The sequence below is a fragment of the Cornus florida genome, unplaced genomic scaffold (assembly GCF_030987335.1).
Source record: "Cornus florida cultivar Cherokee Brave unplaced genomic scaffold, ASM3098733v1 CherokeeBrave_3.0.0_Hap2_Chr05, whole genome shotgun sequence".
NCBI lineage: Eukaryota > Viridiplantae > Streptophyta > Magnoliopsida > Cornales > Cornaceae > Cornus > Cornus florida.
In genome coordinates, this window is record NW_026775575.1 from 76,330,976 (window position 1) to 76,398,555 (window position 67,580).

The 67,580-nt window shown below is 34.4% G+C and overlaps 5 protein-coding genes across 11 annotated transcripts in view; 2 read left to right on the top strand and 3 right to left on the bottom strand.

The window, feature by feature from the left end:
• Positions 1–18,111: 18,111 nt before the first annotated feature.
• LOC132306925 (uncharacterized) lies at positions 18,112–23,726 on the bottom strand. Its single transcript, XM_059804528.1, has 7 exons — positions 23,452–23,726; positions 23,128–23,198; positions 21,849–21,957; positions 20,843–20,925; positions 19,182–19,340; positions 18,843–18,944; positions 18,112–18,549 (listed from the first exon to the last, which is right to left on the bottom strand). Exons 1-7 carry the CDS (start codon positions 23,510–23,512, stop codon positions 18,397–18,399), a joined length of 738 nt encoding a protein of 245 aa, XP_059660511.1. The 5' UTR covers positions 23,513–23,726; the 3' UTR covers positions 18,112–18,396.
• A 6,162-nt stretch (positions 23,727–29,888) lies between these two features.
• On the top strand, positions 29,889–35,677 carry LOC132306926 (transcription factor LRL1-like). Of its 7 annotated transcripts, none has more exons than XM_059804530.1 (9): positions 29,889–30,019; positions 30,924–30,946; positions 31,704–32,088; positions 32,340–32,414; positions 32,563–32,691; positions 32,936–33,004; positions 34,159–34,224; positions 35,053–35,112; positions 35,276–35,677. In XM_059804530.1, the coding sequence occupies exons 3-9, from the start codon at positions 31,768–31,770 to the stop codon at positions 35,441–35,443; spliced, it is 888 nt and encodes a 295-aa protein (XP_059660513.1). In that variant the 5' UTR covers positions 29,889–30,019; positions 30,924–30,946; positions 31,704–31,767; the 3' UTR covers positions 35,444–35,677. The 7 variants fall into 7 exon arrangements, with proteins under 7 accessions (XP_059660513.1, XP_059660517.1, XP_059660512.1 ...); XM_059804534.1 differs by having other exon boundaries at positions 31,767–32,088; XM_059804529.1 differs by lacking the exon at positions 30,924–30,946.
• Positions 35,678–35,855: 178 nt separating this feature from the next.
• LOC132306927 (uncharacterized) lies at positions 35,856–51,696 on the bottom strand. Its single transcript, XM_059804536.1, has 9 exons — positions 51,280–51,696; positions 49,789–49,850; positions 46,008–46,062; positions 43,674–43,772; positions 43,337–43,423; positions 40,779–40,895; positions 38,703–38,795; positions 36,714–36,744; positions 35,856–36,336 (listed from the first exon to the last, which is right to left on the bottom strand). The coding sequence occupies exons 1-9, from the start codon at positions 51,379–51,381 to the stop codon at positions 36,152–36,154; spliced, it is 831 nt and encodes a 276-aa protein (XP_059660519.1). The 5' UTR covers positions 51,382–51,696; the 3' UTR covers positions 35,856–36,151.
• Positions 51,697–54,931: 3,235 nt separating this feature from the next.
• On the bottom strand, positions 54,932–55,411 carry LOC132309499 (uncharacterized). Its single transcript, XM_059807804.1, has one exon. It carries the CDS (start codon positions 55,409–55,411, stop codon positions 54,932–54,934), a length of 480 nt encoding a protein of 159 aa, XP_059663787.1.
• A 10,741-nt stretch (positions 55,412–66,152) lies between these two features.
• Positions 66,153–67,580, top strand: part of LOC132306928 (uncharacterized) — a 7,148-nt gene continuing 5,720 nt past the window's right edge. The window contains exons 1-3 of the mRNA XM_059804538.1: positions 66,153–66,288; positions 66,785–66,850; positions 67,384–67,580. The exon at positions 67,384–67,580 is cut by the window's right edge and continues 38 nt beyond it. Of these exons, the coding sequence (XP_059660521.1) occupies positions 66,803–66,850; positions 67,384–67,580 (245 nt within the window). The 5' untranslated portion in view covers positions 66,153–66,288; positions 66,785–66,802. The remainder of the gene's footprint in view (positions 66,289–66,784; positions 66,851–67,383) is intronic.

Sequence of the window (67,580 nt, forward strand, 5' to 3'; positions counted from 1 at the left end):
TTTTAACTTACAAAATTTGATTGGTTATTTTTATTCACAAATATCAATCAAAATTTGTAGCTGAGATAATTCTCTTTGAAAGTTGACGTCAAGTATTGCTATTCTAAATATAGTATATATATATATATTAGGATCTTTTGTATATTTATATATGTATGTAGAGAGAGAGAGAGAGGAGAGACAGAGAGAGAGATTAGGTGACGAGTGACTGGGCGTTGGATCTGAACGGGAAAGGTTATTGAGTTTGGTGACGTCCATGATTCCAGGAGGAATAAACAAGTAGGACCTCCCACGTAGGGGAAAATTAGGGGTGATAAAATGGGTCCGGACCTATCAATTTGTTCATATTTGTCCGTTTAAAAATGAATATAGATAAATTATTTTAAAAGATGAGTTAAAATAGGTGACTCATATTCAACTCATTTTTATAGAGAGTTAAATGGGTTGAATATGAATCACTCATTTTGACTCATATTTCACTCATTATATAAGAGACACAATTTTACATTATCTATTTGACTCAAATTCACCTCTTCTTCCTTTCTAAAATTTTCTCATACGATTCCAAATTCTCTCAATCTAAAATTATCTCTAAGATTCTCTCTCATCGCCCTCTTTCTATCTCTAAAATTCTTTGTGGTACTATAGTATTGCTCTGCTACATCCACAACACATATACAATGTATTCGTGTGTATTATATATATAGGAATACCCGATTTATTTATTTAATTATTTATTCTATAAAAAACTTAATAGATGATTTCATATATATATATGTTACCTTCATGCATGTCTAGTCATAAAATAAAATAATATAAATTTAAAGAATTTTCAAAATAAATTGAAAGATTTACAATTACATATTTTTACAAGTTTTTATTCATTTAAAATAAAAAACAATAATAATGAGATTATCCAAAATAATAACATTTTTTTTTTTTCTAAAACGGGTTGGTGGGTCATGACAGTTGGACTATGCTCATTTTGACCCAACCCATATTTAACACATTACAAGCGGGCCATATGTGACCCTGCCCAAACCCGACTCAACCCGCCTGCTTACCACCTTTAGAGAAAATGTATTATCGGATTAAAGTTTGGTCAACGGTTTAAAAAGAAGAAAAAAAAATATCTGAATTATTTTTATTATTATTTTATAAGAACTACCTTCTTGATCAATATGAAAACTTTGCAACTTTGTTTGATAAATAACTATTTTTGTTATGAAAAGCGAATTCAGGAATTGTCAATGGAGCAGGCTAATATTTCTTTGGGTAGACTAATAGTAGTAAAAAATAATAATAATAATAATAATAATAATAATTTTACTGGGCTAAAATTAGGTATAGTAAAAAAAAAATTAAGTCCACCCCTAGATCCGCCAATGTTTGTTGTAGAGTGTTTTGAAAAATAATTAGAAGCATATTTTGTAACATTCATTTGTTGCAAGATTTTTTTAAGTAAAAATATAATAACATGTTTTGTAAAAACGTGTTTCAAGTTTAAAAAATATACTAGTTAGTGTAAAAATGTCATTTAAGAATTTTTCAATTTTTTTATGTGTTTTGATTTTTAGCGATTATTTACAAAACGTTTCAAACCTATGCAAAACAAAATAATTTTACCAAGCAAGTTTTTTCGAAAAACCTTTTTACTTAAAACCAATGTGGCACTTTGTAATTTGAATTAAACTCTTTTTATATTTTGTTAATTTGAATTAATTTAAATTTTATTACGTAATTTTGAGTTTTATAGAATTTATATCAATTAATAAGTAAATACTAAAACTCTTTGCACAAGGGTGTTAATTTGAATTTTATTAGGTAATTTTGAGAAATATAAAGAATGATTCGAAAAAGAATGGTAAACTTTTGGCATTTGTATATTTCGAATTACTTATTGAAATTATTTCTAATACATGATAGGTTAACTTAAGTACTAATGTTTATGTTTCTAATAGATGCAAGAATTTCTTATTTATGATAATTGGAAAAAAGTTTTGTTGAAATCATTGTGACATTATGTGTAACAACCCGATCATTTTCCTTCCTTTCTTTTTTTCGGAAATTCTTTTTTTAGTCTTTTCCCTATTTCGTCTTTTAGTCGTTTTTTCATTTTTCTTTGCATAACCTCACTTTTTGTACTCGGATTTGATCCCGACTTATCATACATCCATGATATTTCATTTTCATGATATCTACATTTTTACTTTTGTAGAAAAGTATATTAAATGTTTATTTTCCTTGTAAAGTGCATGAAAGCACGACTTTTTGGTAATTATCCTAAACTTGAGGGGTTTTAATGTAATTAAGTAAAGTAATTATTTTTCGTCTTAGGGACCATTTTGTAATTTAATTCGGAAGATATTTTCAAAAATGACTTGTTTGCAATTTCCGGAAAATGTGACAAGTGTCACATTCCTAAGGTGCCACTTGTTGGTTTTGTGGTAAAACCACTTGGAGGCTTAATCTCTTGACACATGGAGGGTGGAGATTCACCCATTTGTTGGCCTAGGTAGGTGCACTTGTTGGCATGGATGATTGACAAGTGTGGGTTCAATATTAAGTCTTGGAAGCTTACTTAGATTCATGACAAGTGTAGGACTCACATTTAGTCTTGCATTAGTGTGTGTGTGAGAGGTAGTGCAAGAGCACCTAGTGAGTGGAGAATCCCACCATTTTAACTTAGGATTTTCACATTTAGTTCATGCATCTCTTTCCTCTCAAGAACCCTAATCTAGCCACCATTAGAGAAAAGCTTCACTATTAGCTTTGACTTCATTTTTTTAGCCCTTCCACTCACCTTAGACTTATAATCTTGGAACACTTTATCTTCCTCTCACTCTCCTCTATAAAATCCTTGTTTAATTTTTCAATTTTAAGCTTGGTTGCCTTGGTTTATAGAGATACTATTCTCTATTGAGGTAGGGGGTGTTATAATTTAATTTTCCAAGTGATTTAATTGATCTTGAAATGATATACAAATTGTATGCATGCCCCATGTTAATTTAGGAAATAAATGATTAATGGTAGTTTGCATATAATTCATTTTAGACTTGGTAAATGGTATGGCCATGACTTGATCTTTATTATATATTAGTTTGGCATGATTTAAATAAGCTTTTAAATCTAGAGAATTAATTAATTTAAATTGATTTAAATTCTACTTAATTGCACCATACTTAAATTCCATTTTTGACTTGATATATGGCTTGTCTTTGAGTTACTACTTGTCATATATTTAATTGGAATCATTTAGACAACTCTTGAAATCTGGAGAAATTATTTAATTAGTTTAATTAATTTCTATCTAATTGTTCGAATGATTTAGTCATTCAATTCATAGAACTTGTTATGTTTTATCACATATCATGACTTGTTGCTTTACTTGTTGATTTTGGAAACTTAGGATATTATCAAGAACTTGACTAGGTTAGGATTTGGTTCTAGTACGGGAGATAGAGAGCTCCCTACACTATAGTACGCACTAGGAGAAGGTACACATGGGTTAATAGCCCTAAAGTGATCCCAAGAGTACGGTTTTAATCCGGGCAATATCCAAGTATCCACTTTGGTTTGATTTCGCGTTTAAATTCCAAGTTGTTAACTTTGTGAATTTGCATCTCATTATGCTATGTTGAAAGTTTTAATGTCACTTTAATAGCATAGATTGAATTATATTAAAATACAAACCTTGTAATAAGTTAAACTTATGCATGCTCATTCCCTACGAGTAAACTTGTTTACTCACCCTGAAATTACCGTGTGTTTTTTAGGTAAAGAAGCAATATTGTGGGATGCACAACAATCTTAGACTTGCTAAATTACTTGGAGTATTTTTGCTATGTTAGAATATGCACTTGTTAGCATATCACACTTTATTTTGGTTATTATGTTAAAAACTTGTATTTATTGTTCAAGACATGTAATGTGCACTTAAGTGCACCTTTTGATACTCTTTGGATGTATGTGTAATGAGGCCAAAGGTCAAACATGTTTAACTTAACACTTATAGTCATTTTGTACTATCCTTTCTATAAAAATGTTTTTAAACCAACCTTGAAGGTTTGGCATATGAAATTCTTGTAATGGACATGTATAAGGCTAAAAGTGGTTGTAATACATTCATTTAGTCATTTCAAGGTTAAATCTCATTGAAAATTAGTTTTAAACTTTGATTTTTGAACCAAATCATCATAGGATTCAAAGCATGGGTTAAATCTTAACACCTTTGGCATATAGCAGGCCTTATAGCAGCTTTTCGAGATGTTTCGGTCGACCGAAACTCCATTTCAGTCGACCGATGGCAAATGGAACCATTAACACACAGTAATTCATCATTCCAAAAGCCAATTCTACTGTTCAGGGCCTATTTCGGTCGGCCGAAACTTTATTTCGGTCTACCGAAACAACCACCACTCAAATTCATGTTTTTAGCAAATTTTTTGGTCATTTCGGTCTACCGAAACTCCCTTTAGGTCGACCTAAATAGCTTTCATATGCACAGCTTCCAGATTTTGTTTCAGCATTGGTCTTCCAACTTCAAAGAGTCATACTTCTTTGTTTCTAATCCAAATGGGGGTGATTCTTAAGCCTAAACTCAAGGATTTTGAGTCAGCTTTCCAATGATACCAATCCCATTTTCATATTCCAAACACAGTGAGAGATATGTATATTTTAGTGAAGTAGTATCAGTTTTCACTTAAATCGGGAAAGGGCATTTTGCGGGATTCTTGGCCAAAGTTCTTAGAACCTCTTGGAATGTTGGAAAATGATTAGATTAAGTTGTATACACATTGTTTAACTTGTTTAGAGTCAAGTTACTCCTTTTGTTTGTGAGTTGACCATTTTGCCCTTAGTCAGCGGAAATTGCTCGTTTTGTCCCTAGTTTCCTCTTTTGCTCTCCTTAACTTCCGTGACTTCATGGAATGTCACATTGGTGTCTTAGAGATGATTTATATTTCAAAGGACTATAGTTTATCTTTCGCTTCAATCATCGATTCATTACTTACCCACCAGGTTGAATAAAAACCTGGGTCGTTACATTATGTTTAATGTTAGGCAGTGGATTTTATTTAAATTTTTTATGTTTATTCAATTTCCCATAATTTGATTTTATTTCAAAACTTTATGTTAATGGTTTTTCATTTAAATTTGATAATGATGTTTATTCAAGAAATTCTAATTTGTGAGTTATGGAATTATTATTGATGATTTCTGTAAATTCAAACTTGATAATTTATTTATTAAAAATCTTTTGATCTTACATCATAATGTTAGAATTAACCATATCTCAATTAATAGAAAATTTATCTTTCTTGTAACATAAAAGACTAGGTCAATATCTAGTGAAAGGTTAGGAAAATTAGTAAATGATGTGATTCTTCTGAATCTAAACTTTACTGATTTTGATGTGTGTATAGATTGTATTAAAGGTAAACAAACCAAACACACAAAGAAATAAGCCACAATAAGTATAGGACTTCTTGAAATTATTCATACAGACATTTGTAGACCTTCTGATATTTCATCTTTTGGTGGAGAAAAGTATTTTATTACCTTTATAGTTAATTTTTCACGTTATGGATATATCTATTTGTTGCATGAAAAATCTCAAGCAGTGAGTACTCTTGATGTATACATAAATGAGATTGAAAAACAACTAGATAGAAAAGTGAAAATCATAAGGTCGTACAAAGGTGGTGAATATTATGGAAAGTATGATGAAATGAGTTAATACTCTAACCGTTTGCTAAACTCCTTAAAATGTATGGCATTTGTGCTCAATACACTCTGTTATACATGCCACAGTAGAAGCGTCTAGCTGAAAGGCGTAATCGGATATGGTTAGGAGTATGTTAAGTAATTCCTCGTTACCCATAATGTTGTGGATGTTAAGTAATCTAAAGGGTACAAGTTTTACTATCCTAAACATAGTACGATAATTATTAAAACCGGTAATGTCAGATTCATTGAGAATGGTGAAGTTAGCGGGAGTGATAAAAATAAGAATGTGATCATTCAAGAAGTTATGGTATAAATTTATTTATCCATAATTTCTAAGAAAATAATTGTTCCTTTAGTTGTTGAACCGTATAAACGAAAAACAGTTGAATGATCAACAACAATTCCATAATGAGATTGTTACCGATGAATAGATTATAGATAAATCATAAGGAATAACATTAACACGATCTCAAAGAGAAAGGATGTCTACTATTCCGAATGACTATGTGATATATCTGTAAGAATCTGATTTTGATATATAGTGAGATATATACGGATCCGGTTACATATTCACAAGCCATTAACAGTAATGATTTTACTAAATGAATTAGTGTCATGAATGAAGAGATTATAAAGAAACATTCTCTCTAGTATTTAAGAAAGAATCTTTTAAAATATCATGGCATTAGTAGCTTTTTATGATTTAGAGTTACATCAAATGGATATGAATACAATTTTTATGAATAGAAGTTTAAAAGAGGAAGTCCATATGGAATAACTTGAAGGCTCCACATTAGAGGGTAAAGAATTCATGGTCTGTAAACTTAAGATGCCAATATATGGATTTAAACAAGCTTCCTAACAATGGTATATTAAGTTTAATGATACCATTATTTCTTTTGATTTTAAGGAAAACACCGTTGATCAGTGTATATACTAGAAGGTTAGTGGGAGTAAGTTTATATTTCTGATTCTATATATTGATGATATTTTGTTTGTTAGTAGTGATCTTAGTTTGTTATATGAAACTAAAAGTTATCTCTAAGAATTTTGAAATGAAATATATGGATGAGATATCCTACGTGATAGAAATATAAATATTTCATGATAAATCACGTGGATTTTTAGGATTGTCTCGGAAAGCATACGTTGAAGGAGTTCTAGAAAGATTTGATATGGAACATTGTTCAACTAGTATAGTTCCATATAGAAAAGGGGATAAATTCAACCTAATGCAATCTCAAAGGATGAGTTAGCTAGAGGGTAAAGAAATGAAAAATATTCCTTATACATATATTGTGGAATTTGATGTATATACAAGTTGGTATAGAATAAAAGATTAATTGGTTATTTGTTTATTTTGATTGAAGAAACAATATTATGAAAAAATGCAAAGTAATTTTTTATTATTTTGTCTATTATTATTTTATTTTATTTTTTAATTTGTAACATGTTTTGAGGTTACAATTTATGATTACAGAATTTATTTTAGGACTTGGAGTTATGAGTACCATTTTCAAATTGCTGAAAATTTATGCTGCAAGGGTTTATCTTCTTGTATGAAAAATGATAGGTATTCTAAAGTTAAAATACTTTATTATTAAAGAAGATATTTAGAAACAACGAATGTCTATTGAACATATAAGCACACAACTTATGATTGCAATCCATTAACGAATGAATTACCACCCAAGACATTTATGAAATATGTTGAAAGAATGGGTCTTGAATGTAATCAATGATGATTATTTTTTAATTGTGGATTGCTTAACAGTGCTTATATATATTTGACATTTTGCGCTGATTAAATGTGTTTCTGATATTTCCTATTAATTAATATACATATACGTATTGCTTTAATAAATGGTAATAGGAATAGTCTTGGAAATGACATTATTGTTAGATCATTATTGATATTTCTCATTTATAGACTATGTTGAATAGGTTACTAGTGTTGTGGTACATGGACGGGACTGTGTCATTTAGGGACATATAACCGCCATGACTCGCATCAGTAGTTTATTTACCATGGTATTTATGATGTCCAACTTAATGAGTCAATCTGATTTATGGTGCACACTAATGACTATTTTACTAAACCACTACAGAAGTTATCATATGTGCCAAGTGGGAGAATGTAAGATTATTTATTTAATTGTGGCCCACATAACTTGAACATGTGACATATGATTTGGTAGTTAAATAAAATAGATATCAGATTAATATTATATTATTTGGTCAACTTATAAATTATCTTTTTGGTAATTACTTATTGGAGCAGTATTTTCCTTTCGTATTTTTGACTTTAATGGGAAGTGGAATTAGGTTACTAAAAGGGAAACTGGTCATCTCTTTACCTTTATAAAAGTGCATATACTCCATCAATTATGTACGCTAATGAAAACAACACGTATAATATTTTTATGTGTGCAAGAGGCCAAGAGAGAGAAATCGGTTTTCATGTTTTGACTACTGCAATTTAGCACGTTGTTCGTTCCGCAGAAAGGATCTTGACGTTGGACTTGATCTCTACGATATTTGCAATCACAGATCGAGGTATTTATATCTAACTATATTTATTTATGCATTATAGATATGTGAGAATAATGAAGTTCTAAGATTATGGGATTCATGTTTATTTATGATGAATGACTTAACACGAATTAATTAAAGTTTACATGAGTACTTGACTAAAAACAAAACATGTAGGGCCTCTGTTTGGTACGCATTTTGTTTTAGGCGTTTTGTTCTAACCCGAAACAAAATAAACGTTTTGAATATTAATCAGAAGCATGTTTGGTATCATCCATATTGTAAAATTTTTGGAATAAAAAATATGAAAACATATTTGGTAAAAAAATATTGCAAGTTTGAAAATTATAATGGTTAGTTTTAAAATATCATTCAAGAGTTTTTCAAAAAAAAAAAAAATTAATGTTCATGGCTACAGTACCAAACACTACCGTGCAAAAATATATAAAAACACCGAATTATGTTTCAATTTTTGGCCCCTATTCACAAAACGTTTTGACATTCTGCAAAATAAAATCGTTTTTACCAACCCATTTATATATATATATATAATATTAATAAATAATAATATTACCACATGTCAAGTTATGTGTGGAAATATCTCTGTCATCCACCTCTTCCTTCATCATTCCAAGTTAAATTGGGAAATGGCTTCGAAACCATAAGAGTGCATTACCCTTGGATTCCCCTGAGGTGTATTGATTCATGTGAGCAGTTTAAGCCCACAAGAAACAGCCCCTGACACTAACTCTTGGCAGATTGTTACAAGAAGCAAGGGAAGATTACAATGCCACCCTATCCCTAACCCATTCCAAGCCAACAAACCACAACAGCTAGTGGAATTTGCATCCACATCCGACAATGATAGAGGGATTGACAAATCAAATTCACCCTCTGCTACCAATCCAGAGCAAACTCTACCCCCAGTGCCAGAGCCAATTTGCAATTTGCAGGAAATCCCAATCCAATTGATAATACCTGAAATTCCAACCCCCACCACTCATAATCAAAAGGCTATAAACTTTGTGATTGACCTCACCCTCTCAAATCTCAAAGTAATAAGAAGGAAGCAAGTTACCACTGCACCAATAGAAACCTCAAACCCCTTTGATGTACTTCCTGTTGAGAACCTGTAAGAAGATAATGACTACTCAGTGGATTTAGCCTCATCTTCAGACGGTGATACTTTCTCAAGGAACAATGATCCTGCATACTCACTTGCAGTTGAGAAACTACTGAAACCAAGGAGACCTGTCCATACAAAGCACTCTAAGATTGACAAGAGAGCAAGATTGGCAAAATGTTTGACTACCCTAAAAGGGTTTAGAGGGATATATAACCTCAAGACAGCTTCCCAATGATTTGGGGAGCATGGAATATAAGAGGGCTTAACTTTCCCCTCAAACAAGAAGAGATTAGATTACTCATAAGGGACAAAGTTTTGAGTCTCATGGTAGTTTTTGAAACTAAAGTTAGCAGGGATAATGTGGCTGCAGTTCATAGATTTGTAGCCCCTCATTGGCAAATTAGATGTAACTATGAGTTTTCTGTATTGGGAAGGGTTTGGATATTGTGGGACTCACACAAAATAGATATCTTGGCAGCCACTGAATACAGTCAGGCTATTGATTGTGCTATTTTCCTCAAGGACCTGAAACTGAAGTGTAAGGCATCCTTTATTTATGCTGCAAATATTGCTATTGATAGAAGAGCCTTGTGGAGTTTTCTTAACCTGCACTCCTCTACAAATAAGCCTGGATACTTCTTAGGGACTTTAATGTTCTATTACATGTTAATGATTCTTATGGGGGAGCTCTGAGGTGGACAGCTAGTATGACTGAGTTCAAAGATTTTTTTATTGCTAATGGTCTTGAGGACCTGAGATACAATGGGATTTTCCACACCTGGTCCAATGGCAGCTTTGGGTGTGCAAATATATCTAGAAAGTTGGATAGGGTGCTGATTAACCAACCATGGATGGCCAAGTTTGCACAAGCTGAATGTCAGTTCCTTCCCCATGGTATTTCAGACCATTCCCCTATGGTGGTTAAGTTTGCCACAGTTTCACCCAAGAGAAACCTTCCCTTCAAATTCTTTAAATACTGGACACTTAACCCCAACTTCCTTCCCACAGTAGCTCAATCTTGGCATATGGAGGTTGAAGGTTCAAGGATGTTTAGACTTGTGCTGAAGCTAAGAGCACTCAAACAACCACTTAAGCTGTTTAACAAGAAGGAGTTCAGTGTTATTTCAGAAAGGGTTGCAGCTTGTAAAGAGGAATTGTATGTTTGTCAGAGGAGGATTGATGCTAACCCAATAGTTGATGCCCTTAGGGCTAATGAGAAAAGGCTTTCACAGAAACTCTCTGAGCTGCTTTTGGCAAAAGAAATGTTCTTTAAACAAAAATCACAGGATCATTGGCTCAAAGAAGGGGATCAAAACACTACCTTCTTCACGAAGAGCTTCAATTCCAAGGCTAATGAAGGAAGATTCAATCAATTTCTGACTCAAATGGTAACTTGATTCAAGGAAAGGAGCTGCAAAGGAACCTTCTCAACCACTTCATTTCCATACTGGCCAATGTAGCAGCAGCTATCTAGGTATAAGTTCATTTAAGCAAGTAATTTCTAAGTCTGTCCCTCTAGCTTTTACCAACTCTCACAACCATTCCCACAGACCTAGAAATTCAGTCCTGTATCCTCTCATTCCACCCTTATAAGAGTCCAGGACCAAATGGGTACAATTCCTGTTTTTTCAAGAATGCTTGGCCAATAGTTGGATAAGATGTCACTACTGCAGTTAGAGACTTCTTCATCTCAGGGAGAATGTTGAAAGAGATTAATTGTTTTTATATAGCATTGGTGCCAAAAACTCCTAATCCTTCATCAGTTAATGATTTTAGGCACATCTCATGTTGCAACCATATTTACAAGACTATTTCTAAACTATTATCAATTAAGCTTGCACATGTACTTCCCCTACTTATAAGCAATACCCAAAATGCTTTCATTAAGGGTAGACATATCTCAGACAACATTATTCTTGCTCATGAGCTGATGAATAGCTATCATAGAGCTAACCATCCTCCAAACTGTGCACTCAAAATTGATCTAAGAAAGGCCTTTGATACATTGCACTACCAGTTCATTTTGGATGCTCTACATTTGTTTGGTTTTCCTCCTACTTTCATACATTGGATTGGACAGTGCATAACCACAACATCATTTTCTATCTCTCTCAATGGGGAACTATTTGGTTTCTTTAAAGGGAAGAGAGGTATTAGACAAGAGGACCCATTATCCCCTATGTTGTTTGTCATTGCAATGGAGGTCATGACCTTGTGTGTTAACAAGCACATTGAGATTAATCTGGGGTTCAAATATCATTGCAGATACAAGAAACTGTCAATCTCACACTTTACTTTTGCAGATGACATTTTGATGTTCTCCCATGCCAACACAGCCTCAGTTCAGGTTCTAATGGATGCCCTAAATCAGTTTTGCAATATCTCTGGAATGCATCTCAACAGAGCAAAGTCTAAAGTCTTCTTTAGTGGTGTTGATAATGCATTGAGGACTGAAATTTTGCAACTTCTTCAATTTGAAGTTGATTCACTGCCGATTACCTACCTAGGGTTGCTTCTATCTTCTACCTCAATCAAAGCTAGGGACTGTCAAACCCTAGTGGAGAAAATTACTGCAAGGGTAGGTAGCTGGACTTCTAGATTCCGGTTTTATGTAGGTAAAGCTGTACTTGTCAAGTCTGTGCTTTATTCAATATAAGCTTATGGTCCCAAGCCTTTGTCTTACCAAAGAAGGTCATAGAGCAAATCAACCAAATTCTCAGAAGATTCTTCTGGATTGAGGTGGATATGAAAAATAGAGTTAACGTAGCTTGGCAAGTTATCTGTAGGCCTAAAGCTAATGGTGGACTTGGATTTCCTGACTTGGAATTACCCAATAGGGTTGCCAATTTAAAACACATTTGGAATGTTTGTTCGAAGAAAGACAGTCTTTGGGTGGCTTGGACACTTAGCTACCTTATCAAAGCAAAGAATTTCTGGTTAGTGAAGGTTTCTGGACTGAGCTCAGGCTTTTGGAGGAAGCTTATTGGGTTAAGATACATGGCAAGAGGACTGATAAGGCACAGGGTTGGGGCTGGGAAAGATACTAGTTTATGGTTAGACTATTGGCTACCTAATGGGGCAATTGTGTAGCAATTGAGTCTCATTGGTGTGGAAATTCTTCAACTAGATAACAATATCCTAGTTGATAGCCTAATTTCCAACCACCAATGGGTTCATCCAAACTTAATCCAGCAGCACAACTTTTTCCAAACAAGAAGCTTCATCTCACAATTACATGAATTACCCCAACCTTCTGCAAAGCTAGATTGCATTGAATGGTTACCTAGTCCTACCAAGATCTTTACAATGTCACATACACTTGTTTACTTTTGTCCTCCATCCCCAATCTTTCCTTGGCATAAAGTAGTGTAGTTCAAACATCACATACCCAAGCACAGCCTTACCCTTTGGATGGCTGCTAGAGGTAGATTATATACGCTTGATGCAAAACCAGTGATGTATAAACACTACAAAAACAGATGCTATCTCTGTAAGTCAGCATGGGAATCCTTAGATCATCTCTTCTTTAAATGTGTCTACACTTCACATATTTGGAGGTTTATCCAAGAAACTGTTGGATTTTATATCATGCCAAACAGTTGGGCTGACTTACTGCTTTGGTGCTCAATTCACTGGGCTTCAACAAAATTCTTGCTTCACAAGCTGCTGTGGGCTGCTGCAGTTTACTTCATTTGGAAGGAGAGAAATGCTAGAGCATTCAGGAATCAATCTTCCACTGCCCACAGCATCATTGCTCAGATCAAAATATGTGTAAGAAGCAGACTTGCCTCACTCAAACTCAGGAGTAGCTTAGAATTGAAGATAATCTCTTCTCCCTCACAGCTGCAGACTCTCTTCCATCAGGCCTGCTCCACAACTAGTGGTCAGCCATAGAACCTATTCTAAGCAAAAGAGATGATGGTGCATGGTTAAACACTGCCATGATAGAAGGATGGAGAAGGTGCCTTGTTTTTGCTGATATTGTCTTTGTTGTTATGCTAGTGCTTACTTTGTTGTTGCAAAAGAAGTTGTTCCTTTTGTTTTCCACCTTGTGGGATTGTATGTACACTTCGCACTTATTTATATATACAAGCTTACCCTTTTAAACTAAAAAATTTATATATATTAACACATGTCATGTACTTCTTGTTTGAAAACTGTTGAATTTTGTAATTGTTTTGAAAAAAGGATAATAGCCTTTGTTTTTATATTACAAATATGTTTTATTGCCTTTGCTTGAGAGGATTGCCCCAGTTATTGTATAAACTCTAAACTTCTATTTATTTTGGCATCCGATTGACAGTGAATTTGTTTTCACAGTGTATATATATATATATATATATATATATATTATATCGAAAAGTAAACAAATTATTTCCACAATATTATCAAAAAGAGACACTGGTTCATAACCGAATTCGTTTCAGATTCGTGTCTCAACTTTCGGTTTGAATTTTTTAGAAATCATTGTGAACAGTTTAGTTCTGATTTAACATGAAAATCGTACCAAATTGAATTGTATGCAACTACATAGATTTTTCATACATTTCCATCTACCCAAATATTAATTCGATGTGGTACTACTTTCTCAGTCAATCGAATAATTTTTCGTTTATGTACTGTGGATATTTTAATTGTGGAGGGGTTCAAGCTCAAATACTAATTTTGTCAAGCTGACACAAAAATTATTTATTTTTTTATTTTTTAAAAAAAAAGGAGAAGAAAACTGTACTGCAGAGTACAGATTTTAGTTCCACGACATGGTCAACTCAATTGTGCTTTCAAGGTACACTTGAGTTGAGTTCTGAACATATATTATTATATATTTGATAAGATAATTTTACAAAGAAAGAAAAGAAAATGGCATGCTAATGTTTTTTTATCATGAAACCCAAAGTAACAGCTCCGATATGGGTTTTTAGTTTTTTTACCTTGTGTTTTCTTCGTTTACTGAATCAGAAAATCGTATAAAAAATCTAGTTGATTACAATTGTTTTATAAAAATTCAATTATAAAAAAGTATAATTTCATAGAACTATTTTTTTTATAATTTTCTATTTTATGAATTGCTAAGAACTATTTTATGAATAACAAACAATTCAGTCCGATATATTTCACCAATAAATCACAACAGCGTTATCCCTTATTACCCTATGGTAGCAATCGTTATTTTATTTTTATTTTTTTTGTTCAATTGATACTCACACACACATGACTCAAACCCCTAATATTTCTTTGAAAAATAGAAGTCTAGATTCGTTGTGCTTTTGTCATCAAAATTCAATTACAAAAATGCATAAATGTTGTAGGACTTGAGTTCTCACCTTCCCCCTTTAAACATTTACTCGGTAATAAATATCATTAGATTATAATTTTTTTTAAAATTATTTAAAAGAATAGTAGAAGTAAAGTCTATTTTAAATATAAATATATTTTTGTACGTAACCTTGAAAAATTATTTAAAACAATACTAGAAGTAAAGTCTATTTTAAATATATATATATATATATATATATATATATTTACGTAACCTTGAAAAATTATTTAAAAGAATACTAGAAGTAAAGTCTATTTTAAAAATTATTTAAAAGAATACTAGAAGTAAAGTCTATATTAAATATATATATATATACACCCGTAACCTTGTGACATATACGAAAGCACCTAATATCACGTGTTGTACAGGAGACGTTGTACTGGTAGGTAAATGCATGGAAATCGTCCAGCTATGTTTGTAGGTGGCCCCTCCACTTCTTCCTTCCTAACTTTCTCATCAACCATTCTCATTATTATTATTATTATTATTATTATTGTTTTTATTATTTTGACTTTTAACAGTTTTGTCATACCATAATATACACATTTCAATTCCGTGTAGATCTCACAACGTGCATCAGCTCTTATTCCAATGTAAAAAACTTACTCTAACATGCAACTTTTCTGACACCTAATGGTAAAACTTTTCGTGCGTGTGTATATATATATAAATATATGTTAGCAGGGAAAGAGATTGAAAAAAATATCAAAATTAAATTCAAAATTAACCAAATCTTTTCAAATCAAAGTAGATAATTAAATTCATCAAAAGATATCTAGCCTGATGGTATAATAACTCCAACTTAAAAAATACAGACATACAAAATGAACAACCAAAAAAAAAAAAACCGAGGTTAAAACCTGATTGTGAGAGATAATAATAATAATAATAATAAAGGTGTGTGTTTTCTTGTAAATGAAAAAAAAATTCAAAAAATTTTAAATATTGAAAACATTGTGTTGATTTTGAATTTTCTTTAGATAAGTATCAAAACATCGTTCCTCAAATTCATTATAAAAAAATAATAATAATAATAAAATAAAATAAAATTCCAGTAAGAAAAAGGTAAAGCAATTAATTAAAAAATCTAATTAGGGATATGATGGATGTTTCATATAGGGGTCTAGATAAGTCCAAGTCAAAGGTAATGTCAAATCTGGCATCATACGTGTATCAGACAAAACAAGTACTACGTATTTCTATACGGAGGAGGACGACTTCATTATCAACTCTCTTTTTTCTTTTTTTCTTTTTTTCCATCAAGAAACAACTAAATAGTTTCTCACCTAGCAAAAAATAGTAATGAACATAATAATAGTTTAGCCATTAACCGTCTTCTTTTCCCAACTTGGTGTCAATATTTGTTATTTTCTGTTTCTGTATTGAAGATTTTTCTCTCTTCAAAACACTAATCCGACTCCATAAATCAAAAAAAATGTTACATGGTCTCGGAATTATGTAATAATTTTTTCATATATTACTGAAAAATTATAAAATGATCCGAATCAATCAGGAGAAGCTATGCAATCAAAAAATTAACATATTTCTTTGCATTGACCTTTCTTTTGAGACCATCTAATAATTTCTCATATAACATTATATAAGACGCGCGGTCACGCTCTATCTCTCTCACTCTTTCCCGGGAAAATGAACAGGTATAATTACCCCAGGGACCAACAAGAATACAAGCACGGCCACAGAAAATAAAAAAAAGAGAAGAGAAAGATATCTCACAACCTTGAGGGACCACAAGGCAAGCAAGCCAAGATCCAATCCAAACAAAAAGTGCTAGGCTGGAAAATCAACAAGCAATTAAGAGAAAAGCACATCTAACAAACACACCCGTTTGAGCATTTTCTCAAACAAGTAAAGTGCATGCATGTAGTTGTAAATCTGTGTACAAGGTAAATTGTGAATAGCTGGGAAGACAACAAAAATATGACTCAAAACCAGCTAACCATTTTGTTGAATAGGTAACATGCACGACAAATATGTAACAATATAACAATCTTTTTCAATAAAATGACTCAATACCCTCAATATGAAATATTTTCAAACTAAATTCCATCCCTATGAATACAATATTGAATCCAAAAAAATAAAATAAAAATTTGTTAAGATCATATAGGTTTCAACTTCATCAAATTAAGAATGGATATGCATGTAGCTAAGTTAGCAAAATGCCCACGTTCTTACCAAATAGATTATTTCTGTGAAAGAGAGGCTCGTTGCACAGATCAAATTTTGCTTCCCATTGTTAGCAGAATCCCCCAAGATTTCTGAAAATTATTTAGAGAGATGGGAAAGCTTTTCTTCCTTTTACATAAGAACGTAATAAAGTATAAATTGGAGGGGTAAAAATGGAAAATGATACTATCGAGAAATGATACTTTAAAAGGTAATGACTTTTTTTAGTTCTTTTACTTCCGTAAATGATCAAAATAGTATTGCAATAAATAGAAGGGTAGACATATTTTTTGTGGGATGAGGGGAGTACAATCGTAGCTAAGCGCGAATAAAACAACATGTAAGTCGCAAAGATGATTGACATGAAATTTATTTTTTTTTTTAGGTAAATTACACCAATCTTTTTTAAAATTTTGTTAATATACACTAACCTGACCTCCCTTCTTAATGCCCGCATTACACTGACCGTCCATTTAAAATTTGTTGTATTTGTAATTACATTTTTGTATATATATTATATTTTATTGCACTAACAATGTAATTTGAAAGTTACAAAATTGCGACATTAACATTTTTCATTTTTGACTCTGTTAATTGTTAGGTGAGTGTAATTTGACAAACAGAGTTATTGTATGTTGACCAAAGAGAAGTCAATGTAATTTGTTTTATTTTTTTTGCATGATATTTTCCAATTGTGACATAATCAGAGTGTGAACATCGAGAAAGCATGAGATAGAAAATAGGGGAGACGTGAGGATGAATTTAAATTTTAGAGCCTAAATTTATTTTGAAGTAAAACTTCAATTACAATATATATATATATATATATATATATATATATATATATATATATATGTAATTTTTATATATTTAAGGTTATACATTGTTTATGTAAAATAAAACTAAAATTTTAATAGATTCATAGTAGTTAACACAATTGCTTCGAAAATTTAGAATAAAATAATTATAGTACTTGAATTTTACTTATATATATATATATATATATATATATATATATATGTCTTATTTTCAGTCTTAAACATCAAATGGTTGGTATATCTTTTTGTTACAAGTTATAAATTACTGCCATAAATTTTGTTATTATTTCAGATTGCCTGTTGTGGACTAACCTTATGAAAGGTAAAATGCTATATTTCCGTCTGAAAACATGAAAAAAAGAAAGAGAACTGCAGAAATTGAAAAGTGAAAACCAAACCAGAGGGAGGGAAAATTCCAAACTGTACATTAAATTTGTTTAGACCTCAACACCAAGTCCTTACCATGTCACTTTAGAGTTTAGACTAATTAAAAAACACAACTAAAAACTGAACTGGATATTATTTACGGTTACATTGATACGACATTCAAGCTGTGCAATCAACTATTGTTACACATGCTAAGAAGCAGAATAGCTTAATCTTTATCCAGACACAGTACCACTAATTTAAAATCATGCACAAAGTTCATTTATAATACATGTGATGAATCGAATTCCTGGCCAACCGAATTACCAAGTTCCTTCCTTTGCCAGTTTAAGGAAATGGCAAAGGGTGATGTTTGGTAGCTCATACGAACCCGCTTTCTTTTTCTTTATCCTGGTCATCTTCGATAATTTCGTGCCCTTCGACTGTGTGACCGTGGCCGAGACCAGGTTGTAGAACTGTCAAAAGAGTTTTAGGAAATATTAGACACTAACAGAGTGAATTTTATACATTTTGTTTACAATCAATAAGGAGGTTGACGATTCAATGATAAGACTTTTAGTTCATCGATTTCCCTTATTTCTATTGAGTGCGAAAAGAAATTATGAAGACAGCAAATAATATCCCAATATGGTTTGGTTTGACCAATTGTAGCGAACACGATCATTTATAGCTCCAAATCCCAGCAAAAAATTAGAATAAAATAAAATAAGGCTTCATATTGATTAGCTGGTCAAATGGGAAAATATACCTCACAGACGCCATGCAGCAACAATCTATGAAAAGGATCTTGAACATGTAACACGAGTATTTCTCCATCTTTACTCTCGTTGATGAAAGCCCGTATGCATACCTAAAAGCAAAAGATTATAGCTCTTGTTCATTACACACATGTAATTAACTTGAATTTGATTAAGAAGAAATTGACGAGGTGTAGAACATGCATGAGATATATGACGAGAAACACATACAAAGGTTGACAAGTATATCAATTCATGGAGAGAAATGGTTAAATTACACAACTAGAGGAAGTACAAGCGCATTAAGAAAATGACGTGCTTATCCGTTTTATATTATATATATAATCTACCTCGTAACCATCAATCAGTTCAGAAAGAAAGCTCCGGCGAAGTGCCTCTCTGGTTCGAGAATCTACTCTATGCCATGCATTCAGTACAGCCATCTTGTCAGCATCCATACGAACTTTCCTCTTTGATGATGAGCTTTCAATGGCTTCAATCATCGTAGCCTGCCAGAACAGAACAAGGTAACTACTCTTATCGGAGTGTGTTACCACATTACATACCAATATTTCCAAAAAAACATAAAAGTGAAACATGTATTTTTTGTCATACTCATATGAGGGAAATATCATTTTTCAAGCACCAATCACATGTTCTACAAGAACATTTGTATTCCACATCCAGAAGAAACAAAAACACATAATATATCAATAATCTACAGCATGCAAATTGGTATAGGCTCCCCAATTACCCTAAGAATTTGCAAAAGACCAAAGATACGGTGTACACATCATGTCATCATGTCACCATAAAAAATCCTAACCACGCCCCTATTCATACATACTAATTTTCCAGCCCATTATACTCTAGCAATTTTTTACATGCGTTCCTATACAGTTTCTTCATCTTCAACCTATAATTTTTCAAAGCAACGATTGTCTTTTAGGAAGAAAAAAATAGCCAGAAAAGGTTGTAATAATTCTGCTAAGCAAGGTATTCTGTATTGTTCATAAAGCACAGCTAACTTATTTTCGGAAAGAAAGACACTGAGCTAAGTTTATTTCATTCTGAAGAGTTACAGAAACTGCTACTAACTATCGACAAAGAAACACCGAGGACGTGACAAGGTTATGAGTTTCCAAGAACCATTCCCAGGCTCTATGTTCCCTACTCTGAAATGCAACCTAATTCTTTAACTAAATTTCCTCAGGAAGAACGCACTAATAAGCACTAATAAGTTTCTTTCATTCTGAAGAGTTACAGAAACTGCTACTAACTATCGACAAAGAAACACCGAGAACGTGACAAGGTTATGAGTTTCCAAGAACCATTCCCAGGCTCTATGTTCCCTACTCTGAAATGCAACCAAATTCTTTAACTAAATTTCCTCAGGAAGAAAGCACTAATAAGCACCAGAAGCTATCAAGAACCAATGTCAGGAATATAACAAATTATACTGCAGTTAATCTAATTTCATGCTCAAGCAAAATCCTAGTAAACCAATTATTCTTGCACATACCTATTAACTGCAGTGTGTGACACATCACATTACCCAATTTGAACTACAAGCATGGCAGCCAGGTTTTTTTCTGAGGTTTCCTCAATCATACATAATACAATTCTAAATTTTACAAAAATAGAAATGCAGCCCATAGAAACACCAAAATACTTGCAGCAAGAGTGAGAGAAAAAATAAAGAGAAAAAATCATCCCACGCATTGTAACAGTTGGATAATTCATGTAGGTAACCATGTATTTATCATTGTCAATACCATTATATACCCTTCCTTTCAGTTCATTTATAAAATGCAATCCACTTTGGAAAATGAGTTGATTTCAAATCCAAAAAGTGAAAAAGCAATATGATGCAGGTCATAAACATTCATCAATTATTGAATTAAAGCGAGTCGCAGTGATGTCTCAATAATTAATTTTACTTCTTTAAGCATGTCTTGCAAGAATTATGAGGGAGTGAAACATGCTTTGGTGAATAAGAGAAGTGAATAACCTCTTTATCCATGTCTATATTCCTAAATTTGTCCCACTCCCCCACATTTGTCATGCAAAATGGTGACAGCGGTACATCATCACCTGTAAAATAAATTCCAGATTAATACTTCAACATGAACGGAAAATGATAGTTCACAAAAGAAGACCGCTGCAAGCAGGTACTAAGTCCTTTGCTTTCTAAAAATTAGCCATGCCCTGTGCGGTCTACCAAAGTAAACCAATCTGTGATGTCATCTAGTAGACCTTACAAGCAAAAGTCACACAGAACAATAATCTAACACTCTGAAAGTAAAGTCAGAAGACAAGATCAAAGCCCTAAACGCGTGGGAAATGTTTTGACCTAATACATTCCCAGCAAGCCAACTCCTAAAATTGAATTTTTATATTAAATTTTCCATTAATTTTTTTTTTGTTAAAGAAAATGTACAATGAGTACACCTTATTCACAACACTTAAAAAATTAATTCCAGCATTGGTTTTCTTTCTCATAAAGTTGAAATAAAAGATCACCAGTCTGTAAATAAGTAGAATATTGTTAATTACCAACTTTTTAGCAATTTTTTCTGAAGTGTTTATATTAAGCTGAAATATTTGTGGAAAAGTTTTTGAAAATAGCTTTGAACCTTTGACGAAATATCAAATTTAGATTCTAAGTGGTGGGGCTACTTTCCACTCTCACACAACGGTAGAGAAGAATAAACCAGTGAGCTCAATAGTCAGATAAATATCAAATCCATCTCTACGGGAAAAAAAGATGGCCTAAAAATGACAATCTCTTATAGTTTGGCTTCAAAGACCCTCATCCACTAGTTTTACTGCTTAGCAAATTTGTTGCCTAGAGAATGATATGTCTGCAGGTAACTTTGGAAATATATAGAGTCTGAACAGTTGAGAAAGCAACGATGAGAAAAACAATAATTTAAACCACATATATTTCTAGATGCATAAATAGTAGTGGACGCACATAAAATGGAAATAGGACTGCTTCTCTGAATGTATCTTACCCCAAGGTGGTGGAGCAAACAAGCCTCTGATTTCTTCTGCATTTAGACGAGGAACAAGTTCCATCAACAGGCGATCATTCAACCATCTGCGAGATCTGCGGTTGCTGACCTGCAGCAAGTAAAATCCCTTAGCTCAAGAATTTGCAGAAGTAGGCTGGAAAAAACTACGAATTTCTGTTCTCCAAAGCTACATGTAAATGGGGATTTATAGCCAATACCCCAATATAGATAATCCAACTATCAAAGTGCATAAAAGTTGCAAATGAAAATCAAATGGTATCAGCAACAAATATCTTGAAACAAGCAAAGAAAAATGTTCCACTTATTAAATTACCATAGAATGCTTTTAATGAGAAACCGTACTTATCATTAATAATTTTCTAAAACAGAAAAGGATATATCAAAATGAGGATGATGTATCTGTCAAAAAAACATAAGCAACAGCCTTAACAATTTTGGAAGAAACATAAACATGATAAAGAAAACTCCAATAAAACGACTAAATTAGAGCTCAAAAGCCCACTAAAGAAGACTGATTGACACTCCTTTTGGAGGAAAAAATAAGTAGCTTCCCCCAAATGGTTTAAGAACAACTTATCCTAAAGTTATAAACTAGAACAACTAATCCGAAAGTTCTACACTAAGGATAGAACATTTGTAGCCTCCAATTCAGTAAAGCAATGTTGGCAGTAAGCTACAGATGGTCAATACTAAATAATTGTATAACTTTTCAACATATAGAGTAATACCCTCATCAAAGTATGCGTTTACAGATTTATTTACACACATGAAATGTTCTTATTCATGTCCACAGGGGTCTCAAAAAGTTTCTAGCCCGGGTAAAAAATACCTAACGGAATCCACGGCTCTTCAGATGGGCTGTATAGCCTGTATAAGAATACAAAACTACAAATGAACCAAAAGGAATTAATTTCTCTTAGCAGAGCAAATTATACATACATTTACATATACAAACATATATATATATATATATATATTTCCTAATCCACCAACAAAATCATTTGTTAGATGAAACACAAACTTTTATCAAAACTATTAGTCATATCAGTTCCAAATTTCAGTAGAAAGCAGAAGTTTCCTTGAGATCTAATTGTTTGGGACAGTTGGAAAATCACAACGATTGTTGTAAATTGGCATAATCAAGAGGTCAACACAAAAAGCATAAAGCTTTGCCTAATAAATGGAATCTCAAGAGAAAAGGTAACAAGTACAAAAATATTAAAAATCAATATTTCATTCAAAGAAAATCATAAACTACTTTTCCAGTCAAGCTCTCGAGGATCTCGATTTTCTTCTCAATATCCAGTCCTCGGGATTTCAGATTCTCCCCTGCATACCAACAATAGAAAAATTAACTGAATTTCCCAGAAACAGCAGATCAACGACTATGTATACAATGATCCAAAACTACCAATTTAGGGATATTAAACTCAAAAAGACGATCTGGGTCAGCTTGATTCACACTAAAAGTACTAAATTGCTTCCAAAAAAAAAAATCAAAAATGAAATTGATAAATGAATAAATATAGAATGACATTAGATGCATAAATCAGAAGGAGATTAATGAAGTGAAATAAATTACCTTGGGGATGGTCAAATAGAGGAAGATCTTGTTCTCTTCGCAAAACTTCAGGGGTTGCCATGATTGATTCTGAAGAAAATGAAGATCTCTTTGTTGATGAATCGATCGTATTTGGTTTTCTGAAGCTTGTTTGACGAAGAGAGAGAGGAAAGAGGAACGCAAGGGAAAGAGCAGAACGACACACAACCTTAGAAAACACAGATACAGATAGGATCACAGGAATATGTTTTTTTTTTGGGAAGTTGATCACAGGAATATGTTGTTGCGATGCTAATTCGAAGGTTGTTTTATTTTGTTTTTTGTTTTTTGTTTTTTGTTTTTTTTGTTCTAATGGGTTGACTCTTGACAGACACGTAATAGAGAGGGCGTGACACCTATGGAGCGAGTTTCATTATCTGATTAAACCAGTTACTTTTGTGCTTTCTAAGTTTCGAACCAAGAATAATAATTTAAACATGCTCACTTTTAATGTGAACTAATAATAAATGAATATGTAATCTTTAATTACTAAATTAAATACGATAAGAATATTTATTTACCAAATGAGATATTACCATCTATGATTTGATTATTAAAATAGAACGTGTCCATTTATTGTTGGTCTACAAATATATAATATATCCTTATTAGTTAGGACCTAAGTATTGTCCATAATTTTATATTATTTAAGCATTGTGTAACGGGTAAGCATTTACCCGCGAATCCAAAAGTTTAAGTTATTAGGTAGTATTGTATAGTCACTCATTTATACCCATTTCAATTCTCATTTAGATATGACGGGGGACATATCTAACGGTCACATTGGTCAATTTTTCGCATCAAAATACTCGCCCTATGATGACACAAAGCCAAAAATAAAAACAATTTCGAATCTGACGTAGTCAACCACTCAACACATGCACAACTCAATTTCAGAAAGGCACAAGAGAAGCATCATATACAGAGGCTAAACCCTCCAACCTTCACTATTGTTCGCAAAATAGTTACAAGGAATCCTCACTGCACAAGCTCACAGAGTGTATCACTCAATCTTTGTGATAGACCCCTCCATTACAATTTATAGTCCACTCATGAAAACCAACCACAACTGTAACAAAGGTAGTAGAGACATCCCATCCACTATAGGATATTGTTTGTATTAACTGCCAACTACATGGGTGTGCTGGCTCATTCCAACATTTCCATATTACATAACACTGCCCATATCTTTAGAACATAGCCATGTTTTAAAAAATGGAGGGAACTGCTACAACTGCTATGTGGTGAACCGCCAGAGAATATGTTACAGGGATAAATCACACTACGAATTTTTTCCTCTGTAATGGCACTTGGAGCCACCAAATCTTAGCCAACACAACACACATACAATACAGAAAATACAAATATAGGCACACACAGTTTACAAGACCAAATCCCAACCTTTGATCTTATTAAACATAATACAAAAGACACAATGTCGTACAAGAGACCAAGGCTCTCATTGCATACACTGCAATGTACACTCTCTGCCTAATCCAAGCCCCATGCATCCCAATATATAGACACTCAGAGAAAACTGCCTACAACTGGCATGTATGTGTCTGTATCTAAACACAACAGATAAGGTTGACAAGCCCAACCTTCTAGCCAAATAATCCAATCAAACTCGTGCAGCACAGCATAAAGGTTTCTCCCTCAACCACCTATCTGTGTCAGACTTATAGATATCTATATTCAGTTGGACATCCCCCAACTTATAAGAAATTGGCCAATGACAATATGCCACAGCAATAACTGATCATAAGTCATCTAGCATATATGTATACGTTATCACAATCGAATATAAGTCACAAAGCTTCTCTAGAACATCTGATCATAAGTCACTGATTATATCTCAACTAAGTGCCATGGCCTTAGCCATGGTCCATAAGATACACTGAGTCAAGCCTACAAATCTGAACCCACACATAAGGTTCCCTGGGTGCACATCGTGTGCACGCCCGTGCGTGCACCAGTGTGCACGCTCTTGCGCGCGCTGCTGCACGCTGGTCCGCCCTTAAGTATTTTGGATGCTCCCATCTCGTGCCACCATCTTGGAGTGGTGCAACTCGTGCCCATGCACGTTGGCAAAGCCCTCTAAGCAAGGCATGCCATAGCCTAGCTGATGAACACAACTATTGAGCTTCAACTTCCACTCTACAACTTAGCTAAGGTAAATATTGGGACTCTGTCTGAATTCTGTTTTCACCAACAGTCTTCTAAGTCTCAAAACACCTCCCATTAAATTCTCGACTCCAAACTCCAAACTTCATTTTTCATCATAATAACGAAAATGCCACTAATAGATTTGTCAATGGATCGGATTTGGACCGGATCATGGTCAATCTAATCCGAATCCGATAAGTATAATGAGTGATCCGATCCGGTTCGACAATCTGACGAATTTTCACTGAGTCAATCCGTATCCGATTTGTTTGATTATCGGATGTCTGATCCGATAGTCCGATCCGAATATATGCAAATGTACGCACTGTGTGTGAACTCCCAACTGCAAATATTTTCAAAAAGAAAATAATAATGATTCATTGAACAAGAAACTGAGCAGTTACTAGAGTATATATTTATGCAATGTGTTGCAAAGCACATATTTAAAAGAAAAAAAGAACACGAATTAGGGCAAAATAGGGCATGTAAATTATATATATCAATAATAAAAAAATAATTAAAAGATAAATCTGCATATGTGAATCTATGCATGTGTACGCACTGGTCTTCATTTCCATTAAATCTCACACCGTGAAAAAAAATTAAAAAAACCTTCCAATTTCGATCATGCCAATATGAAGAGGAGAGAAGTGAGATCGAATGAGAGAGAAAAGAAGAACACTAACCTGAAAGGGGTAATATTTTGTAGCGGTCGCCGATCGATAGGTTAATTTTTCTGATTTGTGTTACAGATCAGCTACTGGGACTGTGGGAGTATTTGGGGAAATGGTGGTTTTGCAGTAAGAGTAGCGTAACTGTGTGCGTGAGAGAATAGGTAATGTTGTTATGAGTTAGGGTTTAGATAGATTAAATGAGGAATGGGTTTGGGAATAAGAAGTGGGCTTCGAGATAGGTTTGGGGCTGGACTCTTATATATATATATATAGGCTTGGAGATGGGTTTGGGGCTAGAATCTTATAATATTATATATATAATATATTATTATATATATATAATTTTAATTCGGATCGGATTATTATCGGATCGGATCGGTAAAATCTAAATCCTGTTTGTTAAGCTAACGGGTTAACGGATTCGGATCATAAACTGGTTATCGGATATTTTATTCAATCCATATCCAACTAATCGGATCGGATTTGGATCAGAATCCGATCCATTGACAGGTCTAGCCACTGAGCATCCTTCTGTGCACACTGAGGATCTTCTGTGCATGCTGACTACCCACTCAGCCCAATGTTTCAAATAAGAGCCAATGTGATCCCAAGACATGGCATGGCCCTGAATGTTTATATTTTCCCTTGGACAAATGTCAAGAGGCTAACAAATGCCACCTATCATAGGTGCTTGCACCTCTTCCCACCACTCCATCATGTGTGCACATGTGGGGGAAATGCTCAGAACCATTCCCAATTGCTGGAACCCACAACTAAACCCAAGCCACTTAGCTATGTAAAGATATGGTACATAAACCGAGCAATCTGAGTCAAGCCAACCAGTATGATGTTCCCTTCTTTGCAATGTAAGCCATAGCCTAAGCCTTGACGAAGCGTAATCTGCACCTTGGTCAATTAGGGCATAACGTTGAGCCATGCCCATACTTTAAGTCCATTTAAGCCACAACTTGCCTATAGGCAAATTAGCACACACAAAAGGCCAATGGGTGAAAGTCTTGCCGAGCCATGCACTAGGTTCGGGGCACACAGAGAGTATGCACGCACGTGTGCAAGCCTAACGTTACTTGCACTCGTTGCTCGCCCTTGGTATCTCTGGCCGCCATCGAGTGTCGGTTCTTCGAGCCATCACCTGGGGTGGTGCGTGCCATGCCTAAATATGTTGGCTAAGCTCCCAAGACCTGTTCCATGCAAGACGTGCCATAACCATGCTGAATGATAAGGGTAATGAGGGGAGGCTTCAACCTCATACCCCCCTATATATGCATTTTTGAGAAGTTAGAGCTCTGTCAGGAGTAGATATTAAGTATGTATGATGAGTCATAATAGGGAAATAAAATTCCCCAGGCCTCAAAACTGAAATCCATCTTCACAAATGATATTCTACGGCCTTAAAGATGCTCCCATAAATTTTTTGTAATTTTCCTCCATGTATTTTCGAACTTAAGTTTTTCACTTATTTATGAAACTGCCACTACCACATGCAATGTGCCTTTGACTGCCATTTGTGCCCCCATGATGGTTATTAAAGGCCTTGTCAAGATGCCTTCTGACTTAGGCCATGTGTGGGGCAAAGTTTCAACCAGCTAATACATAGTCTATATGGGTGTTTAATCCGCCAATCCGTGTGTCCGATCTGATCCGAGCGGATCGAATCAGATTGTCAGACTTACAGATCGGTGGTGAATTCAATAATATAGAATCCATAGTTTATGGATCGGATTACGGATTGAACTATTAAAATTTCGATCCGTGAGATATATATACATATATAGGTAAAAGTACAAAAACACTTGTTCTGTTCTAAACTAGAGCAGTACACTACATCACACTACACTTCCCAAACGGGCCCTAAGTATTGACCAGCCGCCAGATCTCTTCTACTTTCGAAAGATAATATTTCATTATCAAGGATAACAATGACAAATCTTATTAAGGATAAGATTTTCATGGGATAAGGATTATGATATTCCCTTATCAAGAATAAGGGAAATAACGATAAATAGGATGACGACTAGGTAATAAGGTAGGAAGAAAAAATTATTATTAAATCCATGCCTTTCTTTTAGACCTCTGGTGACTAACTTGATCGTCGGAGAGTTCTTGGTAGGCACCACACCATTGCCGTTAAGATTTAACTTTTGTTACGATTTTAATAGTACCAATTTATTTATTTATTATTATTATTATTATTATTTTTTGGAAAAAGAGGCCAAAACTAAAAGCACCAAATTGGTGTTTCCAGTTACTTCTAATGGGTAGTGTAGAGTTTGATAGATATTGTACACTAACGCCCAACTCCGCGAATTTTTTTGGGGGTATTTTGATAATTTTTGCACTTGTTATGTTGGCCTAGTGCGAGGGTATTTATTTATTCTGAACTTTCTGTATCCACTGCTATTTTGATCATCATAGTGAAATCTCTACAACCTTTGGACGTAACTCTGAATTTTGGATGAACTAAGTAAATCCATGTGTTCTTGTTATATGTATACTTGATCTATTTCTTGTATTTTCTAATTTAATTTCGCAAAACTTCAGCACGGTAACAAAAACACTAAAGTAATGAACTGACCATTTTATTTATCAAATTAACTTGCAACACTTTTACTAAACATGTTTTATATTTTTGCTTTGAAAAATCGTACAACAAATATAATGCTATCAAACATAATTCCGATTATTATTGAATACATTTCAAAATATTATTTTTATTTCGAATTAATATAAAAATACGAAACAATAGAGGTTACCAGACAAGAGTTGAGATCATGATTCTTTCCGAAGAGACCTTTTATTAATTGGACCACTAGATCCATCCACGGATAGTCTTGCCAATTATGCAGTAATAATTTGAATGAGCTACACTACTGTTTTTTGAAGAGAGGTTTTTTACTAAAGATTTTAGTTGAAGGTTAAATTTAATGCTTTCAAATTATATTTATATTTATATAGTTTTTTTGGTAATTTTTCTTCATAAACAAGTTGATTTCTTATACGTATTTAAATATAAAAAAAAAAAAAGGAGATTTTTTTTTTTTATTTAAATACATATAAGAAATCAACTTGTTTATGAAGAAAAATTACCAAAAAAACTATATAAATATAAATATAATTTGATTTTTTTTTTTTTTTTTTGGTACTAAAATTTCACGATTCTTTATCAACACGATAGAAAGTGAAAATTTAGAAATTGACGGTCATTTTTATTTTTCCTCCTGTTTTTTAAAATGGGGTGTGAATTATTTTATTTTTGTTTTTCCATTGTGAGTAACTTTGCAAAAATCTAACTAACTAAACTCATTTTTAAGTTTAAAAAGTCATGGCAAGGTAATCAAATTGGCATTTAATAAAACCTCCAAAACAGGAGTAATAATATAAGCATTTAAAATACATAAAATATATATATATATAGTCGTCCAAGACATTTTCTCTGACTGTCTCCTTACATCTGACCTTTCCACGTTGTCACTAAGACGCTTCATAATCAAGAATTTAAGGGGTACTTTTGGATTTTCACCTACCCACCCCCACTATTTCCAGAACCAGCTCCTGCATTAGTCTGTTACACGCACGTACAGACAGTACAAAATACAGAGCAAGCAATTGCAAGCACATTTCAGCCCCCAATTTATTTGTTTTTTCTCCTCACATTTTCCTTCTCTCGCATTCTGAAGAAACCCTAACATTTAGTAAGAATCTCTCTCTCTGTCTAAACGAATATCCTTCTCTTGCTACTTCTCTCTCTATACTTCTCCTGTCAGTCTAATATAATCAATATATATATATATATGCGTGTGTGTATGTAAGTGTGTGTGTGTATATATATATATATATATATGCATATATGCGTTTTCGTTTGATTATAAGATTATCTCATATCAAGTTTTAGGTTATTTATCAGAACTACATCACCATTAGATGAAGAATCTCTTTGAATCTGTGTACAGCTGGAGTACTATTGTCGATTCAATTATTCGTTCACTATAGAACAACAGATCGGAAAACCTCATTTCTTAAAGTTGATTATATACATGTGCGTCTCTCTTAGTATATATATTCATATATATATATATAGACACACACATATTGTTCAGGGCTCAGTTTTTGAGTTTGATTGTTTTATTTGATGATCATGAGCTGTTTGCAGCAGCTAATCAGAGCATTTGATAGCTTATGCATTGATATTATTTGGTAATTTTGCTCTGAGAAGAGGAAGTAGACTAGAATCATGTATTTTTTTCCTAGTTGAAACTCACTCGAACCCATTGCCTTCTACTTTGGAAGGTGAGGAAGCACCACTAGGCTACAACCCTTGGTGGTGACTAGAATCATGTTTGTTATGAATATTTCAGGCTTTATAATTTTGTTTTAAATTGTAATATGTGGTTGTGGTTTGAAATTTGACTGTCATTGGTGGTGACAGATCCATTTGTTAATTGCTTTGTAGTTTTGATATGATTTTCCTTTGATAATTAGTGGGATTGTTCTATTTCTAATCATGCTCAGACTGGTCCTAAAATTAGATTAAAAAACATTGGTATCAATTCATTGTGCATACTCTGAGGATTTATTTTAATTTTTTGTTTGTAACAGAAGGTGGCATTCTCTAGAAAAAGGTTTGGCAAGGATCCTTTTTATTTCTCAGAAACTTGTTTCCAGCTGTTATTGGCATTTAGCTCCATTTGCTTGTCACTGAGTTCTAGGAAGACTTGAATTTTTATATAACAGTTAACCTAACCATAAGTTGATATGAGATTTCAAATTTCATTCAGTCATGTTTTCTTGGCATAAAGAACTTATTACAGTCTTTAAAATTCATTTATTTATGTCTTTTTCTTTTCATGTGCACTGTTCTCAATTTTCACTAGGCAAAATCTCTTGGCTGTGATTACAAAAAATCTTTGAGGGCCTAATTTTAGATTCTCAATGTGATTACATGCCTTCAAGCTAGAGTTAGGTTAAATAGTTGAATGAATGAACATTTAGGTGAATTTTAGATTAAAAATCAACCTCTTCTGCATTTGAGGCCAAATGATTGTCATGTTGTCCTCCTTAAATGGTGCGAGATATGATCCCAGTTTTACTCCTCTAATCATCAATTTCACTACATAGAATAACTCTGTTCCAATTCTGTGCCTAGTTTTATTTACTTATTTTTAATTCTTTCCCTCCTGGTTAAGTGGATAGAAATCATATTGTTGTCTCGCGATCATCGATCATCATCTAAGTTATTTTTTATCATTTTAGTAGAATTACATGTATTTTGTTAGCTTATTAATCAACCAATACGCGTGTGTGCGCACATACACACATATATTCACTGTTATCTTGATTGGAAGTGCTCTCTGTCTATTTTATGTGCACTCTTGACAGTTGTTCATGCTATTTCATTGCCTTTGACTGGTTAATCCTCAAGCAAGCTCTTGTTCTGGATAGCATGGAAGGACAAAGCAGCCACGAGAACCCTGTGCAGTTGATGTCATTTGCTTTTAATGGGAATGCCAGAGATGTGTCTCATTCACCTGGAAATGATCCTAACCAGCACTACTTTATGGCAGCCGGAGGAAGTCAGGCCCACCCTTTTCCTCTGTCTCTTCCCCACTGGATTCCTTGCCAGCAAACATCGCCCAGTTTTATCCAGCTTCTCACAGAAAGTGGGGTATCTGAAACCCAAAGCGAAAGGGTATCATACAACAATTCTGGAATGCTTTATAGTTCTGAACATTCTTATCCATCCCTTGACATGGGTGATCAGAAGGTAAAACCATCCATCCATATGCTTAACAGCAGTAATCGTGAAGCTTCAATATATTTAGCAGGTTTTTTGAGTTCTGACCAAATTGAGATAATATATGGGGAGATGCTACGTCCCCATGGTACAAGAATCCTTCCGTCCACTGAACTTAACTTGTGGCAAGACGATGATGCACAATATATGTGTCATATATCTCACTAATGGCTTCACTAACAATCTAAAAGTTGAAATTCTGAATGCTGTGTGTTCAACAGGTAAGATATCTTAGGCCACACAATGAAGTTGGACCAATGAAATTCACAAGTGCAGAAGGTCAGATCCACATTCAGGTTTGGATTCTTTTCTTATCTGTGTTCTTAACTCCAATTTAAGTTTCCCCCAGCAGAGCTTACTGCCTTCCAAATTCATATGAGATTTTAATAACTTTCAGCAACGTTATGCAATATAAATATCTTGCAATATCGTCATGCTTCACAGAAACAAGAATCAAGTCAAGATTATGGTAATGTTTTTCAACCTCATTTAAGCATAGCAGCTGCAGCAAAAGGTTTACCACTCAAACAAGGTCGTAAAGTCTCAAGAGAGAGAGCCACTGCTGTTGATCGTGTAAGCAAAACCTCTTCGGTAAACAATTGCTGGATGAATTCCATTAACTTACAAAATTTTATAAAGTTTGAACTCACTCGCCAAGTTTTTCAATCACATATTCTCATTTCTTAACAAAATAGTAATAATATATGTTATGTGTAACTGGAACAAAGTTTAAAGCATTGTTGCAATTGGATGCCATCATACTCTTGCCTGGATGCATTTCAACTTCCTTAATTAGCAGCTTTTTTTTTCTCTTCAGAATCGCAGATTGAGGATTGCTGAGAAACTTGATGCATTGCAGGAACTGCTTCCGCCACATTCTAAAGAGGTGAAATACATGGGGTGTTTTGTGCATGTACACATGCACAAATTCATGAATTTTAAAAGAAAGTTTTTGATAGGAGTCCAATCATTAATATGATTAACAGAGTCCACTATATAACAGAATAGGAGTTTATATTTCAGTTTCTCTTTGTATCTCTTTGCTCTACTCTTATCTTACCAATAAAATTTGACACACACATAAAACTAGCTGATTTAACAACAAAATATTCTGAACGTGATTGAACCTTCAATTAGCATCATTGGAGAATATAAATGAAGTTTAGGTGGGTAAAATGTTCTGTAATATTGCTGAGTGATTTTTGATGGAAGAGCAAAATTTATTTTAGTAATCTTGTCTGTAATTTACCACCAAGATTGTAGCCAAGAAGCATCTCCTCTTCCTTCCAAATGGAAGATCGAGGGTTTGAGTTCCCAATGGGACAAATGGGTGTGTGTTATCTACCAAAAAGAATATTGACCTAGTGTTGAGTCCCACCTACCACATACGGTGAGGTGCAGGGAGGGTAAGATTCGAGATAGACCTAACCCTTGACGTATTTTTGCACAAAGTGAAGTAAGGTTGCCGGTTGATAATGCATAACGAAGGGCAACAGGCTCTTACAAAAGCAGGAACCTGAATCTTGATTGCAGATGATGCAAAGGAAAATGGTTAAACCTTTAAAAGATCTAACAAGCTTTGAGCATGATGTTAGCTCATATTGTTTAAAACTGTCCAACTATTTGTACAAATTCAAATCTTCAGGTCCTTACTAATAAGAGTAATGTAGGTATTGTATGTGAGCATCGAATGGTAACTTCTGCATCACAAAAAGCATGAATATTGATTTAAAGGGACATCAGATTTCTAGAATAAGAGACCTAAATTATAGATGAATTGCAATACAAACCCATGTATTGAGTTGACAAGCATATATTTAGTTGACAAGCAATGAGAATCAAGATTCGAACCCCACCCCTCCCTTTAGATTTGATGATATCTGCACCTTTATCACTGTGCCACAATTGATTTGACACATTGTGATATTTGTTGGCCTTTATTTCAACCAATGTTTGCATAAATAATCATGACAGAGAGACCTGAACCAACAAGTAATGTGTGTTGCCTGGAATTAAAATAGTGAAGTTGTTGTTTTGCAGGGTTGTAAAGCGTCCGTGATGGATGATATCATTGACCATATCAAGTCTTTGCAGCGTCAGATAAAGGCAGGCATTTACACTCATATTCTTGATGACCAGATTAACAGTTAAATGACACATGCATCACAGTCGATGGATAAGAAGATAAATGTTTTTTTTTTTTTTAAATAATCAGAGTTTTGATTCTTGAATTGTTTTATTTGATTTCATGAAGATTGATATTTACTTTCTGAAAGCCACCTTACAACAGAAAACAAGTTTACATATTTCCAGGGGTTCCTTTTTGGCTTCTTAACATAGTGTTCCAGGAATAGTTTGAAATATTTGAGAACTGGTTCCCTATTCAGAACTATCTTATCATCGACAAAGTAAACAACAACACAGAGGTTGTGGTGTATAATGCTATCATTATTTTAGATACTCTGTGCGGTGGTGATCATCTTTACTTGAACAAATTGTAGAATACTTAAAAGAGTTTTCATTTTCTGAATGTGTGCCAACTGTTGTTCAGATTTCTGCAAGCGGGACTGTCAACACCTGATATCTCGTTAACCATCTTGAACAACTTGTAGAATACTTAGATTTTTCATTTTCTGAATGTGTGCCAACTGTTGTTCAGATTTCTGCAACCAGGACTGGCAACTCCCGAACGAACATGGGGCCATGAACCTCTCTTTAGACCATTACTCTTACCTCTTACAGTTCATGTGTTTTGCTATCAGAAGTTCAGAACTCTCTTGCTGCGAATTTATTTATTTGTTCTCCTTTATAGGACTTATTCCAATTGCTTCAGCACGGAAAATGTATAATAGTTTGTTCACCATTATTTTTTAGCATCAAATCTTTTAGTTAGCAAAACATCATAGTGAATTTCATGGGGACTTGTTTGTGCAGGATTTAAGTAAGAGCAAATTGGCAGGCGAATCGACTTCTGAGCCTTTCATTTTCCTTGAGGTACAACTCATCACAGCCCTAAATGGAAACAGTTTTGCAAACTCATTTCAGATTGTTTATCCCAGTCATCTCAACCTTGCAATGATTCTTTACTTTTAAATGTATATATATATCTCTTCAATGTTTTGATGGGAATTTTGATAGTTCTTTGGATGAATCGCAGGGATATGGTCATTACCTTTTTCATGAAGAGATGCTGGGTGAACCTCTGGAAGAGATACTGGGAAAGTTGCTGGAGATGAATCCACCAGCAGCTTTCAAGCTGCTTGAGAGCAGGCATCTCTTTATGATGCCTGCGGGTCTGGCTGAAGGATTCCGCCAAACTGCTTAGATTCCCGACATGCTAACCTTCGGTAGTTAATCAAAATTCTCCTTTTAGTTTCCATGGTTCTTAAAATTTTACAGGCAAAGAACCATTTGATGATGTCACCACCAGTATATGTTTTGTTACTACGGATGTAAAAAAACCAAACTCAAGAAGATGCGATTTTGACTGCAGCTGTGGAGCAGCCTTCTATTAAATCTATTTTTGGTTGTGCGATAGGCACAAATGGCATCTTATCAAGTCAATTATTTTTTACTGTCATACTAAATACCATTTCTATATTTGTGGTCCAAGTAATGGGAGGAAAGAAGTAATACATGTACCAATGTCGTATATCGAATTACATGTTCAAAAAAATAAAAATAAAAAAGTAAATATAATTAAAACTACGTCCAAAGGAACAAAAAGAAAAGGGCACTATCAGTTAACACAATTATTTTAATAAAAAAAAAATGTCGACAAGCTGAATGCATAAACACATCAACCGAGGGGATTTTGGTCATTTCTCTGTAAAAAATTACATGTACAAACATTACATGTAAAAGAGAAGGGCTAACTAAATGGTGTAGTGTACTGTACATGAAAGCTGAGAATAAATTGCTTATCCTTTTTTTTATCCCCCTTCTATTCCTTCAAACTCTTCATTCCTAACAACTCTCCTCATATCTAAGACGATCAATTTAGGAAGCAATGAACAAAGAATTTACATATAATTTAGTTAACATGATCGTCTCCGGATGGGTCTATCTTGATCAAGAGAGGCTTCTCGAAATCGGGAGGTGGCTCTGCTACAATGGGTAGTCCTGGCGAGCCCAAGATGCCTTCTAAGTCGGCATTTTCTGCTAATGCTTTGTCTAAAGAAGCCTTTGCGACTTTAGTGATATACACCATAAGAATAACTACATTGAAACCAACAATACAGGAAAATCAATAAATTTCCAAAAGGTTATTACATATGAAATATATTCCCTGCGGTGCGGAGAGAGTGTAACACTCAACTTTCTGATTCATGTTTTAACCTCCCCAGCAAGGATCAGACTTTATTCACGATCCGATAAATTCACAAAAAATCTAATCCACCCCCTCAAGAAATGTAGATGATTTTAGCTAAAGTTATGGTTGGACTCATGGTTTACAGTATTCAGCCATTCCTTTTTCTCTGATTAGGAACGTCGACAAACTAACAACATTTTCAATAAGAATGATAAAATTTAGTTGCTCCCTCAGATAAAAGCGGCAAGTGGGAAGACAATGGAATTGAAATAAATTGACTTACCAGAAATCACAAAGCCCGATGCCATAATTACCTGCCATCCATAAGCAGTAGTCAGAACAATAGACGAGAAGCATAAAAATGCAACACAAATCAAGCTAAAACAGTAGAGAGTATGAGCCCCATGAATTTCATTTATCCCAGGTGACCCATGTATAAACCCCTCATCTGCTAAACAATCATGTTCCTGGTACGATGGGGGCAAAAAAGAAAAAAACATTATCTAAAATTGAACCCTGTCAAGTCTCAATCGAGGGTATTAGGAGGTCACTACACATTGAACTTTTTTAATTATTTAAACTAAGCATCTCCCTCATAGAACTGGTGTTCTCACACTTTCTAGCCCTACCATTTACCAGAGCCAGTCCATGGCATCTACGGCTGAAAATCATAAAAATAACACTCCTAAGCTGACGTCTCTATCTGCATTGGTAGGCTCCATACAACTTGGTAGTGGATAAGCTGAGCTATTCCCTTTTTCACGGTAAATATGCTGAGCTAATATTGATTTTAACAAGTAAATAAAATATAATCCAAAAGTGTCACTAAAGTTAAAAATCGTACTCCTCTACCATGTATCATGCATAACATATTGACATACTTCATCCACTTATTCACATCTTTTCTACTCTTTAAAAAGAAGTACAAAATTTACAGAATTACAATTAAATAAGAATTGGGTAAGATATACAATATATGAAAGATCCATGCCAAAACTAAGAGATGTAAGAACAATGACTACAACCAACACATGAGGGGGAGAATAAGTTTCCATCATACTGTCAAAATTTCAACAGATTCCAAAAATATTCACAAGATACTAAAAATGTTCAAGTCGGAAGCATTGAGCTAGTAAACAATTAGGTATGAGGTTTTGAAGGCCTTCAGGGAATATTTTGCATCAGGAATAAAATCCAAAATTGCTTGTCAACAGACCTCATGATGAATAATCTTACCAACATGTCTTCATGGGATAAACAACACAAGGCAGCTTCCAAAACTCAAAACAGCTTTGGATAATATTGTAGGGAAAAATATTACGAACATAACGCTCCTTTAGAGACCTAAAAACCAAAGTTGCTATACGAAGAGGAGAATGTGTTACTAAAGAAAATTTTGTTTATGCGCAAGTGTAGTCCATTTGGACAGAAGAATCAGAACCCAACTCAACAGAACCTTTTCTCAACTCTTTGAGTCAGTTACTGAATATTTCTTGTCATTCAACTCTACCTAACATCATAACCTAGCCAAACCACCCACTATCAATGCGAACTTCACCTATAGTTCCTTCAATGCGGACTTCACTCTTCAAAAGTTAAAACTAATGCAGTTATTGATTTTCGCCAAACCACTTTCACTGTTTTTTCTGCCATCTTATCTCCAATTGATGCTCTACTCGCATCTCATGAATGTGTTCATCCTAAATTTGCATCTCATGAAGAATAAGAAGAAAATATTCATCAGAAACTTTATGAAAATTTTCCATCCCCGTATCAACGCCCAACGGAAAATAAAACACTTCAGCTGCATCTTAAGAACAAAGAGTACTATTTTCATTACGAGAGAAGTTGAGTGACGTTATAGATATTTCTTTTGATCAAACCAAAAGAATGGCAAACTGAGGATTATCAGATATAACCAATACATGCTATTTGTGTTACCCATCCTGACCAGCTTGAGTGCAAAGTTGTGATACAATCAGCATTCAATGCTGTTAGCAATGCACAGTTAGCCACTGGTACACACATTAGAAACCAAGTCCAGAGAGACGTATAAAGCTGCAACCTCATATAAAGTAAAAATTCAGTTTTCATTTTAGAATAAAAATATTATTGTTATATGATTCATTTTTATATATAAAGATACACCCGAATTCCATAGTAGATACTCCAATAACTGCGGTAGACTATCTTTACAATGCAGAACTTTATTACCAATAAAGGACAACCAGATTAAAGCTAGCCAAAAAAGAATAGATGGGCTGGCTCTTACCCAACGAGTTGTTGTAACCTCACTCCATCCATGTGTTACGTCAGAAAGATCCTTTAGGGTTGTTCCAACATATACTAGTGCCAATGTGATTGGCTGCAATATGAAGAAAAAAAAGAAGTTATCATTAACACATTCAAACAAATCTTTAAAAAAATTATGAGGAGATTGATCATCTTGACTTAACTGATAGAACCAAAAAGAAAATAATGTTGGGAAGCAACTAGATTATTTAGTTGCATCAAACATATCCCAAGAGAATTTAAGCAACTGAAATGTGGAGAGAGATAAAACAAAAGCAAGCTTGTCTCAATTTTTGGTTTGAACTTTGAACAAATGACTACAATTCCAAAATTTTGTAACTAATTTTCTTCCAGAAAACAGTACTTACTAGGTTATATTTCCAATATTGAGTGCCAATTTTCTAAGTGTTTGTCTTGCTAACAGGGCTGCTAAAGCCTTCGGAGAATGGGGCATTTGCAGAAGGTCTCATTGGGGAAGGCCCACAATTACTATAATTATTATTTCACTTATAAAAGTGGTGTGCCATAGGTTTTATTTTTTATTTAGTATATAATATCTCTCTATTTAATATTTTGCAGATTCAATTTAAACATATACAATATAATGATACATTAAAGGTTATATCAGATACAATTTATAGTAGTACAGAGTTGGTCTCTTCTACGTCTGATACTTGGCTCATGTCGTTTCTTATTCTTGTACAATTATTCTTGTTTGGTAACTTTTGTTAGAAATCCATTTGAACAGCCTAAACTCTTAAATTTAACTTGGTTCTATGACAAGAAAAAAGAAATATGATGGTAGCCATAGGAATGATGCAAACCTCATCGGCAATCAAAGAACAATTAGCCATCTCTCTGCATTAAATCTTATCCGTCTCTGACTGTTAATCATTGTGATAATTCCAAATACATCTTGTGCTTAAGAATAGTAAAGAATAAAAGTAATTGTAGTGTAACATGAAGTGTTGTTTCGCTGGGGTATGTGGGTGGTTGTGGTTGTGGTGTGCAATGTGTGTTAATGTGTTTGAGCAGTCATGTGGATATTGTGTATATCAGTGCGAGTGTGTATGTTGTGTGACAGGTAAAGGGAGTGTGGGTTTGTCAATGAATGGAGGTATATTAGTGTAATAGGAGTGCATATGGTGTACGTGCATTGTTATGTGCTATATTTATATACATATATATATATTTTATTAGTGAAAAATTCTTTTGTACACCTATGCATGTTATGTCGAGAAAATAAAAAATGAAGTCTAAAGAACTATTAGAAAAAAAGTGCAAATTGCTTGACTTATTATTGCAGGTGATGTCACCTTGACTTGTCTATATAATTCATTCTTTATTACTTTGACTAATTTCAATTTTAATCTTAGAACAAAGGGGTGTGCCATTTGGTAGAATATAATTTAAACCTCTAAACCAATAGGGCATATTACCCAGAAAAGCTAGCTTGACTCTTGAACATCCAGAAAAGCCAGCCAACCATAAGGCGAGATAGAACAAAAGTTTCTGAGCTTCAGCCAAGCTTGCACATGTTCTGTTTCATCAAGATGAGCTCAAACATTCCACAATTCTGCTTGGCTCATTTCATGTTGTTCAAACCATAACTAGGAGCCTAGGTCATATAATAAGATCAAATATGAGTGTATTTGCAAGCACGTGAGATACCTACCAAAAATAAGTGAAAAGTAACTCTGAAAAGGTGCTAGAATAAAGAATTCAGATAGCCTAGAAATTTTCAAAATCACCAGTGGGGTTGAGTAATAAAGACTATTGAAAGATAGGATAAGATCAAAGAAGAAAGGATGGAATTGGATTCTAGCCACCAGAGAGCACACGTTCCAACTGAAGTGGACACCTGATAGGCTGGAAATTTTGAAGAGGGCTGTGTTGTCAAAGCTAAATGTTGGGACATGCATCATTATGCTTAACGATTATGTAGATCTTAAAGGTAAAACTCTGCAGCTTTTATTGAAAATAATGTACTTGAAATATCAATATAGTTAACTGTAGCTTATCAATAAGATCAGGAATAATCAAAAGGAGAGAATACCATCATTCCCACCCAGGAAGCTAGCATGTACTCCCCTAGTCGAACAGGAGTCACAGACAGCAGATAATTCAACATGTTGAATGGAAGTAAGGGAACAAGCCGAAGCAGCAAAACAATCTGTTGAATGAGGAAAAAGACAAATGAATTAGAAATTATGAAGGATTACATATCAACATATTAAAAACAAACAGAAATGACAAACCCAGTGAGACATAGAAGAAATCGCCACAGAATTTAAAATTCAGGAAACATAGAAGCAAGAGCATTATGTCAAATTCATGTTTGGAAAACTCAAATGCATCACACTATGAACTATAGTTGCTGAAGCTGTTCATATTACGTAAAGCTTCTACTTTGAGACTGGATCCTACTAGGAAGTTAAAAAAAAAAAAACAGAGGTCTCTTGTCAAAAAATCGTAATTCTATTGTCACTGAATCTTGAAGCCAACTTTAGATGAATTTTGGACTGTAGAACAATGCAAGAAAGTTAAACCTACAAGTTTCTTTCTTTCTTTCTTTTTTTTAATTAGTGTTGAACCTGCAAGCTTTTAACTTCCTATTTTATTATAGGCACACAGATTTGTTATCAATCCAGTTACAGAAAGACAAACTTGAGATCTACATCAAAAAAGGTTCGAGGAAAACCATGTAAAAGTTGGTTTCTTCTAGAGTGCTTAATGGTTAGAACCACAGGTCAGTTAACTAATTTCCGTACAAAATAAGACTTCTCCCTTCTATTTTTTTGATAAATAAGACTTCTCCCTTCTATGATTGAAAATTTAATACATATCTTAGAATATAACATGACAACAATATCCCTATTAATTATTAATAACCTACTTGATAATACTCATGTTTATTTATATATAGTTGTACCAAATACATCCAACAGGAGGCTTCTCAATATCCTATTCCTAATCCAAAATACTAGGAATGACTGATCTATCATCGATAATAGTCTAATATCTCTCTCCCTCGTAAAGTTAAAAATAATGACAATATAGAGCTCACATCAAATAGTTACATGTGTGCGTGTGATGAAAAGAGGATGTTAAGGTGGATGACAGGGGTGAAGGGTTACTGATCAAAATGTGAGGGAGAATTTAGGAGTGACAACTATTAGTAATAAGATAAGAGAAGATAGAGTAAGGCGGTATTCACATATCCGAAGAAAATCTAATAGGAGGCAAAGAGGGTGACCGGAGTTAACATGGCATGAAATAATTAGAAATGATTCTAAAAAGTTCAAAATTATAGGAGAGATGACTTGTAACAAAAAAGAATGGAAAAGGAGAATTCATGTGGCCGCCCCCATTCACAGGCAAAGATGACAACAACGAGACTACCTCGTAAATCAATATTAATTTATGTTCCCTGACCTGTAGCAAGCCAAATCCTGGGTATTGATTATCTCTTGTGCAATACAACAACCCCAGTAATGATAATACTGTATATAAAAATTTCCTATATCTTACAACATCTTACAACATCATATCCTAAGAGCTGCCTATCATTAGCCTGGAGCTTCTAGCTATCACATGTTTCTAAGTGCTAGTTAAGAAACTGAAAAGAGAGAGAGAGAGGAAACAAACTCTTATCTATTAGTATGAACTACAACAATCAACTAAAACAATATTAAGCACAAATGAAATCATATAATTGATTATTTAAGATAGTATCTTCCCTTAATTTAATAAAAAGAAGATAACAAGCTTAATGTTCAAAATATGGCATAAACGTATTCCATACCCTCATTTTTTTATTTTTTCACTCATGAATAGGAGGAACATATGAAATTTCTCATAAGACCAATTTACTATCCAAACTCTATGGTACTTGGCCATTTCAACAACTTGGCCAACTATTCAAGATTTGCTATTACTCAACTTGCTAAAAATGTAAGTCAGTCAAATCCACATGCCTCTCGAAGGGTTGATTAAGAAACATACTGCAATGTATTATTAATTTATTATCAAGGAATCTTGGAAATGTTCCTTAGGACAATCATTTTAGCATCTTGATGTCTAGGACAATGTTTCAAAAGGGACTCACACATGGGACCAATTTACTATCCAGACTCTATGGTACTTCACCATTTGAACAACTTCGCCAATTATTCAACATTTGCTATTACTCAACTTTTTATTGTTAAAAATGTAATTCAGTCAAATCCACATGCCTTTCAGAGGCTTGATTAAGATACACACAAAGTTCTTATTAGACATCTTTTTTTATTCTGAATATTACCTAAACCATTTGCACTTGCTTCTCGTCTTATATGTAAGTTATTCGTTCAAAATTCTTATTACTTGTAAGAATATGTTGTAGAATTCACTAAAACATATCTAATTCTGATTCTCAATTAGTTGATACATTTCAGGGTTTCATCACTAACTCAACTCAGCGAGGACTTAATTGTGGTTTAACTGGAAATTAAAAACAAAAATAATTTTATTGTTAATGTAACACATGGAAAGGAGATATATATTAAAAAAACAATATAAAATAAAAATAAAAAAGAATGGAATGATGCGTGAATAGTTCACAGAAATTCAAACCTTAAAGCCTGATCTCTGAATTGCGATAGCAACTGCCTGAAACTTTGGGTAATTCTTTAACTTAGAAATGACATATGATCTTCCAATCTGCATAGTTACAAAATTACAAATGTTATACACATGAAAAATATACATAGAAAAGAGATGCATCAAACAAAATGATGATTTGCATCTAAACCTCCAATTTATAGAGTGCGTTCAGCTGACCCAACAAAGATATATTGGTCCAAATCCAAAAATGTGGTTAACAATTAAATGATTGGGCGTCTGCCTTTTCAGAAAGCATTCAAGCACGCACACTCATTGAAAGAAAGATCTAACCAAGAAAGAGACTTACTGTTCTACCAAGAATGAAGGCAGCTGTTGCACCAATGGTAGCACCTATAGAATCGGCAATAAACCCCATTGGCAATCCAAAGAGATAACCACCTCCAAGCTGCAAAGTTAAGAATTATAAAACCAGACAAAGTAAACAGGAAAATCAGGTTTGCACACAACTTTAAAGAAGTTAGTTGTCAGCAGATAATAAGATAGGACGGGGGAGAAAATGAAGAGGAGCATGATAACATAAGTGATCATAAATACCAATTAATACAAGTGCTACTCAAAAATATAATGGATCTCCTTTAGTAACACATATAAATATATTTTGAAACAAGAGAACCAAAATTTTAAAATAAAATAATAAATATAAATCAAAATAATCAATGAAAATGATTGGAGACAAACAAGCTACACAACTGCTAATAAACATAACTTGAAGCACAACATATACATCCTGTTTAAAATAATAATGTTGAGATAATAGTTTCTAATTGTAAGAAAATGAAAACTCTTATTGGAAATAATAATAAATAAAAAAACCTAAACTTCTGGCAAATTTGGAAATGTTTAAAGTCATTAGATATTAAAGAAGCTGTGAAAAAGAATATGGAACGTGACCGATTGAGTTAGGAACCAAGATTCTGGCGCAGTTTGGTCCTTGTTTATATAGAATTGTTCCTTTTTCTGTGATGAAGTATACCTGGTCCAGAGTTTTTTTTCCCAAAGTTTATAATGGTCCAGACTAACTAGTACAAACTAGCATAATTTGAAGGTTGGTTTGTTTGCTTGATTGTTACAGTTGTCATAATTTAAGGGTGCATAACAGCCCGGGCTAAGCCAAGAGGAATTTTGACAAACCCAAGCCGGCCCTGCGGGAATTGAGATGACATGCTGCGGACTTGGAACGGACTTTTGATTTTTATCTTGGACTTCATTATAGTTGGGCTTGATTTAAAGGGGAAAAAAAGGATGGGATGCATGAAATCTAAAGAAGTATAATATTATATTACTTTAAGAGTGTACTTTTTGCCTTATCTTTACAAGTTTACATGGAATAATAAAATAAACTTTGAAGTAAAAAATCATTATGAGGAATGGGTTGGAATAAAAAGGAAAAATGAATACTGCCAGTCTTTTTTTTTTGTGTGTGTGTGTGTGTGAGAGAGAGAGAGACTCAACGGGAAAAAAACAGTAAAAAGAATAAAAAGGCAAAGCATTCAAAGTCATTTTTTTAAGGGAATATTGTGCAACGTGATTCAAAGTATACAGTTTTCACTAATTCGTTGGGCTGGGGTTATCATTAGATTTGGGGGTATGGGTGATGGGGGATGGGCTGGGGAAGAGGGGCTACTATTGCTGGGCAGTGTGCGGTGGGCCAGTGGCCCGGGACAACGGGCCAAGCCGGGGGTTGAACCCTATACCCAGGCTCTACCCATCTTATATGGTTGGGGCGGGCTAGCCCTCCACGGGCTCAGGCTGGCAGGCGGACCCCAAGTCATTTTTGCACCCTTAAATTCTTACTTTCTCATATGTTTTTTCTTTTTTCTCAATTTCAAAGCATTCTTCAATTCCAATAAGGGAAATAGTAAGGGTGGATGCACACACAATTCTCACCTACAATGCTGTGCTGGTTTTTTTAGTAGGGGCCAGGTGGCTACGTACTAATGGCAGTATGTTTGCAATGGTGACATTTGTTTATTGTGATTGTTGTCTTTGTTTATTTTTCTAAGTATTACATTATGTTGATGTGGAAGTAGTATTTCGTTGAAGGAAATGGCCATGAGGCCAGGCCTTTAAAAGCTGCAAAAAGAGCTCCTCCAACATGATAGAATTGAACATTGCATCATTATAATTTTTATAACGTGTATCACTTTATGAACATATGCATCACGACTTAAAATCAAGTTAAACCAGTGTAATTACATCTAAGATTTTCGATGTTACCAAAAGTTAATTGCAAATTAGTAGAGGTCGTCTACGTAAATTCTTCTTTGCCATTTAGCTCAATCCGTGACCTTTTTTATTGGCCAAACTCATCAAGATTTTGAAATCTCAATTAAAACCAAGAATGAAGAAACCACTGCAAGGGGCATGTTGGGGGTGTGGGTGTGTGTTTGTTTAACTTCCGGAGGGAGAAAAAAAAAATGAAACCAAGAAGAATGGGGACTTGGTAATTGGGTCATTTTTGCACTGGTTTGCAAGTTCAATACAAGTCTCAATATATGTAAGTTCATATATATTTTTTTTTAATCTAAAACAGTCTGGATAAATGTCACTCTCCATTATTTAAATAACAGAAGGTGCACATAAGCTAACAAAGCATTAAATTTAGAAGTTCATTGCTTACTGTAAGCACTGAGGCCGGAACTGCTAGGATAGTAAGAGGAATATATGCAACAGCCCTGCAAAATCCAAGAATTATGATTTAAAAGGTAAAATCAAAAGTGAAAAAGAAAAGGTGAGAATTTTTTTATTTTTTTTGATAAGTAATAAAGAAATAAAAAGGCATTCAAAAGGGGAACGCATCCCGTAGACAATAGTGGAACCGGGGCTAAGGCCCCAAGGAATCCAAGAAAGAAATTAAATCATAAGAAGAAAAGCAAGAACTCCTCTTCACATAATTGAAGAGAGAACGAATAATAAAAAGTTTCAGCGTCGCCGTAAACAACTCCTTCCCTTCGAACATTCTGCTATTTCTTTCCTTCCATATGCACCACCATACGCAATGTGGAACAACTCTCCAAAAATCACGTATTTCTCTTCCCACACGACATCCTCTCCAAGTATGAATCAACTCCTTAGAAGAACGTGGCATTACCCAACTCATGCCAAACAACCCAAGAATAAGATTCCAACAGTCATGTGCTACAGGGTAATGCATGAGGATATGATCAATTGACTCACCATCTTGCTTACATAGGCAGCACCAATTGACAATACAATTCCCCCTTTTCCTTAGATTATCAATCGTCAGTATCTTACCCCAAACAATGATCCATAAAAAAATTCTACCCTAATTGGGGCCATAGAATGCCAAATGGTCTTCCACAGAAAGTCAAGACGATCAAAATTAGATAGACATAGGAATAAAGATCGCACTTCAAAACGACCATGGGAAGAGGGAATCCATGTCAGATCGTCACTACCTCTACCAACTCCTTCCTGCCGATACAACTGATCCAGGAAAATACAAACCTCGTTCAATTCCCAATCCTAAAAGGGACATCAAAAGTGCACATTCCACGTAATCCCACTGCTATCAAGTTGATAGCAGTCAGCTACGTAAGCTTGCCTATCAACTGCAATACTATATAGTCTGGGAAATGTACGAGATAATGGATGATCACCACACCAAATATCTTCCCAAAATCGAACACATTTGCCGTCACGAACTCTGAATCTAATATGAGAAGAGAAGACGACCCACCCCTTCTTAATGGATTTCCACATGCCAACTCCTCCCGTAAGGGTAACCGAAGAAGTAGACTAGCCACCAATCTCTTCCCCAAACCAACATGAGACTAACCTTCACCAAGGACGATGTCTTTCCCTCCCGAATCTCCACGACCATTAGCCCAAGAGAGCTTCATTAAAAGGAACCAGTCTTCTGATACCAATACCTCCCAATTTTATAAGCTTACAAACTTAATCCCATCTGACAAGATGATACTTAAATTCTTCTCCTCTTCCACCCCAAAGGAACTCCCTTTGAATTTTTTCAATCCTATCAGCAACGGAGCATAGAATTTGGAACATGGATAAGAAATATGTGGGTAAGCTTGATAGAGTGCTCTTTAGAAGAGTAACTTTACCCCCCTTAGACAAGTATTGCTTCTTCCAACCTGCTAATCTCTTCGCACACCTGTCAGTCACAGGGTCCTTACTGCCCACTCTCCTAGAAGAAATCCTTAGAGGCAGACCCAAATAAGGAATGGGAAAAGAACTCACCCAACATCCAAGAAGTGCAGCTAAAGAAGAAATATCCTGAACATTCCCTACCGGGACAAGCACGCTCTTAGCCACATTAACCTTCAGCCCTGATACTGCTTGAAAACAAGCCAGAATACACCTTAAATATCTAAGTTGAGACACATCAGCATTGCAAAAAACCAAGGTGTCATCCGCAAAGAGTAAATGAAAGATCTCCACCTGATGGACTACATCTCTTCCCACCTTGAAGCCCTTAATAAGTCCAAGATCCTCAGCACGTCGCATAAGTCTGCTTAAGCCCTCTATAACAACAAGAAAAAGGAAAGACGACAAAGGATCTCCTTATCTTAAACCCCGAGAGCACCCAAAAAAACCAGCGGGTGATCCATTCACAAGAACTGAGAACTTTACTGACGAGAGGCGAGTCTTAATCCATTTCCTCCATCTGCTTCCAAACCCCATTCTTTGCAACAAATAAAGAAAGAAATTCCAATTTACATGATCATATGCTTTCTCAATATCAAGTTTGCATAACACTACAGGAACACCACTTCGCGACCTGGAATCCAGGAGAGATTTCAATGACCTAAGCGTAACAAATGTCCAGGCAGTCACGTCCAAGAGCATTATTACAATCATAGATAAACAAAAGAATTTTTTCAACTGGGAGCAGACCTAACAATTTGACTTGAACAAACTACAAGAATTTTCTAGAACTATGACCTCTACTATACAAAACTTAATTTCATGAGCAATTTCAAACCTTTTAAGAACAACAATTAGTTGCCAATTTCTCCCCAGGAAGGAGAATGCTTTGAATCTATTTGTATTCAAAAAATCATCTTGCTCGTGTAGCTCTCCTTAGCCAAAATCTCATCCTATGTGGTTAGCCTAGAGAGATTAAAGACTAGTGGATGCAAGGAAGAAAATCGAGAACATACCTGATAACGAAACAATTTATTCTTATACCTAATTGGACAAATTTATCATAACCTCATTTATATTTCTTGTACTAGTTTGTACTTTCTTATTCTAAAAAATGCAATTAGGTACTATATATCATAACCTAATTCTAATAAATTTTCCTTGCTTTAATATTACATTTATATTGATACCCAGGAAAAAATAAATAAAAATAAAAGGAAAAAAAAAAAAAAAAGAAAAGAAAAGGAAGAAGATGCCAAAGCAAGGTACTATATAGCTTACAACATAAAGTCTTGGCCCTCTGCTATTACAGAAAACAATTTTTTATTTATTTATGTCAGATGTATTATCCTCTGTTTCTTAGTTTCTTTGGAATGTCATAAAACGTCAATGCTTCCAGAGTTCCAAAAACAGCTAAACCACAGCAAAACCATATAAAGTTGAGAATCACATCCTATTCTCTCTATTAATAGATCTAAGAGACGAAGTGGACATTTACATCCACAATGAGTAAAGCACCGAGAATCCAAGATAAAGCTACTCGCAATATATTTAACTCTTTATTTCTTCTCTCCAGATCGACCACTCCTACCCTGTGATGGTCCCGTCCATGTGGGGAGCAGGACGGGAAAACTATATACAGACCCATATATTCTTGCAAGAAAAAGAAATAAGTGGTCCCCATATATTCTTGCAAGAAAAAGAAATAAGTGGTCCCCATATATTAGCCAAACCACCACCGATCAATTGATTTTAATTTCTAATTCTAAACCCTGAAGTCAACAATTTTAGCAATTCCAACAAAACTAAGAGGAATGATAACAAATGGCACTTAAGTTTCTTAAAACCAATTAATGGACATATACAACAGATGGAATCACGGGAGCAACATTTTTAAAACAGATTTGTAGTAGCAGTTATTCAGAATCTTGAATGATCCAGAAATTTTAGTGACCACCCAATACTGAATATGAACTATAAACATGTTAAACTGTTAAGGCAAGAACAATGTGAAGTAGATTGCATAGTGAACTATAAGAGTTATCCCCTGATGAATTGATTGCAAGAAATAAATTATTAGTTGCAATATATCTGGCCTTATTTCTGATTTATACTTTTGGAATTCCAAATTTATTGATATGTACACATGAACTGCAATCAGATTGTTAAAGACAACCTTAAGACCAGTCAATCTGAATTAATGTAAGAATGGAAATTTACTGCAAAGTACAACATAAATAAATTGACATATTTGGGCATCAAGGATGACTTACAATACAAGTGGACCCCAAGGTCCAAGCTCTTCCTTAACCCATTGTAAGAAATCTTTCAAAATCTGCAATAGCAATTTCTTTCAGTAAAGAAAAACATAGATCATGAATTTTTTTTGTCACTGGAGAAGAAAACATAAGGCACATAACATACATGACAAAACATATTCCAAATCTATGAAGCAGCATCTATCACCTGCACTATGTACTAGAAAGAAGAATAAAAAAAAAAAAAAGAGGAAAAATATAATTACAGAAAATATATATATATATATATATATATAATTTATTCCTCCTCTGCCCATTTAAACCTTCTGCTTTCTATCTTTGGACTGCAAGTATTAGTTGGGTTCTCCCTAAAAACATTACCATTTTTTTGCTTCTATAAATTTCTGAGGTTGAGGAATAGTTCCATGGAATTGTGCCACTCTAGCTATCTTATGGTAATCTGCAAATAAAGTCATTTAAAAAAAATTCAGGACTTCTTTAAAAAATTCAACAATTAGTGCCTCATTTTGGGTAGATGATACTTCATAATTTAAAGATAGCACTTTTAACACCCTTAGAAGCCAAAAACCCATAATATTTCTCCTGCGCCTTCAAGCTTTTTGTGCTTGATGCATCCCCTCCTGGCCCAATTCTTCAAATGGCTTCTTTAAAATGAATGTATAAAATTGCTCCCTCCGAGACTCAAATGTCCATTGATTGACCTAGAAGAAATGATATCCAGCTAAACTTCCCTGGACTACTAGATTTAGGTGGAGATGTATAGGGGACATCCTTGGACAAAGGGCTTAAGTCTGACCCAGTTGCTCTTTCTATGTGGCTTTGAAAAGGTAAGTGACTGACCAAGATGATACACACTTAAGGAGTGAGGCTGATATGATGCAATCAAGAAACAACACATCACCTCAAGTTTCCTGTAGAGGCAATTCAATTTTCTTAGAGCTATTTGTAAATTATACTCAAATCTTTCTTGTTTTTATTTTGAACACCTAGAGAAGCTTGTTCCAGTGTATCATGTAATCCTTTTCCCCATCCTTTTTAAGTCTTCATTTGTTTTTTGTTGTACTTAAATCATACATTTTATCCTTTTCACTACACATTTTTTTCCTTGTAACAATTGCTGCCACAATTCAAAACTTTTGGGGGCATCAAGCAACATTCAAGATAAAAACAAACAAAATCCCTATTTGCATGACCAAAGAACTAAGTTCCAACAATAAAAAACAATAACAACTCTACCCCCAAAAACAATCCCCAAAAAGTCAAAAGTAATACTTCAGAGTATATATTGTAAATTCTTGTTCCAAACCCTAAAATACCAATCAGAAATTATTCAAACAAGCATTAATCTTGCATGCCAAAAACAAAGATTATTGTATAATGTGAATAAATTAAAAAAAAAAAAAAAAAAAAAATCAAGATATCCGACAAATATAATGTAATATAGGTATAGGTATAGGTATAGGGATTGAGAGATAAAATGAGGACCTTTTCGACGGGCAGAGAAATGCAAGCTCCGGCAATGGCGGCGGTGAGGAGGAGGAAGAGAGCGACGCGGAAGGCGGCGGACCAAGTGAAGGACACCGCCATTGACGATAAGATCCTCCGGCGCCAAGGCCGACAATCCTCGTCGTCGTCGTTGTTGGCGATCTCTTGCTTCAACGACGACCTTGCTCTCAAACCCCCTGCGTTTGCCAGATTTAGCCTATAGAAATGTACCCCTCGTCCTCTATATTAGCCCACACAAAACTACCCTCCTCTCGTCACTCCAAATATATCTATCTATATATGTATCATATATATATATATATATATATATATATATATATGATGTAAATGTGGGCTATATTTATCAATGTCGGTGTGAAGTTTCAGCTCAACATCATCGTCTCGTCGATCCCGCGATGATAGTTTCTTCATCTTTAGCGTCTATTCTTCCCTTCGTTTATATACTCTTCCTTTTTCTCTCTCCTCCCAGGGTCCTACTAGTAATCCCAGTAGGCCTACACGTGGCTTATGGCGATTGGTGAAACAAATTGAGAAATAAAAATGACTTGAGTCAAGTCAATGGACCACCAATGAAGAAATTAAATGTAGGGTTAATTCAACTAAAAAAAACATGTAGGGTTAAAATCATATTTTTTTAAAAAAAATCTGTACACAAATTTTGATTATCTTGAATTAGGTAGTTGCTTATTTGTCAAATTATTTAACTGTTCGAATCCTGACCTCCTTTTGTAATTTACTAACAGGCTTGTAACTTAGCGTGGATGCAATGTGCGTGATTCTCCACTAGAAAAAAAAAAGTTATTTTTTTAATATAGAAAATATATTAATATTGGAAAGAGTAGCAAAATTTACTATTATTGCATCCAAATCATAACTTAATAATTCAATTCAATTCTGCCGGTATATATCTTCGTGAGACCATTTCTATTAAATCTTCAAATAATTAAAAATAGAAGTTATAATTTTTTACCATTAATGAGTGATCTCTTTTTGAACCCACTCCTATTAAATCTTCAAATAATTAAAACTAAATGTTATACTTTTTAACATGAATGAACGACTTCTTTATCATTAATAAGAACTCTAATTTACATAATTAACTTAAACTTTTTATATTGCATTTTGATTTGGTATTTTCTAATTAAGGTTAATTTAAAAAGAGATACTCAACAAATATAGCTTAATTGAAAAATATAAATAGTGAAGAAGAGTATATATATATATATATATAATAATAATAATAAATAGTCGAGAAAAGAAAATTAGAGATAGAGAGAGAAACAGAAAATTAGAGATAGAGAGAGAAACCTATGTAATCCTTCGTTCTTTCCCTTTCCTTCTACCAACAATTCGTTTAGTTTGCTAAAATAGGAAACACAAATGGATAAAAGAATAAAGTGTAAAAGAATCTCCAACCGTGTATATATATATATTTTTATGTAAATCAGATGTGTCATCATGGATTTAGACAAAAAAAAAAAAAAAAATTATTTAATTTTAACTCCAACAGTTGTTTTATACCTTTTATGTAAAAATATATCTCCCAATAACGATTAACCATGTGTCATGCCAGGACCCACATAACTTTTACAAACTTATTTAATATATGGTTGATTCTTTAATGGAATGAGAAAGAGGGATGAAAAATAAAATATGTTGATTTAGCCGTGTAAAAATGTTGTGTATTTTACACAACCCTTTTACACATTGGTGATGTGACAATGTATCGTAACATAGGAAATGAAAAAAATTTATACATCATAAGTGGCAGTGTATATTTTACACAAATGGGTATTTTAACATACCGCTGGAGATGCTCTAATATGTATTAAAATAGAGGATATTGATGTTTTTTAAGTTATCGCTACATCAAATCCAAGATCAAATCTCAAATTTCTTTGCTCAAAAAAAAAAAAAATTAATAAAAATAATAATAAATTAATAAAAAAAACCACTACTATAAAAATCATGTATAAAATTCCTAATATGATTAAAAGAAAATCTCCAGAACTAATAAAACTTATTAAATTACCCCCCTAAACTGGTGAACGAACCGTCAAATGAATTGTAAAATGTCAAATTTTATATTGTTATTTAATATTAAATTTAAACCTGTAATTATTATTTTAAAATTATAAAAATGTTCCTTTATAATAATATTATTTAATGTTAGAAAGGTTGTTATCTTACTAGTTATCGATGACCCATTTCTCTCCCCCAGTATTATTTTTGTAATTTTAAAATAATAATTATAGGTTTTAATTTAATATTAAAGAGTAAGGTCAAATTTGATAGTTCACAACTAATTTAATGTGTCGGTCACGGATTTGGAAGTAATTTGATAAATTTTGTTAGTTTATTTTTTAATTATATTGGGAGTTTTATGCCTGATTTTGAAAGTTGAGGGAGTTTAATGATCAGGATGGATCCACGAAATTGGGTTAGTAGGGACAATTGAGCCTATGTATCATTTCATCTCATTTGCCTATTCGATATCTTACTGCTTGGATCAACAGATCAAGATTTGTCCGAATTGATGGTGAATTCAGATTTTATCAATTCCTTGTGAGCGAATTGGATTAGGTTGCCTAATCATTGATCACCCTGGTACTAAAAACTACTGCTAACTTAGAAATAATTTTTTTGTAATGGATGTTTTTGTAATGTTAGATAATTAGTTAGTTAAATTCCAATAGTTCAATCCATCAATAATTTAGATTACAAAACTCTAAAAAAAACAGATACTTACATGGAAATTAAAATATCTATACTGTCAAAGTAAAGCATCAATTGCAACTATAAGAATTCAGGATACCATTTCAATAGAAGTTTATATTGTTTTGGTTATAACATTCATATTTGAAAAATATGACAAATGGAAACGAAAGAAAGCATCCTATTGTTCACAATTATGGTTCATTTATCAACTATTTATTTGGACTATCAAATTCTAATAATATTTTCTCAACGTTAAAAATAAGAGAGTTATTGCCATGATTAAAACAATAATTACACAAATTTATTCAATTGTAGATATTCTTCAGAAAACAAAGATAAGCTCTTAACAAATCATCAATCACTATCTTTTGTTCTCCAAAATTACACAAAACCAATTGGAAAAAAAATACTCTCTGAGAGTCAAGTTGTCACATGTTACAAGTCCAAAACGATCTAAAACTCAGCTTAAATAACTTTTTGATTCAAATATGTACACTAAAATTACAAGTGTTTAGAATCACGGTGCCTTCAATTGAAATTGAATTAAATTTAGTTTAAACTTTCAACTAAATTACTCCGAAATAACTGAATTGAAGGTGGATCAACGATAAACTTACATTGGAACTTGAAATTCTAAAGTTTATGTGACATTGATGTAATGTTTGGACATGTATTCCCAAACCACGCTCACAGCTTCAAACAGTCACCAAAGTATAATAAGTGCATGCAGCAGCAAACAAACATACATAGGACGAGAGGTTTTCTATTTTCATCTAAAAGGAAATTCAGATAACTATTAATTCAAACTTACAATTCAAGCCAAGACAATACATAACCAAACAAGAAAACCATAATTTCCCAATTAACTCGGACATTAATTCAGATGCATCACAAATGAAAATGTAACATTAATTTAGATCCTTATGCGCCCTCCGCATTGAAATGTGACGGTGCACGAATCATCAACCATAATGGAGTACTGGTGTGCGGGCCTGGCAAGGAACGGGGGCAAGTGAACCAGTAGGTCACAGACACACTCGTCGTCCATGGCATTCAACCAATGGCAACACTCCTCTTCTACGGGTGTCTCATGGTGTTCGTGCCTGTGTCCATGTCTGTGTCTGTGTCCATGTCCATGCCCGTGTCCTTGTCCTTGTTCATGTCCATGTCCATGTTGGTGCACATGTCCGTGTCCGTGTCCGTGTTCAGCCGCGTCGTCAGGCGGGGAGGGTGGGGGGCCTGCAGGGTGGAATGGCAGCAATGAACAAGCATGGTTGACGAGCGAAATTTGCGAGAGGCAGAGCGGGCGAGTTGGCACGCACTCCATCTTGGGATTGAGTAGCAAGAATGCCATGAAGAGGGTTGACAATTTGAGAATCTTGGTCATACCCATTCTTGTGATCACTTTCACTAACAAATGTGAAGAACACAAGAAAGAGTAGTAATTGAATGTAGCCCTAATTGCTTCTACTTATATACTAAGGCATTCATAACCTTCTCATTTCCTCGAGTTAGGTGCTCTAGTGGGTTGATTAAAAAACAAAAAATGGAGTGACCAAGAGAGTAGTTGAAGTGATGGAGGAGTTTAGGTTCTGAAATAATTAGAGTGCCTAGCTTGTTCATTCTTTCTGTGTGAGGAGTACTTGTTTGGTGAGGTGCTAAGTGCCAATTAGGTTTTGCAATGCCAACTTTGTTTCTAGCTACCACATGAAGGAGAAAAATAATTGTAATATATCGCGTGAGCAGGACATACCCGTGTACCGAGTGAAGAAATATACCATATAATGAAATTGGTTCCATGGATTTATAAAACCTATCATAACTAATATGGTGCATTTTTATTTAGTCCGCGTTACTAATGTCGTGTTATATATGCCCAACTCATCCTATTACCGAGATATTAAAGAATGTGGTAAAGTCATTACACTTGATTATAAGATAAAAAGATTGCCGGCCAAGTTCAATGATAAAGTTCAAGCTAACATATACGAGGATGCAGACCTATATACACGTCAATAAGTCAATAATTATATGCGTACATATTGAATTAGATAATATAATTGGAGATTTAAGGCTTTCTTTAGCTAGTTAAACATTCATAGATTGAGAATTGCATGTGCTGGGTGATGGAGGTTTTTTTTTTTTTTTTAGTTGGTACTCACACACTTATGCTTTCACTGAAACTTGAACCTTTGACCTCTCTTTGAGAAGTAAGGGCATGATATCGCTAGGCCACTGACTCATTAATTGTGATGAAGTATTTTAAGAGGTGCAATAGTACCATCGCGGATTAAAAAAATAATAATAAATAAATTATCTTGCATTGTTCTAAGTGCAATATGCAAACATAAAATCCTACACTAGCTAATATGTGGAATTATTTGGCCCATTTATATAGCGTCATTTAATGATTAATGGACAATGCTTAATTACTCACTGGTGAGTAGAGTGAAACTACTCACTCATATGTGGTCTAATAACAAAATAACGCATTATCTTTAATAATAAAATAATTCACACATTTATCTGCTTTAAACGTGTTTTTAGGTGTGAATTATTTTATTATTAAATATGATGTATTATTTTATTATTTGACCACATAAAGGTGAGTAACTTCACCCTAATCACCAGGGAATAGATAACCATTATCTATGATTAATTGTCCACATTTTTGCGATGAAAAGCAAAAACGAGTTGTTGATGTGGAAGCTATTTACATATGTCCAAATGGTATCATGTAATTGGCGGATTAGTGTATGAAAAGTCAGTCCAAAAGAGGCCTTAATGGCCCGATGATCTAGACATATTGGCAATGACCTACACAGTATTTTATGATAATACTGTAATAGTAGTAGTTAATAAAGGTACCACGAGAAATTTTTCATTTTTTCTCAATTGGTAAAAAATACACTCTCCATTTACACATTTATTTTTCTCTTGAGAATATTTTTCTCATCATCCATTTTAAAAAGGTAGAAAAGATATAGACATATTTGAAAACATAATCTTGTTCAAACCTTGCGTATTGACTTGGTCCAAATAATTTCATAAAAAGCAATCAAAATCAAACCAGTAACTATTGCTTTGATAGATGGTTCCGACAAGATTTAAACTTATATTGTGTTTGCGAACAGGCTCATTGGAATTGAAATTGAAAAAATTTTTGTTCAAATTTTATAAACATTTTTCATAAAATACTAATTTGTAGGTGTCAAACGTTGATTGAGATGTCCTTATTTATAAGATTTAATGTTCACTTTGGTTAAATGAATATAGCAAGAAAGGTAAAGAAATGAAAATTTTAATTATGATTAAAAGAAAAATTATAACCATTTATTAATTTTCTCATAAAACTATTTTGATTTGTTGAGAAAATTTTATGGACTCGCAATAATACTCTTTTTCTATGATAAATTTCACAATTCTCAAAGTATAAAATGATCATTTTATTGAAAAACTATCCGTATAGCAAAATTTTATTTTTTATTTTTTTATTTTATTTTTCATGTTGGGTTTTGTGTGAGGAATGAAATACTCATTCCAACAATTTATTTGTTTGGAATGTAATTTAAATTGGAAATGGTCATTTCATTAGGAAAAAAAATCCATTCTACAACTAAAGTTACTAAACCTATGAAATGACCATTCTATTCCCAAGTAATATAAATAAAGTTACTGCCATCACCACTATTGTTGTCGCCTTCAACCACCACACCGCCTTTCACCATCGCCACCTCCACTACCACTGACTTCCACCACTATCACCTTCGACCACTGCCACCTTTATTGCCTTTTACCTCCATCATTGCCATTATCACCGTCACCATTATCGCCACCACTACTGTCGTTGTTACCACCATCATTACCTTTCACCACTGCCACCACTGTTGCCACATTCCATCACCACCACATCGCCGCAACCTCCATTGCCTTCCATTGCCGTCATCGCCTCCATTGCCATTGCCATCATCTTTCACCACCAACACCCCCGTCGACTCCCATCATTACCACTACCTCCACTGCCTTCCACCCACCACCACTGCCGCTTTCTACTACTGTCACCTCCATTGCCTTTCATCTTCATCACCTACACCATTGCCGCCTTCCACAACTACTACCACTATCATCGCCTTCCACCAACACCACTGCCACCTTCCAACACCATTACCGCTTTCCACCTCCACCATCATCTACCACTGTCGTCATTTCTTTAATATATATATATATATATATATATATATATATATATATATATAGGGACATTTTTGAGAATTTAATTTGAAATTCATTCATTATAAATTTTAAACGGGTCCAACTAAACATTAGAATGGTTATTATCATTTCATTCCTACACGTTTTATATTTGCAACCAAATAATAGAATAAGAATGACCATTTCATTCTATTATTACATACCAAATGTACCGAGTCCTATGATTGGATTTATCAGAGATATACGCAAATTGGGGGCTGTTGATTTCGTCAGATCTACCGATCCACTTGATACCGAGAAATGGATTGAAGATTTGGAAAGATATTTTGAGATGATGGACTGCACTGAGGTGCAGAAAAGGAAGATTGGTGCATTTTTTTTTATCTGGTGAGGCGCATCAGTGGTGGCAGTCAGAGACCAGGATGGTTGTGGACATTACAACTATGACCTGGGATGATTTTAAAACTCGGTTCAATGACAAATACTTTCCACAATCAGTGAAGGAGAAGAAGGCAACTGAGTTCATGCAGCTGGAAAAGAATTATGATATGACAGTCAATGAGTACGAGAGAAAGTTTACAGAGCTATCCCAATTCGCTCCTCACATTGTTGCGAATGAATTACACAAGGTCAGAAAGTTTGAGCGGGGGTTGATCTCTCATGTGAAGAAGTTTGTGGTGGGTCATCATTTTGACACTTATGCTAAAGTGGTGGAATGTGCCATGGCAGTAGAGGAGAATAATAACATTGCCTTTCAGAAACAGAAGGAGCGTAGGGCAGAACAGAAAAGTAAGAGGGCTAGCAGCTCTCAATAAAATCAGAGCAACTCTCAACAGAATCAGAGGGGTCAACAGCAGCAGGCTCAGAGAAACTGGCAAGGTCAGTCTTGGCAGAGAGGCAGACAAGATTGGCAAGTAGGGAAACGGCAGAGAGTTGGTGAAGGTGATTAATCCACAGCTTTAGTACCAGCCATGCCTCATGATACACAGCCATATCAGTTCAACGGACATTGCTACAATTGTCGTGAGCAAAGACATTTGGCTCGTAATTGTCCCAAGCCTCACAAGAATAACCAGCAGAGAGGTCAAGCACCACAGCAGCATGGAGGTGCAAGGTTTAATGCAGTTGTTCCAGATGGGAGACAGGACCGTGCACCACCAGCAGTGGAAGGTACACTTACTATTTATGGCAGTGTAGCTAGAGTGCTATTTGATTCAGGTTCTTCATATTTTTTCATTGCACTATCATTTGTGGACACACTGGGATTAGAACCTGGACATATGAGTAATGCCTTATCTATTACAACTCCACTCGGGAGCGCGACAACACTTGATAGAATATGTCGTACTTGTCCTGTTACAATTGGGGAGTTGGAGTACCTTATTGATTTGATAGTATTACATATGAGAGACTTTGATGCTATACTGGGTATGGATTGGTTGACTAGATATCATGCTCAGTTGGACTGTCATGAGAGGATTATTGTATTCTCAATTTCGGGACAGTTACCTTCTCGATATAAGTGTGGAGAGTTCGAGGGCACCATAACTATGGGATTTCTTGCACACATTGAGGTGGTTGAGCAACGCTTGACTATAGAGCAGTTGCCTACAGTGTCAAGGTATGTAGATGTGTTTCAAGATATTCTGGGTTTGCCTCCTAGGAGGGCAGTGGATTTTTGCATCGACCTCACTCCTGGTATTTCACCTATTTCTAGGGCACCCTACAGAATGGCGCCAGTTGAATTAAGTGAGTTGAAGAAACAGACTCAAGAGTTGTAAGATCAGGGGTTTATTCGACCTAGCACATCACCTTGGGGAGCACCTGTTCTATTTGTCAAGAAGAAGGATGGTCACTCCGCTTATGTGTTGACTACCATGCACTGAATAAGGTCACTATTAAGAACAAGTACCCATTGCCACGCATCGATGATTTGTTTGATCAACTCAGAGGGGCGCAGTTGTTTTCTAAGATTGACTTGAGGACTGGGTACCATCAGCTGAGGATTAGGGATGAGGATATTCCTAAGACTGCCTTCAGGACTCGTTATGGCCTCTATGAGTTCTTAGTCATGCTTTTTGGATTGACTAACGCTCCGATAGTTTTTATGGATTTGATGAACCGAGTGTTTCGACCTTACTTGGATCAGCTTGTTGTGGTATTTGTTGATGACATTCTGATATATTCCAAGACTAAGGAGGAGCATGAGAGACACTTAAGCATTACACTTCAGACTTTGCGTGAGCATCAGCTCTATGCTCAGTTTGAGAAGTGTGATTTTTGGCAGGAGCAGATTCAGTTTTTGGGGCATGTGATCTCTAAGGATAGAGTTTCAATGGATTCTGCCAAGGTGGAGGTTGTGATGAGTTGGAAATGGCCTACTACTGTCACTGAGATTCGTAGCTTCTTAGGACTGGCAGGATACTATAGGCGCTTCATGGAGGGTTTCTCTAAGATTGCTGCACCATTGACCCGTTTGACTCGAAAGGATGTGAAGTTTGTTTGGGATCACCGTTGTGAGTAGGCATTTGAGGAGCTGAAGACGAGACTGACTTCAGCACCAATTCTTACCATTCCTGTTAGTGGTAAAAGATTTGTGATCTACACAGATGCATCATATTAGGGTCTTGGCTGTGTTTTGATGCAAGATGATAAAGTGGTAGCGTATGCCTCTAGGCAGCTTAAGCTACATGAGCAGAATTACCCTACACATGACCTGGAATTGGCAGCAGTGGTTCTTGCATTGAAGGTGTGGAGGCATTATTTGTATGACGAGGAATTTGAGTTATTCTCTGATCACAAGAGCCTTAAGTACCTCTACACTCAGAAAGAGTTGAATATGAGACAACGGAGGTGGATGGAGAAGATGAAGGATTTTGATATGACCCTTCAGTATCATCCTGGAAAAGCGAATGTGGTAGCAGATGCCTTGAGTCGGAAACCAACAGAAATAGTTGCTTTTATGATGATTCAGGAGTGGATGATGTTAGAGGTATTGGCAAAGTTTTCTATCATGCCGAGTTCTCAGAGTACAGGGGCTCTTCTTTGTAGTTTGACTGTACAACCTACTTTGATCAGCCGGATCATTCATTCTCAGACTCAGGATAACAGGTTACAGACCAAAGCAGTTGAGGCTGTTAATGATGAAGGTAATGTTGACTGGACGTATGGAGCTGATGGTGGTATGAGATTTCGAGGTATGCTATGTGTTCCAGACTTAGCAGAACTCAAGAGAAAGATTTTAGAGGAGGCACACCACTCTAGGTACATAGTGCACCCAGGTGGCACTAAGATGTATCATGATCTTGAGAGACAGTTCCGGTGGGAAAGTATGAAACGTGATGTGGCAGAGTTTGTATCTAGATGTCTCACTTGTTAGCGAGTGAAGGCTAAGCACCAGAGACCAGCAGGACTATTACAGCCTTTGCCTGTGCCTGAGTAGAAATGGGAGCATTTGACGATGGATTTTGTTGTGGGGTTACTGAGGTCGATACATAACCATGATACAGTGTGGGTGATAGTGGACCGATTGACTAAATCAGCTCATTTTCTACCCATTCAAGCTACTGATACTGTAAAGGAATTGTGTAAGATCTACATTAGAGACTTAGTTAAGCTTCATGGAGTGCCGGTGTCTATTGTCTCAGATCGCGATCCTCGTTTTTCATCTCGATTTTGGAGTAGTTTCTATGCAGCTTTTGGTACTCCTTTGAGTTTGAGTACTGCTTTTCATCCTTAGACCAATGGCCAGTCCGAGAGGGTCATTCAGGTGTTGGAGGATATGCTTCGTGCTTGTGCGCTAGATTTTCGGGACAGTTGGGAGGATCACATTCCACCGGTTGAGTTCGCTTATAATAACAGCTATCAAGCTAGTATCGACATAGCACCGTATGAGGCACTTTATGGTAGACCTTGTCGTTCACCTGTATGTTGGGCTGAGGTTGGTGATGGTAGTTTTTTGGGGCCAGAGTTGGTGCAAGAGACTATGGAGAAGGTTACCATCATTCGAGATCAACTTCGCACAGCTCAGAGTCGACAGAAGAGTTATGCAGATCGACGTCGTCGTGCTTTAGAGTTTAGTGTGGGTGACTTGGTGTTCTTGAAAGTATCACCAATGAAGGGGGTTACGAGATTTGGTAAAAAGAAAGGGAAGTTAGCTCCTCAATTCATTGGACCTTTTAAGATCATAGAGAGGATTGGGAAGGTGGCGTATAGATTGGCTCTACCATCTAGACTATCAGCTGTTCATGATGTTTTCCATGTCTCCATGTTGAGGAGGTGCTTAAGGGATGAAACTCAGGTTGTTGACTGCACAGAGGTTCAGTTGCGTCCTAATGCAACCTATGCTGAGACGCCTGTTTGCATTGTTGACAGTATGGTGAAACAGTTGAGGCGGGCAGAGATACCTCTGGTGAAGGTGCAGTAGAATCATCAGGATGAGAGAGAGGCTACTTGGGAGCTAGAGTCAGAAATGAAGGGAAAGTACCCACATCTATTCGAATAAGGTACGCAAATTTCGAGGGCGAAATTTCTTTCTATAAGGGTAGAATGTAAGACCCGTGTATAAATTTATATATATATATATATACACACACACACACATACATATATTTATTTATTTTATTTTATTTAATTGTTATCTATGTTTGAATTTAAAAATATAGTAGTGATATTAGAGTTTTTTTTTTTTTTTTTTTTTTTAAATTTAAATAGGAATCCTAAACTATCTCAAATGCAGTTATAGTTATCTTTATATTTCATGTTGTATCAGTTCTACGAGGATATTATTTAAAAAAAAAATAATAATATTGGCACGATACAGCGTGATAAGACGGAGACCCAGAGAGAGAGTTATCTAACGTCATGTCTTCTGCAGTAGTCGGGAGAAAGGACGGTGTAACCGGGAGAAAGGACAGTGATCAGACAATTGTGTAAAAGGAAGGTTTAGCAATTTTTCAGGCAAGTTAATCTTGCATTGTATTTTTATATATATTTGAAACTTGATTATGATGAGTCTTAAAAAAATCTAATTTGTGTGTTTTAAATAAATTGTAGAAATATTATTCTTAAAGTTAGGATTATACTAGTACAAATGTGCACTTGTTTTCTTGAATTATTGGGTTCCAATAAAGGAAATTATTTGTTTTAAAATAATTAAATTAAGTTTGATCGTAGAACTTAAAATCAAGGATTTAGTTAGGATGGTTTAGTCTAGGCATGCTATTATTGGTAAGTTGAATTTAAAGTTTTACATAATGCAATATACTGTTTCCATTCAAAGGATTACAATGATTATTATAGATGGGTTCCCGTTATGATCTATTTGTATATATGGGATATAATATATGTGGTATATATGGTTGAATAACTGAGGAAAATTGTGGAAGCATATCATGGAATTTTGGGGCGTGAACCTGCTCTGTTAACTTTGTTGGAGTACTGCGAAGGTGCAAAATATATTTTCACACACACACACACATATATATATGAATATTTATGTACGTATATATGCATGTTAGACATCTTATATAAGTAATTTTATATAGAATGACTCCAGTAACTTGTTGTGGGCCTGCTTTTGGGTTAGATTAGATGCAACTATAGATTTCCATAATTAATTTGCTAGTAGCATATTGGGAATCAAATTCGGATGATGGTGATGTAGTGGGTTTGTGTAACCACTCACAGTCAAGGGACAAGTGAATGAGAGAGAGAGAGAGACCCATATGCGTTTTTAACTGGGTTTCCATTTCACTCTCTAAATCTGTTAATTTGGGTTCACTGTTGTGTCCATAGAGATTCAATATTTTTTTCTTATTATTTTCTTTTAAGTGATCTTGATTTAATTAAGTTAGGAAAGAAAAATAGTAATCATATTTCAAAATTACAAGAAATTCTATATTACTCTTTGTAAGCATATTGAAATCAATTGTGATGCAATCCTGATTTGTAGATACTGTTTAGATACTTTAACCAAATTAAAACTTCAAAAAAAAAAAAAAAAAAAAAACTATTAATGGAGAGTACGGAAAATTATTAAAGGTTTGACTCAAAAATGTTATAGGGATTTATATCTGATATTAAAGTGTGTCCAGAATTTCTGTACTCCCACTAGTTGGGTCTTAAGGGTTCTGTTTTAAATTAAAAGTGTGTTTGGGTGTATTACTTATTAATTTAAATTATTAACTAATAATGTCCCTCATAATTCACCATAGTTAATAATGATGAGTTTGGATTAGTCGGAGGGCAGTCAGGGACTGACGCTATGATGACTTTGGGTATGGTCAGGGACCTACTTATTTGGGAGTGCACTACCCTTTTATTATGGCCATGGATCTAATGAGCCTTTATTGTGTGGACGTGATCAAGGATCATCTGGGGAATAGACGTACAATCCAGCCACATGTGTGTTTTTGGTAGTCAGGGACTATACGATTCACACCATTTTATTGGACGGGAGCCCGTGGCTCATGTGAGATATGCAGATTTATTAAAAATAAAAGATGGTTATTTATTAAGTTTATAATTAACTGGGTTATACACATTTGAATAATGAACTTATTTGAGTTGCTTATATATACATGAATACAAGGTAAGGTTAATTTGCTGAACGATGATTGTGTTTAGCATTTATTGCTGAGCTTGTGAGCTCACCCCATTATCACATTTCAGGTTCACGTTGAGTAGGAACGTGATGGGATTACATGGTGGTGATGGATTTTGGCTAGCTTGTCGTATTCTTTGGTTTAGTTCAATTTCGCATTGTAATAAGAATGACGATATATTTTGGGATTTAGTTCATTTTGTTCAGTTGTCATGGATTAATTGTGACAAGGTTGATTGTTATTATAGTTGTATCGATTTAATAAATTAGTGGGTGATTTACATCTACTTCTTTATTTAATTATTTTTTTTGTAAAATTGTGGTTGTGTAAAGAAAGTCATGCCAGATTTTAATACTAGACAAGAGTTTATGTATTTAAGATTTTGGGGTGATCGTTTTTCACCACCAACACCCCGTCGACTCCCATCATTACCATTACCTCCACTGCTTTCCACCCACCACCATTGCTGTTTTCTACTACTGTCACCTCCATTGCCTTTTACCTTCATCACCTACACCATTGCCGCATTCCACAACTACTACCACTATCATCGCCTTCCACCAACACCACTGCCATCTTTCAATACCATTACCGCTTTCTACCTCCACCATCATCTACCACCGTTGTCATTTCTTTAAAATATATATATATATATATAGGGACATTTTTGAAAATTTAATTTGAAATTCATTCATTATGAATTTTAAATGGGTCCAACTAAATATTAGAATAGTTATTATCATTTCATTCCTACACATTTTATATTTGCAACCAAATAATAGATTGAGAATGACCATTCCATTTTATTATTGCATACCAAATGTAGCATCACATCCTTTCCATCTCACACGATCCCATTGCTATATGTTTGTCAGGCATGGAATTGAAATTATAATTGGTGAAATATGAAAAAAACAACTCATAAAATTTAACTAAAATTTTCTTTAATTCCACGCATTTTATTAATAATAGAGGTATTAATAAATTTTGGTTTGGGCCTTTTGGCCCATTGCACAATCTTCCAAACACTGCCTACAAACTTCTTGAAAGCCCGAAAGTTGTCCCCACAAATAATCCTAAAGGTCCTGCTGACTAGGATCGTACATCCAATCTCTTCATACCCAATTGAACTGGCTTGTTTCTCCACCATACAATCTGCTCCACGTAGCGCCACAGAAGTCAAACATTCCCATATCATTAGACGAAAATACCCTTCCATAAATATTAATTGACACGAATACCCCATTTCTTAGCAGCATGGGTCTCGTATTAATCGGCGACTTCTTCTCATCAAAACAAATCTACAATTACGTATCTTACATATATTTATATATTACATTTCTATAAATATATTTAAATAAATAGAATTCTCTCTCTGTTTTCACTACTACTCTCTCTCTCTCTCTCTCTCTCTCTCGTAGGGCGAGAATTGGGAACGTTAAGCGTCCGAAAGGTTCGTATTCCTCTCAAACCCTTTGATTATTTATTTCTAGGGTTTCTGTAATATTCTTCTTGTTGTGAAATACATTGATCTTGATTTTTTCCAATCGTTTGGTTGCCGAGAAAGGTAGGAAAGAAAAGGAAAAAGAAATTGGAAGTTTCAGTTTTTATATTTTTATTCTTGTTTCGACTCGAGAGAACAAAAACCTCCAGTCCAGTAACCAAAAACAACTTATTGTGTTAATTTAGAGATAGATCTTTAGAAAATCTCTTCAATATTTATTTCTTGTATGATACTTAGTTTTCTTGGCAACCCAACGGAGGATTAGGGCTTGTGCTTTTTAAGAAAAGATTAAAAAATTTCGAACTTAACACAAGTTTTTTGTTTACTTATTTCTTTATTGTAAACTGTAATTATTCATGTGTCATTATTTGTATATTTATTCAATTTATTTTGTTATTATAATGTTCTGTATTTTCTGAAATTTGCTTTTGTCTTTTCTGTGTAGATTTAGTAGTTATTGAAGATGGGTTTCAATTCAGTTTATAAGGCATTGCAGGAGGTTTTTCCACAGGTAATATTACTGCTAAGTTTTTATGTTTTTAGTTTGTTTCTTTAATTGCTTGATTCAAGTTGAGATTTGTGGTTAATCATGAATGATGTATTGTTTAGATTTTGTCCTAGAATCATGGAGAAGTATGGAGATGTATGTTTGTAGTGGGTAAATGCAAATTCATGATAGTATATTTAACAATCCTTTTCTTCATGTTTTTATAAGGTACTAGTGATTATAACTTATGAAAATCTTCCACTCAACATAGCATTTATTAATAGGGTAACTATATTGAAAATTTTAAGATTACAATAATTAATTACTTAAATTATATAACAACTCTTTTGGTGTTGACGAGCTTCCATTGAATTGTGAGGTTATTATGAGTTCATTTTATTTTATTTTTTGTGAGGTTGATATTTTAATCACTTTTATGATTGCATACCAACTGGTTACATTGTTTTGTGGTAAAATCAATGCAAAAATTTAGCAACCTTTCTTCACTTTTGTGTCATTATCAACGTAGACCACGTTTCAAATGTTATTTTGAACAGCTTGATGCTCGGATACTAAGGGCTGTAGCTATTGAGCACTCTAAGGATGCTGATGCAGCCGTGGAGGCTGTTCTTGTCGAGGTCATCCCCTATATCTCCAAACGGTCCCCGGAACCCTGCTCTTCTAATGACAATGGTGTTTTGCTGGAACAGTCAAGAGGTAATACCTCTGCGAAACGGTCCTCATCACCCTGCTC

Coding starts and splice junctions, on each gene's coding strand:
- LOC132306925 (XM_059804528.1), bottom strand. CDS start 23,512: ATGGCAACCCCTGAAGTTTTGCGAAGAGAACAAGATCTTCCTCTATTT. Junction 21,958..23,127: donor TCGAGAGCTTGACTGGAAAA/GTAGTTTATGAT, acceptor TACTTGCTGCAG/GTCAGCAACCGCAGATCTCG. Junction 18,550..18,842: donor TGCTGCATGGCGTCTGTGAG/GTATATTTTCCC, acceptor CTCTTTTGACAG/TTCTACAACCTGGTCTCGGC.
- LOC132306926 (XM_059804530.1), top strand. CDS start 31,768: ATGGAAGGACAAAGCAGCCACGAGAACCCTGTGCAGTTGATGTCATTT. Junction 32,415..32,562: donor AAGGTCAGATCCACATTCAG/GTTTGGATTCTT, acceptor CATGCTTCACAG/AAACAAGAATCAAGTCAAGA. Junction 32,692..32,935: donor GAGCCACTGCTGTTGATCGT/GTAAGCAAAACC, acceptor TTTTCTCTTCAG/AATCGCAGATTGAGGATTGC.
- LOC132306927 (XM_059804536.1), bottom strand. CDS start 51,381: ATGGCGGTGTCCTTCACTTGGTCCGCCGCCTTCCGCGTCGCTCTCTTC. Junction 40,896..43,336: donor TTCAGAGATCAGGCTTTAAG/GTTTGAATTTCT, acceptor CTCATTCAACAG/ATTGTTTTGCTGCTTCGGCT. Junction 36,337..36,713: donor ATCGGGCTTTGTGATTTCTG/GTAAGTCAATTT, acceptor GTTTCAATGTAG/TTATTCTTATGGTGTATATC.
- LOC132309499 (XM_059807804.1), bottom strand. CDS start 55,411: ATGGGTATGACCAAGATTCTCAAATTGTCAACCCTCTTCATGGCATTC.